Raw genomic sequence first — 72,089 nt, 5'->3', positions numbered from 1 at the left:
CTAGCTGGTATTTTGTTAAGGTCTCAATCTAATTCTCCGTTCTTTTGAAAGATAGAACCTAGGTAGCGAAAGCGGTCCCTCTTTGGTACTTCCTGATATCCGATCCTCACCCCTAACTCATTTTGGCCGCCATTTGCACTGAACTTGCACTCCATATATTCCGTCTTTGATCGGCTTAGGCGAAGACCTTTAGATTACAACACTTCTCTCCAAAGGTTAAGCTTCGCATTTACCCCTTCCTGAGTTTCATCTATCAACACTATATCATCTGCGAAAAATATACACCAAGGAATATCATCTTGAATATGTCCTGTTACCTCATCCATTACCAATGCAAAAAGGTAAGGACTTAAAGATGAGCCTTGATGTAACCCTACAGTTATGGGGAAGCTTTCGGTTTGTCATTCATGAGTTCTTACGGCAATCTTTGCTCCATCATACATATCCTTTATAGCTTGGATATATGTTACTCGGACTTCTTTCTTCTCTAAAAGATTGAACAATCTAGGGTTTAGAGAGAGAGGGGGGCTACACTTAGGGAGAAGAGAGATTGATTTAATTGTGAGGTGTATTTTATTCACCCCATTGTGCCTTTATTTATAGTAGTACAACATTTAATAGGTAATCTACTCCTAATAGGAATATAAGATACATTCCCAGATTCCCCAAGATTTACACAATCACATTCATATTCTAAATATGACTGCAACACTCCCCCTTGAGTGTGTAAATACTCAACAAACCATCGCATCAGATCTTCAGCAGATAAGGTAGAATAGTTGATGAAGTCATTGGCACAACGGGGGATCGCAAGTCTTAAATTTAAGTGAAGTACGCATTTGTAGTAAAATTCTCAAAACCTCGCTATGGTAAAACCCAAGGCATGGAGAAAACCCATAGACTAAGGTGAAAAGTGAAAAGTATGCATAATGTCTAAAACAAACGTCAAACAGGACGAAAGTAGTGAACTCAACAGAGTATGATCATCTGGGATGGGTGCCTCATTAATACCTTGTTAGGTAGCAAAAACCTAGTGGGAAAAATGCTATTAATCGTAGTAAAAAGAGTACATTAAGATCATGTGAGTACACTTCTAGATACTCCCCTTGAGTTAGACATAACTTCTAAATAAAAGAACTACAAGCGATTTAACTCAGATAATTTACGCATATCGATTCCTTGGACGAGCTTCTGAAATGTAGACTTTGGCAATGACTTGGTGAAGAGATCGGCCAGGTTGTCCTGGGAACGAATTTGCTTAACTTCAATGTTCTGATGCTGTTGCTGCTGGTGTGAGTAAAAGAACTTCGGCGCTATATGCTTAGTGTTGTCTCCCTTGATGTATCCCTTCTTCAACTGCTCGATACAAGCCACATTGTCTTCAACGATCGTCGTAGAAAGGTCAACGACTAATGTAAGACCACTAGTTCTTCGAATATCTCTCATAACTTCTCTCAACCAGAAGCATTCACGCAATGCTTCATGCATGGCAAGAATCTCAACATGGTTAGACGAAGTCACAACTAGCATTTGCTTGGTAAACCTCCAAGATATAGGGGTGTCTTCAACGATAAGGAAATAACCCGTTTGAGAATGTGCTTTATGTGGGTCAGACAGATATCCAGCATCTGGGTAACCAATAAGATGAGAATCAATCCATGGACCATAGGGGGCGGCAACACTCAGAGATTCGTGGGTATAAAACAAGCCCAAATCCATTGTACCTTTAAGGTAGTAGAAAATGTCTTTAACACCATTCCAATGTCTGCATGTGGGCGCATTGCTGTATCTTGCCAAAAGATTCACAGTAAAGGAGATGTCAGGTCTAGTGCACTGAGCCAAGTACAATAGAGCCTTAATTGCACTTAGGTAAGGAACTTCGGGTTCCAAAATCTCCTCCTCATCTTCCTTTGGATGGAAGGGATCTCGTTTAGCATCTAGAGTCCGAATGACCATGGATGTACTCAAAGGTTTCGCTTTATCCTCATTCAAATGACGCAACACCTTCTGGGTGTAGTTCGATTGATGTACTAGGATTCCATCCGAACAATGCTCGATCTCCAGGTCGAGATAGTATCGAGTTTTCCCAAGATCCTTCATCTTAAATTCCGATTTCAAGTGTGCAACAATTTCCTCAAGCTCTGTAGGAGTCCTAATAAGGTTCATGTCATCGACATAAACTGCAACGATTGCAAATCCGGAATGTGACTTCTTTATAAACACGTATAGGCTTAATTTGTTGTTCACATAACCCTGACTTGTCAAATATTCACTCAGACGGTTATACCACATTCGCCCGGATTGTTTCAATTCGTAGAGTGACCTCCTCAACCTAATTGAGAGAGTGTTCCATGGTCTATAACTATTTGAACCAGTCAATAAAACTTCTTCTGGAACTTTCATGTAAATTTTCATATCTAGATCCTTATAGAGATACTCGGTTACCATGTCCATAAGCTGCATATTCAGTTTTTTTGAAAACTACCAAACTGATTAGGTAGCGGAACGTTATAATGTCCATTACGGGGGAATACATCTCCTCGTAATCAATCTCAGGGTGCTGAGAAAAGCCTTGCGCTATAAGGCGTGCTTTGTATCGTACTATTTCATTCTTCTCATTACGCTTCCTCACGAAAACCCACTTGTAGCCAACAGGCTTCACGCATGGTGGTGTAGGAACGATAGGTCCAAACACTTTACGTTTTGCGAGCGAATCGAGTTCGACCTGGTTTACTTGTTTCCAATTTGACCAATCGGTTTTACGTCGACATTCATTGACGGAACGTGGTTCAATGTCATCGCTAAGCATGATGTCAGTAGCTACTGAGTACGTGAATGCATTGCCAACGATGATCTCATTCCTATTCCAAACCTCATCCAATACTACGTAGTGGACCAAAATCTCGCGATTCTCGGGAGGCCGGCATGTTTCGTCTAAAGTATCATCGTAATCTAGAATAACCTTATGTGTTGGAATGGATGAGTGATCGATGGTCATCTGCCACACTTTAGGGTTGGAGTAGATGATTGGCTAGTTGCTAATGTACCTTACCGCGTGGAAGGTATGGCCTCCCCACCTTCAGGGACGGTCCGGCCTTCCCAAGCAGGTTATGGATGTACGCGGGGTACATCTATCCTTACAGGTGTGTTTGCAGCGGGTATATGTGATCTTGTCACCTTTACTAGATCATTAAAAGCATCCGGCATGCTTTGCGCAATGCTCTGAAGATCTATAATTTATCGCACCTCAATTTCAGACTAGGCAGTGCGGGGATCTAAATGAGACATAATGGGAGCATACCATAACAATTCGCGGCATTCTATGGAAAAGTTAGCATGTTTATCTCCCCCTAATGACAGGAAGACTGTCTCATCAAAGTGACAGTCCGCAAAAACGTGCGGTAAAGATATCTCTTGTCAAGGGTTCTAAGTAGTGAACAATTGATGGCGAATCATAACCGACATAGATTCCTATTTTTCTTTGAGGACCCATTTTGGTAAGTAGTGGTGGTGCTATTGGCACATAAATGGTACACCCAAACACCTGTAAGTGCTAGATGTCAGCTCGTATCCAATGACCAACTGTAACGGTGAATGTGGTTGAGTATCGGTGGGCCTTAGGCGAACCAACATAGCTGCGTGCAATATTGCATAGCCCCAAGCAGATACCCGCAGTTTGGTTCTCATAACCAAAGTTTGAAAGATCAATTGAAAGCGCATTATGAAAGCTTCTGCCAGATCGTTTTGGGTGTGAACATAGGTTACATGATGTTCCACATCAATCCCTACTGACATGCAATAATCGTCAAAAGTCTGTGACGTAAACTCTCCAGCGTTGTCTAGTTAAATCAACTTAATAGAATAATCAGGGTGGTGAGCCCTTAGCTTAATGATTTGAGCTAGGAGTTTAGAAAGCACAGTGTTGCGTGTGGACAACAAGCAAACATGTTACCATCTTGTTGATGCATTAACCAGCACCATAAAGTATCTATCTAAATGGTCCGCGGATTAGTTGGATATGTCCACAAATGTCTCATTGAATCATCTGAAGAAATTTTGGGGGGTCGTGAATAATCTTTGTATGGGAGGGTAGAGTATTCAACTTCCTTAAAGAACACGCTTTGCATGGCAGGAGTCCAACATAGGGATTAGGGATGTAACTTATGCCCGTGTGAAGATTTGAGGATACAGCACATCATGTCACATCCAGGATGTACCAAATGGTGATGCCAAAGCAACAAAGTGTCCTGGAACTCAGGCATAGGGCCGACCACACTGTGGGCTTCTATGCCGCGAATGGTTGTGATCTATAACCCATTCGGCAGACGTTCCAACTTCTTGTGAATATGCTTATGGCCATATTCATATGAAGTGATACAAAGAAATTCAGAACCATTATCTTCAGTGGTTTCAAGATGATATTGATTATCTCGAATATCTCTAAAACTCAGCAACGTTCTTCCGAAACATGGAGAATAGAGTGCATCCTTAATGGTCAAAATTGTACCATTAGACAACATGATATGTGCCTTTCCATATCCTTCAATCAAGTTGGATGAGCCTGAGAGAGTTGTCAAATGAGCTTTCTTAGGTATTAAGTTAGTAAAATAGTGTCATTCACTGAAGATGGTGAGCGTGGTGGCACTATCTGCCAGACAACTAACTTCCCCACTAGATATACTTAGAAATAAATTGATTGAATTGGTCACATGTATAAATATAAGTCCATTCATTCAATTAAGCAATTAGAGAAAAAAATATCCATTCAAATAACAATTCATAATTCAAAACAAACTAAAACCACACAAACTATTCCAAATACTTGGAAAAATTGTTCAAAATTAAACCATAAATCTAGAAAATAAGGGGGTAGGGCCAACCACTCCTAGTGGGTTCGGCCATTATGGGTAAACACCCTAAAAACATGTCTAATTTATTCATCCATAGGCGATGACGCCTCCTGAAAATCTGATATCTCCATTGATGTAGTTGCATCTTCTAAATGATCCACCTGTGCAAAGTTAGAGTCACGATGGGAATGATACTTGGCAATAGCCTTAGGGGAAGCTCGGCATAATTGTGACCAATGATCCTTTGATCCACGGCGATAGCACATGTCTAGTTTAGTAGAAGCGGGATGAACGAGAGCTTTGCCCTTGTTCTTGAAGTTTAAGGCCTTAGGGGCGAGTGGTGGATGCTGCTGGGTCACATTTCTTCCCTTAGGTGCTGCACTCTATTAACCTTGGGCCCATGGTTGGGCTTGCCGCCCATTGCCACGGTCGTCGTTTATGGCTGCTAGAATGGGTCGCAAACGCTTTAGGTGCGGCATTCGAACTAGTGGGTCGCGATTGATGATTCTTCATCAAAAGTTGGTTCTGCTTTTCAGCGAGAAGTAAAACAAAGATCAAATTCGAAAACTTGGTGAATTTATGTGCCCTATTTGTTGCTGCAGGACAATATTGGTGGCATGAAAGGTTGAATAGGTCTTCTCCAAGAGATCTGATTCGGTTAGTTCTACTTTGCAGAATTTCAACAGTGAACAGATTCTACAAACTTCAGAGTTGTATTCATTCACGGACCTAAAGTCCTGGAAGCGAAGATTCTGCCAGTCATGTCTTGCTTCAAGCAAGTATATGTCTTTCTGGTGATTGAAACGGTTAGCCAGAGGGTGCGTGGGTCCTCCTCAGTGAGATACTCAGTCTCCAGTGAATCTTAGATGTGTCTTCGAATGAAGATCATTGCATTAGCCTTCTGAGCTTCGTCAATAGGTTTGTCGGCAATAGGTGTCTTAATGGTGGCTCTAATACACTTTGTAGTCAAATGGAGCTTCACATCTTGAACCCACTTCAGATAGTTTCTTCCAGAGACTTCTATATCGGAGAAATTGAGCTTGTTCAAGTTTGACATGTCCCTAAAACAGAGGGAAAAACGTGATTAGTCATATGGTAAGCCAAAGACATATATTGTAGAACATACAAGTTCTGTAGACATATATTTGGTTTAATTTATACATGAAAACTACAGGTTTCATGTGGTATGTTTTGAATGAAAACTTTGAGTTTCAAAGGCACTAAATTTGAAACTACAAGTTTCATGTGGTATGTTTTGAATGAAAACTTTGAGTTTCAAAGGCACTAAATTTGAAACTACAGGTTCAATTTAGTTTTATGAACAATTAGTTCACAATGAGAGGTTCCTGCAAGAAACACAGAATGCAATATACTAATTTGAATATAGTGGATTTGAGGTTCTTTGGGAACTCAAGTGTGAGAGCTTCGTTACTACGAAAGTATGTGACGGTTCAAAGTATAAAAATAAATTATTGAATCATTAATGTCAAAAAGTGATATTCAGGTCAATAATTTTGGATTCATTCTCAGATTAATGGACTGTAGGTCACTTTTAATTAATTCAATAAATCGGGATATACGAGGTCGATTGTAGAAGCAAAATAATACTAAAATAATATTATTGGATCGAAAATATAGCCCCAAAAATATTTGGGTTGGGTGTCGTGCATAGGCATGGCCCTAAGGCCTCGGGGGTGGACTGCAGGCCACAGGCCTGGGTGAGGAAAAAAAAGAGCAGCCCAAGCTGCAGGTTTGGGCTTCAAAGGGATGTGGGTCAAGGCCCAACGATAGCTAGCCTGTGATGTGAGGCACAGGAGGATAAAGCCCAGCCTTATGGGCTGGCATGTGGGTTCATATGGGAGCCCAGCCGCATAGGCTAGCTTCTTGTGTTACGAGTCGCAAGAAAAACTAAGCCTAATCAAATGGGCTAGCACCGGAGGGAGCAGGTCTGCGGGCCTGGGTGCTTGTGGGACAAGGACCCAGCAAGCAAAATTTGCAGTGGATTTGGTCTGAATCCAGAAAGGCTACGAACCTCCTTAAAGGTAAAACTGAGGCTTTAGGCCCATGCCAATTAATCAGGCCGAAGCCCTAGGGGTCCAAATAGGTGCAGCAAAGCCCAGAGGGCAGCTGCCAATGTTGTGCCACAGGGGTGGTGCCATACTATGTCCAATTTCCCTTAGAGTTTAGGAAACCTAAATTTGCTTCTAATTTATTTTATATAATTTGACTCACATATTCCACATAACAATTTAATTGTGCGATGCATGAAACAAATATATATATTGACAAATATATGAACATATACAATATATATATCAAAGGGAAAATATAAACATAGAAGGGTTCATGCATCATGGGGAATGTTTTCATGCTTTGTGGATGTTTCAAATATCTTCTTTTATTTTAAGTGTACCTGGTTAGCAGAAAATGAATAAGCCTTTGAATTTGGTGGATGATAGCCTCTTCCTACGATGCGTCAATTCCTCAGCTTCTGGCAAGAGCGTGCTGGTAACGTGTTGTAGGCCTATCTAATTGAACGATCTAGGGTTTAGAGAGAGAGAGGGGGCCGGGTACACTTAGAGAGAAGAGAGATTGATTTAATTGTGAGGTGTGTTTGATTCACCTCATTGTGCCTTTATTTATATTAGTTGGAGAGGTAAAAACCTTTCCCTTTAGGATTACAACATTTAATAGGTAATCTACTCCTAATAGGAATATAAGATACATTCCCAGATTCCCTAGGATTTACACACTCACATTCCTATTCTAAATATGACTACAACAATAATATTATTCTTCACATGGTCCTAGCAAAGAAATAAGGGTAATTTCCGATCTTTAGCCAACTTAAATGTTAGAATGAAACCTTATTTATTTAAATAGTTTAATCGAGGTCCTTATCATCATTTAAAGGATTTAGCTCCTTCATTTATGCATTCAATATTCCACAAATTATGAAATTTAAACAAATTTCAATAATTATTTTACAATATATTAATTACTTAAGAATCAATAACAAAGTATAATATTGTTCCTCACATAGTTCTAGCAAAAAAATTGATGTACCCACGTAATTATTAATATATTTTAAAACATGAATTAAATACATGGAATTAGGATCGGTACAAACTAAATTAAAAACATATGGGTACATATTTAAGTATAAAATTTAACGATCGAGCCATTGAAAGTTCGAAAAGTAAGGTTCTTTTTTTATAATTGGTTACTATAAGTTAGAACATGGGTAAGCTAGATATATATCTTTTGCCAGTTATTCATATGAATTATTGTCTATTCTAAAATTGAGGAGGGATTTGACTATAGCTAAGCTACAGTCAAACTTTTGCCACTCGATTTCACACTATTTACCACAAAGCCATCTGATTTGGGGTTGGATTGGAGGGTAAATATTAAAAGATAGGATGGTAAATTTATCCATAGGGTTTGGGTGCCCTCTTATACACATGTTGGGCCAACCATCAAACGGGGTTTGCATTCGGTGGTATCAATGGATGTGTGGGATTTGGTGAGAGGACGGGTTATGAGAGAAAGCCTTTGGCTTGTAGAGAGGGAGGGAGAGAGAGAGAGAGAGCTTGTTGTGACCCAAGTTATTATTGAGGTTTTATGCTTTATTACTGTGAGGAATTGTTAATATGCCAGCTGGCATTTAAAAGTGTAGAGGCTGTATAAAAGGAGCGCAGCTCCCTCAAATGTATCAGATCATAATTTACACAAAAGAAATATAAACAAAAACAATTCAAGAGCTTTGCTCTCTCTTCCTTCCCTTTCCATCTTTATCCTATGTGTTACTTGCAGGTTGATTAAGGGCCTAAAGATTTGGATCTTATCAATGGTATCATATTTCTCGAATCCTGGTTTCCCTCCTATGGACGCCCAACTGACCCGTCTTCTTGCCATAGATGCACGCCTCTCCGCTGCAATCAACTCATTTGAAGCTTCGATACGTGCTGCGATCCGTGATGCGATCCGCGAAGCTATGGATTCTGCACTCACCGCCATTCACAAGGCTGTGAATCATGTACTCGCCGAAATCCGCACTAACCTTGCTCAATTACACCATAACTTGGCTCTCGGAGTCAAGTGAGATTCTAATCCAGCTTCGATGTGTTCCGAGGAAGCTGCATCGATCGAGGTCGGTCACCAGAAACCTCACAACAGAGACGGCAACCCATTCCGAATTCCGTTGACAATCCATGGCCATTCCATTCTGCCATTGCTCTCATCTTTACGGATGTTGCAAACACTAGCAAATTCAACCATTAAGCCATACTCGAAAACGTTTGCTGCATCTACAATCTTGCTTCCGGAATTGAAGATGATGATCTTTGCTCCACAGCTACTCCATAAGCACTCGTTCTCCGATAGTACGAAAACTGGACCTGAGGTAGTTCTTAATTTGAGTATCATTTCAGCAACTCCGGAGGCTAAGTTCCCTTTTTTTATGACTGATAATTATGGTGTATACCTAAAAGATAAATTTGGATGGGTTAATTGGTATCTTGTGGGTAAGTTTGTGAAGAATGATCTGTGTGCATCCACCCTGTTTGATGAAATGTCTAAGAGATGGGGTGATGAAAATATGGGAACACTCTTCAATTTCATTTACTATCTCATACATCACCTGCAAAGGCTTATTCCTTGTCATATCACTTCCAATCTCACTAGTGCTTGTGCAAACTAGTTGACTATATATGAACCATCCCTCTACGTCTATGTTACATCTTAGTCATTGTGGAGCAATCTGAATGCCTTAGTATATTTGAAGCTCTTGATATATGGTTATTAAGCTCTGAACTTGTTAGGGTCCTGCATCAATAACAGTATTATGAATACTCTTAGTGGAGCAGTAATTGAATATAGGTGTGAATCATGTTCAAGGGTTCAGGTCATCCCTGACCAGTGGGTTGCATCTGTGCAACTTCCCCAGCATGTTTCTCACAAACGTTGGTTTTCCTATCTGAAGCAGCTGATCCTGAAACATGGTTTTGCTACTAGTGCCATATGGATTAAACAAATGGTTAAAGAAATTTCTTATGAAGAAAAAGCTAATGTATCCCACATTAAGATCAAGATTATTGAAAGTAAAGGCTTAGATGAAATATCTTCCCCTGTAGACATTGTGATGTTTCAGTTAGCTAAAAGCGTGGTTGGCATAAATTAAACTGTACACTCTGTTGGTTTGGATGATATTGAGTTAGATGGCCAGGGTAATTTAAGTGGGGATCCTAGCAGCAAAGTACCCATAGAAGAAAACCTTGTTAAAATACCTATTAACTTGGTTTATGATGTCGGTTTATTTTACTTGGGAAACACCTATTATATGAACTCCACTGTACATTTTCTACATTATGTTCCAAAGTTGAAATCAGCTTTGATCAAGTATTCTCATTTTGAAAGAAATGATGAGGGGGATCAAACTTCTTATAGGTTGACTATTACAGCTTGTGCTTTAATTAGTGAATTGGATAAAGGTATAAAGGCTATGGTACCTGTGCAATTTTGGATGGTATTGCTCAACAAGTACCCTCATTTTGGTCAGCAGTATAACAGTACCTTCATGTAACAGGATGCGAAAGAATGTTGGTCACAGCTTTATACACCATTTCTCATTCTCTACAATCGTCAGGTTCTAGTGAAAGTCCAGACTCTATTAAAGCCCTTTTCGGCATTGAACTTGCTAGCATGGTGCACTGCATAGAAGGTGGGGAAAAAGGCTGAGAGTTAGTTCAATCTTTTGAGGGCCACATATCACATGAGGTGAAACATTTACAATGTCTGCATTCTTGTGAATTTTTGCTTGAATCAATTATGGCTTGCACTTTAACAAAGCTTGTTTTGAGATTTGAGGAGATTCAGCCTTCAAAGGTTGAAGTGAACAAGGCTGAACTTATAGGAATAGGTTGGACCTTCAAATTTGATAAAAAAAAAAGGCAGTGGTAATGCTGTGCTGATTGTTCAGAGACATCACTTTGCTTCCTACTTGGAAAGGGAATGGCAGTGCTCAACCTATGATATTCAAGTAGCAAATGTATTGATTGGAGCTTATGATAAAACAGGGACCATGACTACAAACCAAATGGTAGTGGCAAAACTTGTACCTTAGAGTCCTAGGCCTATTATACTACTGAAGTTTAGGGTGGATGGAATTACATACAATCCACTTGATGGTGAAATTCTTAACTAGCCAACTGGTCAAATGGATGCTAATCTTCAAATGATCGCAAAGGTAGCTGCTGTCTACAATAATGTTAGCATTGAACAGGCAGAACAGAAGTATGTTGCCCATGGAATGCCTACTCAGGCAACTCCAAAGTTTTAGTTGAGAAGATGGTCCTTTTTGAAGAGTCCAAGGGTGCGGAATCATCAAATGGAAGGGATTTTCTTGGTTGTTGCAGAAGTGGAGTGAATTTGAACGTCGAATTGCAACCCTTGAGTTTGATTGCGATAAGAAATCCACGGGTGTAATTGTCAACTCAGTTTCAGGGGAGGAGTCATTGCTAGTGAAGGGTGCTGTAAAGAATTTGCTTGAGAAAAGCACTAAGGTTCAGTTGCTTGATGGCACTGTTGTACCACTGGATGATAGCTCAAGGAACTATGTCATGCAAGGCCTTCATGAGATGTTAACTAGTGCTTTGAAACAACTGAATGATGCACCTGTTTTGAAACTTGCTGATATTGGGATTGCAATGGGCATATCTAGAATTGAGAACATGACCATCACAAGGGAACGTGCTACTGCTTCCAAACAAGTTCCCACATCCAAATGTTTTAGCCTTGTGGGCAAGGCTAATTTTCAAGGGGGAAGTATTGTTATGACCCAAGTTATTACTGAAGTTTTATGCTTTATTACTGTGAGGAATTGTTAATATGCCAACTGGCATTTAAATGTGTGGAGGCTGTATAAAAGGAGCGCAGCTCCCTCAAAACTATCAGATCAGAATTTACATAAAAGAAATATAAACAAAAACAATTCAAGAGCTCTGCTCTCTCTCTTCCTTCCCTCTCCATCTCTATCCTCTGTGTTACTTGCAGGTTGGTTAAGGGCCTAGAGATTTGGATCTTATCAGAGATTGCGGCTTGCAGAATCACGATGATTGAAGAAGAAGCTCCGAAGTCTGATATGCCACTTCGAATGAACCCTAAAAACCAAAGAATGAGAAGAAGCTCAAAAATCGAAGCATTCAAATCATTAGCCGAGGAAGAGGAGGTGAATACGATTGTCAGATCACGATTTTCTAGCCTGAAGGTTGCCTCTTCCAAGTTGGTATGTGATAATCTCCAATCCCTTATGTGCGATTTCTCCGATTTGAATCTCAAATGGTTCCTTAAGGAGGGCAGATTTATGGGTTTTTGGTTTTTAGGGTTTCATGTTTTGGAAATTTTCTTTCTTTTTGGGTATAAATCACAGGATTTGGGGGGTTTTATAGTAGTGGGTTTTTAGAAATTCAAATTCTTGCATTTGCAAATCTATGTAAAACCCTTCAATTTCGTTTTGTTTTACCTTTTGAGGTATTTATAGAAATTAACGGTTGGAATTAACTTTGGTAATCTTGATTTTGGTTTGGTTCAACTAGGGTTTAGATGAGTCCACCTGCTATGGTGAAGTTGGAAGATGCTAAATTTTGCTTGATGGAGGTAAATTTTGATCAATTTTACTTATTTGTTATTGTGAATTTAATACATATGTAGTTGCCCTGTTTGGCTTTGGGGTTCTAATTTGGAGAATTACCATTGATGGATAACATTCAAGCAAGATGCATACCTCATATGCACTTTTTTTTTTCATAGTCATCTTCTGCCATCTCTTATTTAGATTTTTCATATAATAGACAAAAGAGAAGGATTTTCCTTTTGTATTCTACTAAACTATAACAAACTGGTTAATTGCTAATAGATCCCTCGCAACCCTTTTTTTGGATTTAGATTATGAAAGTAAAGGTTTTTTGACATAGAATACATCTTAACCATGCTTTCATCTGTATTTTTTATTAAATATAGATTTTTTCTTTTCAAATTGTCTTTGTCAATTGTATAGGGATTGTTTGAATTGCTCGGTTATCTTGGGGGTTTGCTTCATTTGGAAAGTTAAATCAAATTGAAAATAATAAATTATTTTTGACAAGTTGGTGCTTTCTTATGTCCCATTATATCTATTTGTTCCCTCCTAATCTCTAAAAAGGGTCCTTAATTTTATTTATTGTATCATACAGGAAAAATGGAAAGGGAATATGAGATGGTATTGAAGAAGACCTTGCAAAGCATCTACCTACTTGGTTCAAATACCACAACCTCAGTTATTGTTTAGGTGAGGTGCTTTATTTATATGAAAATCTTTATGTCTAAAATATCTTAGGTATTGTGTCAACAGATTGTGATAATTGTAAAACAGTACATGTAGCCTTGATGTCTTTTGCTTTACTCTCGTATTTGTTTCATTGGAATTAAACTTGCATGTACAAATTTATGCCAAGGAAAGGTCACATGCTCTTAACCCCTTCCCCTCCTTTGTCATTAGTTGTTAGACGATCTCTTCGTATGATTTTATTTTTAAATTTATAATTTTTTATCCGTGTCTATTCCTTCTAATCTCATCCACCTCGTATCCCCTCTGTCTTTGTCCATATTCTTCTTAGTGAGTCAATGCTTAATTTTCATGGGCGGTGCAAAATTTTTTGGTGGATGAAATTGGTCTATGTAACAAAAGGAGCTTTTGGGTTTGATTTGGTGAGAACCTGTATAAAAAGGAACTTGATTTGAGACAGAGAAGAGAAGATGGTGTGTATGGACGTGTGCTTAATATTTTATGTGAGTAACATTCTCTTTACATTTCATAAACACCATTCAATAAATTTGAGTAAAGGTTTTGTTCAATTCAATTTCATTAGTTTGATTCTAATTCAGTGAATAAATTTTCTTTCATAGTTCATTCAATTTGTTTCATTTTGTGATTTGGATTTTGAAAGTGAGTAAAGTTTCTGTTTGTTTGCTTGCTGCAATTATTGAATTTATGCCGCTACAATATTTGTTTCCTTCTGTTTTGTCTTCTACATTATGTCTATGTAGAACTACCATTTGGATCAAGTGAATGACAACTTTCATGTATATTTTTGCAGGATCTACACATGATTAGGACGTCTTCAACTTCTATGAGGACGAGCAACATTGTAATGGATTTGAAGAAGTATTCACACGATATGGAGACATCGTTCCCCATCTTTGACTCGCAGGTATTGCGGCCTCTAGCCACCATAAGGGTTAATCTGTATCTTTCTTGTTTCTTATTGCATGGCCTACATCTTTTGGACCAACTATTAAGATGGCCATGACAAAAACAGAAACCTCACCTTCCATTCCCCTCAAAACAACTTCCATTTCGAATTGCAACCTTCAGTTGAACAGCTGCTCAGTTCTCTTAGAAACTACTAACGAGAAAATCTTCTGAAAACCACAAATTCGGTGCATATTCAAAGAAAATCTTAATCCTAGAAAAGATTGGGTTTCTTCGTGAGTTTTTTGGCCGATTTTGCGTTGGTCATTTTTTGGTTTGAATATTATGTCTTTAGAATTGTAAATTTTCCAAATTGATTTTTTGTGAAAATTTTGTTTTAGTGATTTGGGGGGTTTTGTTTCCAGGAGGAGATCAACTTGTTGGTGATGAGGATATGCAACAACAGAGGTGGTATGATGATGCATTTGCATTTGATAATAAATGTGAGGAAATTGACTGGTAATTAACAATATTACCATTTAGATGCATGCCTTCAGTTGTTCTTATTGAAAGTATTTAGTTGAATTCTACTATTTACAGCGAACCATGTAATTCTGAGAGGAGAGATTTAAGAGCATTACTATGTTTTTAGTTCAATTTAATGATGCAAACTGCTATTTTCCTTTGCAGTTACATTTATTTCAAGATATTGCACTCTTCTTTCAAACCCACAGCATCGGGCGGGCATTCATTGCTAGTTATCAACTATTTTTCCGAACAACAAATAGGAAGATTGGAATGAAAGGCGTCCATTGTTTAATAGATAGGACAAAGGCCTTCTAAACCTTTGATATGGGTGAGGATCCCACCAGAGCGCCTTCTACATCTAATGGGCCATGAACTAGATTAGAATCATTCTCAAGCTTCATAAATTTTGAAGATTGGCAGCTGCCGCAGATAGAAAAGTTTCGAGCCATCGATTCTTCATATGATCGGGAACCTGAATTGCTTTTCTCCTTGTTCTTCTAGTGCTATTTTGTGCGGGTTTAGAACTCTGTGAAGCAAGTGAAAACATGCAATAACATCGTAATCATTTAGGTACGTACGTGAATATTGTCAACAACAATGTAAATGGATGTTTTGCAGCAAATTACTTCTACATATGAATAATTTATGCGCACACATCAACGGTTGAAAATCACCTTTTTCAGGCTTCCCGATTGCCTAAGAAAAACTCTTTAAGCATTTACCTTAAGTCTGGGTATGCAATTACTCAAATTGAGCATAAGTTAATTCATGTGCTTTCATCCACTTCTTTGCATCACTGAGTGATCGGAATCGCTTTCCAGTTGGAATATGATGGCAAAACTGCATTTTGGATCCCTCCGTGTCCCCAGAGTGGTGTTCACTTTTACTAGGCAAAGTAATTAACTGTAATTAATCCAAGATACATTAATTTGTTAATGATAGAATTAACCTTCTTTTCGGTCCTTGGTCAACTAAGTTGTTAAACTAAAATCATGTTTGTTTAAATATTTTGATGAAAGTCCTTAACATCATTGTAATAATTACTTAAAAATCAACAATAGAGTAATAATGTTCTTCACATACATATATAGTTCTTGCAAAAAACAATGTGTACACGCAATTATTAATATTTTTAAACATAACTATTAATATATTTTAAACATAAAATAAATACATATAATTAGCATGAGTACATTAAGTAACAAGTATATGTGGGTAAAACTAATTTAAAAATATGAGTACATCTGAAAACTTAAAATTATGGAATACAAATCAAGGTTAAAAACATGAGCTAGCGTATAATGAAATTAAAATACATAGGTAGAAATTAAATCTAAAAGAAAAAAATTATTTGAACAAAATTAAAAAAATGTACAAAACTAAAAATAGAAATATATGAAAAATATTAAAAATAAAATAAAATAAAATAAAATAAAAACTCTTGGACCCAACTAGTATTGGAGGCTGCATTTAGCATAGAGAAATTTTATTTAAACCCATGTAATATCTTTCTACACCTAACTTAAATTTTAATGTTAATTGTCTTTTTTACCCGATTGCATAATTACTATTAAGTACAAAATAAAAATAATAATAAAACTCAAATTTATCAATAAGCCCACAAACTATAATAATTAAACCTTGTCATCACTCATTGTTTATCCTACGTTCATTCCGCCTAAAACCCTAATACCTCTTATAGAGAAAGGCAAGCTTTTTTATTGATGGATGGTGATTTAAAGTTTTGAATCCTCCAACTAAGATATAACTCGATTTATGGATTTGTTGTTCATTTGATTTCAATTTTTTTAGATTTTAGAAGATGAGTCTTTGGGTTTCAGTTTTTTTTTATCAATCTTCGATGGTTTGTTAAACTTTATGCAACAATGAATTGTTGCAGACATTCTCCCGGTATCTCTTTGCAACCCAAAACACCAAAAGGACTTACAGACATTGCAAGGACTTTTCGATTCAGTTTGCTTTTCTTTGGGTCAAATTTCAAACTTTTGATATTATATTTTTATTCTTTTTCTCTGCTGCTGCCATCTGTTCCCTTCCCATCTCTTCCTTCCTCCCTCATCCTAAATTTTTCGGATATACACAAAATATCATCTGTTAAGTTTAGTGGCTATGATTCTTCAATATTTAGGCATTTTTTTTCAGAATTTTCTCAAGGCTTCGGCATTGTTGATCTCTTATTAATCCAACATATCAAGGGGCTTTAGTAATTTCTATTTACATCAATTGGCACCAAAGTCGTACGAGAGTTGGAAGGAGAGGGAAAAGGAGGCTAAAGAAGACAGAAAAGGAGATGCGGATGCGATTCGAGGTGGTGAATACATGTATGTCTAATGGACTGATGCGATACAATGCAGGCGAACCCCTATAATGGGTTTGTTGCTTTGGGTCGGAAAGAGATCCTCTCTGGATCTCTCATTCCAAAGATCATGGATCAAGTGATCTGGGCTTTTAAAAATTTGATCCAATGACTAAAAATTATTATAGCTTCTAAAAGGTTTTACTAACTTCTCTGTTTTTAGCCGTTTGATCAAATTTTAAAGGCTCGGATCACTTGATCAATGGGCTTTAGAGGGAGAGATCTGGAGATGATCTTTTTCCCTATAGGTCAATCACTTGGTACAGTTTTCATGTGGAAGCCTACAAGCTCTAGTCCTCTACTTAGACTTCTGTGTCACAAGGGAGTCGTCTTTGCAATTGCATTCCACCATAATGGCCCTCTCATGGTGAAATTTGGGAAAGAGAAGAAAATTAAGCTTTTGGACTTGAGGAAACTTGAGGATGAACCGCTCCAATACATTTCATAATGCAATAGGGTTAAAAATTATGTGGGTGTAAATGATAAATTTACACGTTGAATTGGGTTTGTGAGGGTATTTTAGATAGTAAATTTGGGGTTAGAGAGATATTGGTAGTTTGGTTAAAAATCAAAAGGGTGCAAAGAGTAAGTTAGGTGCAAAAAGAGGTTATATGGGTTCAAATAAAATTTCTCTTTAGCATATGTCCATTAATTAGTTAAAAAAACATTCATCTTATACCAATAGAATGAAAAATAATATTAACATTTATGTTTCTTGTTCTTGATTTTTCTATATAGATATATAAAAAATTTAATCCATGTAACATTGTCATTAATTTTTTGTAAATGACATCAATATCCATATCTAATGCCCCTTATTATTCGAAACATTATTTGTGTTTATTTACTTTACAATTTTCCTCTTTCCAAGAAAAAAAAAATTGCCCCTTATTAGAACAAACTTAACACCTTCAACCCAATTGCACCACTTCCACCTCCACCCTCCACCTTTCACCACCTGCCATTTCACCACCACCACCTTCACCACCACAACCCCCATCACCCTATAGCCTCACCACCACCACCGCCATTCACAATACACTCAAATTCTCTATTGTATTTCCTCTCTGATTCTACCACAAAAATGAAAAACCAAAGACAAAATGGACATCAAACAAGTCCTATGTTTTCAAATCATACATTTTTTTTCATTTCACCTTCATGAAGCAATAATATAAACACGTTCAAAAGAAAAATAAAATTGTTGAAAGCAATTGCAGGAAACAAAGTAATATCATTACAATGCACATTATTAAAATTTTAATCCATAAGTTAAAAAAAGAACAAAAAAGAGTGATAATATTTTTATTATTGAACATGTACCTCTGGTAAATCATCAATCCGATTTAGAAATTTGTATGCTAGAAAATTGATAACCAGAAGCATCTGCAGTTTCGTCTTGCCCTTCATTAGCCTCTATAAGTAGCGTCTTTTTTCAGTGAAATTGTGCACTAACAAATTGCGTCTTCGGTCCTTTAATAGATGCAATGGAATTCTTTAGAACTGGTTTTGAAAATAAACAGTGGGTTTAAATCTGTGGGCGGGATAAAGTTTTGAAAAAATGATTTTTGCACTCCTGTTTTTTGCTATCCACTCATCCCCTTGCTTTTATGTCTAAATTATTCCCTTACTTATTGAATCTAAAGGTTAAAATAAAATTAAAAAGTAATCAGGAACAAAAAAATAAGTGCAAAAATCATTTCTGTCTAATTTATTCAATGCCTTTATTCATTTTCATTTTCCTCCAAACATTTTTGGAAAGTATATATTGGTCATTAATGGGATGAGGGACCATGATTTTTCAAGATTGGAGTAAGATAGGTCAGAATACATGTACTTTAGAAGTCCGTTCATGAACTCAACAACTTTATTCATATTGCACTTCTAAGAGAAAATAATATCTAATCCTAGATACCCTCTTGGATTCTCCCAGTTTAATACGGATTCCATATCCTAAAAGGTCCATTTCCCGACTAGTATAAATACTCTCATATAGGGAATAACTTTGGTAACGCAACTCATTCTTGCATACTCCTTGCTTATTGTATTGCCCACGACTTGAGACTCAATATTGCTTACTACCTTGATCGTTGAAGAGTCTTTGTCACATCTCAACTCGAGATCCACCACATCTCGGGCTCAACTCCAATGTAGCACGATATTGTCCGCTTTGGGCCCCAACCACGCCCTCACGGTTTTATTTTTGAGAACTCACGCGAGCAAAACTTCACAGTGGGTCACCCATCCTGGGAATGCTTTGACCCTTTTCTCACTTAACTTCGAAGTTCCGATGGAACTTGAAGCTAGTGAGCTTCCAAAAGGCCTCGTGCTAAAGGAAGTGAGCATGCACATATAAGGCATAGAGGATCCACTCCCTTGGGCGATGTGGGATCTAACAATCTTTGGTTGGTATCATATTGTACCTTAAGACAATTCATGGTTGCTTTCTTTCTTACAGTTAGCTTGACTTGTGTAGCTCATCTATATGTGGTGGTGCGCGAATTTGATTCCAACAATTAGTACTTTCATTAAGAGCTGAACTCATATTTTCCCGACCAAATCACTCTACTAAATCGGCATGCCTGCTAAAGATAGTTCTAGGAGCTCTAACGCCCATACCAAGGGTGGAAATAATCAACCTCTTAACACCTCTGTCGTTTTGACAAACAATAACGTCCTGATGGCAAAGCTCCCCACACCATGGGCTAGATTTGGGAGACTCTGATGAAGATTAGTGCCTCTATCATTGATCTTTAGAAGATTTCAAAGGTTTCTTACCCTGAGAACCGTTCGCACTTTGTTAACTAAGAAGGGTACATAAAATCCCTAGATAATGCTCGTAGAGTCACTCTCCAAACCCAAGTGCATCTCTTCAGACTTAGTAACTTGAGTACAATAACCTCGGACAAATAACTTATTCTGCTGATGCTTGTTCTAACCCCAACACCAAGCTCACACTCAACATGGTTGGACTGTAAGTCATACCTCTGCAAGGGGATTCGGATTCAATGCAATCTTAATCCCTTGGATACTGCAAAAGCCTTCCTTGTGGTTATTAGGAATGTCGATCCAGAGTCATTTGAAAACTAAGAGCGGCGCATACCATTGAACTGTAATAACCCTAAGGATGCACCAATTAACGCTCAAAATCAACTCTCTAGCAAAGTTTTCCCCAAGATCAGCAAGGTTGTAGCCATTCACCTCTGTCCTATTGCAAAGGTAGAAGAAATGTAATTATTCCACTCGACCAAAAAGCTGATGACATTTTCGACTGAGATGATAGAGCTCAAAAAAAAATTCGCCTCAAACCAAGATGGGAGGTACAATTTAAAAAAGTGATGAACAGAAGACTTCGCCTCCTTTTTCCCATTAGAATGACAAGAGACGAAGTATGGATAGGTCAACTTCGTCTCATCCAAAGAAATACACTGCTTTGAATACCAAAGTCAACAACATCCTTTATAGCATCAAGGGAAAGCCTTTTCTTAAAATGCCCAAACCTCTTACTGATCATTTAGTCAAGTAAAATCGTAATGAATACTAATCTTTCCACCAATCCTCTGAGCACACTACTCAAAATTTCGGAATGCTTCTCGATCACAACGAGGAGCTGCTTGATCAGAGATATTCTTGGGAGTTCATGAAACCAAAGGCCTAGATGGAGGATCCTATTGAAATGAATGACAGGGTTAAGATGGACAACTCTGAATTTACTTCGAGGAAGATGATCGGCAACTAGCTAAGAAGCTAACCCTTAATATCAACTGCATTTATGGGCAACATAAGTATCGAGGCAACACCAGAAAAAAATAATGAATGCAGTATGGAAAATGATACAACAAACCACTCCTGATTTATTCCAATATCTTTGATGTTCTCTGATTAATAGTTGGAAGATGTGCACTCTCATTATGTTAACACCCTGGTTATAAAGGTTCAGATCTCAAGTGCGATGGTTAACCAAGTGCTAATATATAATGGATATGGAGTTAACCTCATGTTTGAAAAAGCAGCAGAGAGGATGAGAATTCTAGATTGTATCAATCAAAGTAAGATTACTCTACATACGTTCGTGGGTACTCAAGTCCGATTAGTCGGGACAGTTAAGCTAGCAGTTCAGGTGAAACCCTATAACATTATAGTATACTTCCATATCATGGACTATCTGACTCCGAATAAGGCCATCTTGGGCCAAAATTGGCTTTACAAGATGTGAGAAATTCCATCATTGTACCGCTAGCTACTTTGATATGCTGCATGTGATGAAGTAAAGGATATTAAACGTGATCAAGCCATAGCTCGCTGCTATGCTGTGAAAAGCATGAATATGTCTGAAAGTGAGAGCGAAGCTCTACAACTTTAAGAAGATGATCACATAGGGAACTTCGACCACCAAAAGATAGAATATCACAAATATTTGCTCATATTACGAAGAACCTTTGATCAAACTACTCGTAATTTGATTCTTTTGTCCTAACTAAAAACATACAAGAATATTTGAGCATACAAGCATACATATAACACTTTAAAGTAAGTATGCACTAAAAAACAATCCTAAAACCCATGACTTTCAAAGCCTAGTGAATGGTGAACCACAAGACTCTTTAACAATATGAAAGAGAATAAAGGATTTTGAGATTCATTACCCTTAAAGCTCATCCTTGTTTACACAAGGGATTCACCCAAGTAGAGGGCCTTTAAGTCACCTCTTAGCTCCTTGGTTCTTCTTTGTGATTTTTGCTCCCTTGATTCTCCTTTGCTCCTTGAGGATGCGAAGAAATGAACTCCAAAAGCACCAAAGGCTTGGTGCCTCTAAGTCTCTACACCAATGATGTAGTGTAAAGATAAGATAGATTACCTAGGAGAAGTTTGATGCTAATAAACTCTCCTAGGTATGGCCGGCCTCCTTGTAGAGAAAGAGAGAGTGAAATGTTTCTCCTTTCTCCAAAGAAAACAATGAGCTTTTGCATATAACTTCCTTTTAATAATCCCTCAAACATGAGTGGCAACTTGAAATTATGCAAACCAACTCACCAAGGCCGCCTTCCCTTAGTTCCTTAGGGTAATCTCCCATTTTGTTTTAGTTGTCATAGAACATAAACATAATGGGTCTTGTGGACCAAAAACCCTTTTGGGCCTCAAAGCCCGAAACTAACTTAAATGTCCAATAAGAACCTTTCATATAATTTATTAACTAATTAATTAATCTTGATCATTCTTAATTAAACTATTTAGTTGCTTTTCCATCTCATTTTTATATTCACATTCATCCTTACTCGGTGTACGATCATTAGATACGCAGCTAGCTTTTATACCGTTCTTCAATTTGTAACACCGTTTCTCTCTTTTTCCTTTTTTTAATTTTTTAATTTTTTTAATTTTTTTTTATAACTATACTTCTTTAGTACATATGCTTGGATGGAGGCCTTGCTTCTCCAAACTCGAAGTGGACTACATGAGCGAACTAGGTAGCAAGATTAATCTCGAAAGGGACTTGCAGGAGAAGAGCTCTAAACTCGAAGAACTTCTAGACGCCGAACGAGCCTGAGGCATCAAAAAGGGTACCTTAGTGGGGCATTTGGACGATACTAATTTGGTGAAGGTCCAGGCATTAAAAGCTAAGGAATAGGCAGAGTGATCATCGGTGTCCAAGTAAAGTTCTTGGGAAGTTGACCGATTTATCTTTCAATCGGACTTGGACGCGACTTGGTGGGAAGTGGATCAAAGGGAGAAGTTCTAGATGGAAGTCCTCCAGCAGAATAAAGCGAATCTTGGGGAGATACGGAGCTTGTATAAAAAGGCGAATAACCGGAAGTACAATCAGGGCTACCTCGCTGGTTACACAGGTTAAGATCACCATAACGAATAGGACTCTGCTCGTTTGTTAGTAGAGATTTGGGAGGCTGATTTGTGTATACTTTCATCTTTTACGATTGAGGCACAAAGCTTGCGATATCAAAGGGAAGCAAGTCATCATTTGGTTCTGAGGAGTCATCAAAGAAAGCTAATCTGGTTGGGGATGCATCGGATGTGGTTGCTGATGACAAGTTGTAGTTGTTCAGTCTGTTCTTCTTCTTGATCGATCTATTATTTAGCTAGGATGAGAGCCTATCCTATTCGTAACTTGAACTTTTTTTGCCTTAGGTCATGAGCCTTAAGCCTTTCCTTCATCAAAGCTTTCTTTTACCAGTGCATAATTTTCCCAATAACGTTTGTCTTTCTAAATGATTCTTATCTGAACAATTGAGTGTTTGAATTTTTTTTTCATTTCTTGCTTCTTCGTCGCAAAACGTATCTTAATCCAACAATCATTCCGAAGTAAACTAACTTCGAAGTGGTAGGTGATAGAGCGGAACACGAGTAAGCATGTGGGCTTGGGATAGAGCTTAAAAGCCTCCCTTGGTGATGTTCATTTGGGAATAAATCACCTCCCAAGCTTAGTGTCTATAGAGATATTCATCGCAATATCCGAAATACCAACTTACTCTGGTACCAGGTATTAAAATATCAAAACCATGGAAAACCTCTTGCTCTGTACTTTCATTTTTGCATTGACCAGATTAACGCTGGGATAATGTTGCCTAATATCTAGAATGCCTTCCAGTTTATTCTTTTTGGCCCGCGTTTAAAGATCTTGACATCTTGCAATGTGATGCAAAAGGAAGGTATCATAAACAAAAGTTCTTTGGGGACTTGGTTGCCTACATGTGGGTTAGAAACACTTTTGAATCCTTTTGGCAGACCCTATGCGTCAAACCTGAGCATTTCTAATCGAACTACCTTGACTATCTTGGTCAAAACATTTTCGCATATTGGAGCTTCATTGGATAAAATTCCTCTTGGGGATTGCTCAGTCTAGTTGCCATCTTCGAACCTGCTGACATATGATGTTGTAGAACATACTTGACTTAGTATGTTGGTCCAAGATAGAAGTAGTCGTACTCAGGCTCAGAGTTCAGAACCACCCTCGGATGATTTTCAGGTCGCCCTTTCAACTATTCCTTTGAATGGCATAGAGCCCAGGTTTGAATGTTACAACCTATAACTTTACTAGTTGTATAAACATTTTGGAGGCAAGATGATGCATTGAACTTACAGGTCAAGCACCATGTACTCGTGCCTGTAGCTCGACAATTGTAACCACGCTTATTACGATTCGAGTCCCCCAAGTTGTTAACCAACTAATATGAGATGGGCTAAGAGAAACTCTTTTGACAATGTTACTTTGAATTTTTTAACTTGCAATCGTGTGAAGTTTTCAAAGTTTATGCTTTGTTTAGATGAGGTATTCCTTGCATCACTGAAAAAGGAAGAGAAACAAAAAAAAAAAAAAACATTGAACATAAGACAAATATACTTCATAATTTCTTTATTAATAAAGGAAATAGGATTTATTGACAAGCAGGTACGATTGAATTCGGGAAAGATTGCCTACATATCTTTGGGAAGGATAATCAATCATTGGCGTTGTTCTATGAAAAAGATAATGTAATGTAGGAATTAAATTAAGGATCAATTTTGACGATATGCCTATGGTGGGGCATTGAGAGATAAGTTCTCCATGGACTTATCTTCGTGCAGAGACAGTGTTGCGATTGAGTTTAGAATGGATAACCTATATATCCCAAAAAGGGAATCAAATTGCATGTAGTTCGAATTACCTTTCTCTATTTGATTGAAATGCATTAGCCGGGTGAGGGGAGGGGGGAGGAATGAGGTCTATCTCAGAATGATGAGTATTCAATTTCTCGTGATCCGTTCTGTCATTTTTTCACCTTTCAGGGTTCCATGTCTTCCTGTAGATGCAATTTATGTTAAAAGTGGGCTTCTTTGTCGGGCATTGATCTTCATCATAGGTATGCTTGTCCAACTTGTCTTTGTCTTTGGGTTCGACCAAGCCCTCTTTCCTTGCTTTGTTCCTGACGTTCAACAATGTCCTTAATCCAGTAGTTCTTCAATATAATCCCTCAACATGTGGTAGTTCCTAGTAGCGTGACCAGTGCTTTTGTGGAATAAGCAATAGTTATTCGGTTCTTCATCGCTAGATGCTCAGGAATGGCTTTGGGCGTCGAAGGCATGGTTTGTCTTTTATGCCATGAAGGAATGTTGTTGATGGTGGTCTTTTATGCCATGAAGGAATGTTGTTGATGTTGTTGATAGTTTGTCTTATTTGTCTCAACAACCTTCTCTGCCAGCTTGACGTAGGGAAGAGGGAGGAGTGTCTTTATCATTCATTCTTCTGTTAATCCTCTTAGCATAGTCCTATTCAGCGGTTATCTTAATAGTTTTGTCATCCCAATTCAATAGATTGTCTACGATATCAAAACATTCTGCCAGAGTGGTGTAGTCATACTTTCTTTTGTTCAGCTTCTGGAGAGGGGCGAATGGACGTAAAGGCGTTGCTTGAATGCCATGGTAGGCAATCGATCATCTGGCTTCTTTACTTCTGCCAGCTGCACACGGAAATGCCTCATATAGGTTATAAGGCTTTCATCTCTAGATTGAGGAGCCATTCTGCATATGGCCTTGTGGTGTTTGCGCATATCGCGATACATCGAGTAAGTGTTGGTGAAGATGTTAGCCAGACTTTCAAAGCAATCAATGGATCTAGCTGATAACTCTAGTCCCTCCAAGATGGATGGGAACACCTTACATATCCAAGCATCATTGTTGCTATACAACGCCATATGCATTCTAATAGTGCATAATATGGTAGTTCAGGTTAAAATCACCACAAAATGACTTGAACCGCGGTTGGGAGAACTTTTTTGGTAGGGGCATGGTTTTGATCGCCTTTGAAAGTGGGGTCATGATCTAGAGCGTTGGCCTGCTAGGGATGCGAGAATGGTCATCTCGACCAAGCCCTTAGAGGTTTTCTTGTTCAGGGCAAAATGTCTTTCTTGCATTGAGGAAACGGGCTCCTCCAACATCAGCTTACGGAGCTCTGTTCTTAGTGCCTCTATCACATTCAGAGGAGGAGAATCTTGTGGGGCTCGAAGCTTGCTTACAGAAGCCACATTGGCGTCCTTCCCATCGCACAACGGACCCTTACTTGGACTAGTGATGTTTGCTAAAATTGGGACAACAGGTGACACTATAGGTTCTCTTTTAGGGGCTATGGTACTTATGTTCCCGTACCCAAAAATAGGAATCTGAGCTTGGGGGTAGGCTCACTTGAATTCTCAATTTCTCTTTGTTGTATGTCATTAATTATTTATATTAATTATGTTTCATTCACTCTTATTTTCCTTTAATATGATCAACTTGATCCCTTTCTTTTTTGTTTGCAATTTTCTCTTTGTTTTTTGTCTCTTCATCATCTCCGAGTCTCTTGCAGTCTCATGACTTTTGTTGAAATTCTTCAAGAACTCGTTACTCAAAAGCTTGATAGCCTCTGCTGGGGAATTCCCGCCTCCTTGGAACACTGCTACATTTCTATTTTTCCATACGTCCAACAACCGAAAACAAAAAAACTGTAACAATTTATTCTTATTTTCTCTACCACACAATTTCTGTGTGATTTGTTCCCAACCCCGCAGGAAGTCCTCCCCCATAACCGTGCTACAATCCAACTGCAGCAAGCTTCCAAACTTGGAAGCATGTGCAAACGGGCAATGGAAGAAAAGATGATTTTGAAACCATCAAGGGTTGTGAAACTTGAAACGTAACCAGAACACCATATTGTATCTAAGCTACGTATTTTTCTCAATTATTTGATTGCTGCAATTCAGTGGAATATATGAACATCAATCTGGAGAGAATTTTCTTAATAGAAGAGTATATGAGGATCGACATATAAGAGGACAAAAAGGAAAGTAAGGAGAGTATGAAAGAATCAAAACACAATTAACTATTGAAGAGAGAGAATTAAAGTCATAATTAAAAAATTTCTGATTTAATTTCTATTGTATATTTTTTTTAAATACTTAAAGAAAATTAATTGCCATGACATCTTGACCTTTAGAAGTGGGCTAATCTAATGGTCTAAAACTTGTGTCATATCTTGTGTAAAAAATATGGTGCCAGGGATCTGACCCCTATAACAATTACTTAAAAACAATAATAGAGTAATACTATTCTTCATAGTCCTGGCAAAGAAATAAAGGAAAACTAATGAAAAAAGCTTGAAAACTTTGAGTTTTAATCACAATGCCAAAAAGGTGTTGTAAGTGAATCGTAACATCCCACATTGCTTAGGGGAGTGGATATGTAAGCCTTATATGTATATTTCCATCTCTACCTAGCACAAGGCCTTTTGGGAGCTCACTGGCTTCGAGTTCCATCGGAACTCCGAAGTTAACCGAGTTCGCGCGAGAGCAATCCAATGATAGGTAACCCATTGGGAAGTTCTCGTGTGAGTTCCTAGAAACAAAACCATGAATGCGTGGTCAGGGCCCAAAGCGGACAATAACGTGCTACGGCGGAGTCGAGCTCGGGATGTGGTAGGGGCCCGGGCCGGGATGTGACAATTTGGTATCAGAGCCAATTCATGGCCGGAAGTGTGTCGACGAAGACGTCGGGTCCCTAAGGGGGGTGGATAGCCAATTCATGGCCGGAAGTGTGCCGACGAAGACGTCGGGTCCCTAAGGGGGGTGGATTGTAACATCCCACATCGCCCAGGAAAGTGGATCATGTAAGCCTTATATATATACAAATTAAATACAATATGGCTACATATTAAAACATATGGGTACATATTAAAACAGAAAATTATGGATACAAATTAAAGACAATATCGATCAAGCCATTGAACGTTCGAAAGAGTAAGTTTCTATTTTTGTATTTGGCTACTATAAGTTCGAACATGGGTAAGCTAGATAATAGCTTTTGCCAAATTTTCATATGTATTACCAACTATTTTTCCTAACAAGAAATAAGAAAATTAGAATGAAAAGCGTCCATTGTCAAATAGATAGGGCAAAGGTCTTCTAAACCTTTGGCATAGGTGAGGATCCCACTGGAGCACCTTCTACTTCTAATAGGCCATGAACTAGATCAGAATAATTCTCAAGCTTCATAAATTTTGAAGATTGGCAGCTGCCGCAGATAGAAAAGTTTCGAGCCATCGATTGTTCATATGATCGGGAAACTGAGTTGCTTTTCTCCTTATTCTTCTAGTGCTACTTTGTGCGGGACTAGAACTCTGTGAAGCAAGTGAAAACATGCAATAACATGAAAATCATTAAGGTACCTACATGAATACTGTCAACAACAATGTAAATAAATGTTTAGCAGCAAATTACTTCTACATGAATAATTTACGCGCACACATCAAAAGTTGAAAATCACCTTTTTCAGGCTTCCTGATTGCCTAAAGAAAAACTCTTTTAGCATTTACTTTAAGTCTGGGTATCCTATTACTCAAATTGAGAATAAGCTAATTCATGTTCTCACCTCATCACCATCTTTGGATGTTCCGTGTGCCTGCTCTCTTGTAGTTTCTTCCTTGATCCACTTGTTTGCATCACTGAGTGATCGAAATCGCTTTCCAGTTGGAATATGATGGCAATACTGCAATTTGGACAGCCTGTGTTAATTATTTCCGATGGATTTGGCACATGACATAACAATTTTCAAGACGAATCCATATGAAAATGAAAATTTGTCGCTAATTAGGGAACCCCTATGATTACTGATCCCTCAGTGTCCCCTGAGTAGTGTTCACTTTTTTAATAGGCAAGATTTCCTATAATTTTCTTAAGAATAGAAAGCAAAACTACGTGTGAATATGTAGTCAAAGCAAATACATGAAACAATGCATATTTCTTTTTAATTGTATGGAATTAAACAGGTCTAAAATCACTAGATCTGATAAGATTGAGGTACTAAACGTTATTTACCAACTTTATGACTTGCTACAAATCAGACAGCAATTTCAATTTGATTTGATGAACTATCCGGATGAACAAAGTAATTAACTGTAATTAATCCAAGATATATTAATTTGTTAATGATAGAATTAACCTTGTCTGTTCGGCGGCGGCCTTTGACAGTGGTACGTGGCTTTTCCTCCACAGCCCATCCCTCGGGCAGTCCATAATTTTCTCCAGGAACAACCTTCACCTGAAGCTGCGGTGCTGGTACAGCTTGTAGAGGGACAGCATCATATGACACTGCACAAAGCACCCTATCTCCCTCTGCTTGTTCTTCCTTTTGTGCGGGGAGAGATCCAAACTGTTGCTTCATTTTCTGTAACTTGGTGGCTGCAGGGATCAACTGCTCTCTTCTGTATTTGCTAGCAGCTTTGGTGTGAAGGATTGCACCTACAGACCTAGACACAAATTTAAAGGATGAGTACAGAAGAAAAACAAAATTGAGTTGTCACGGTTTGTATGTAGTCAGTGTGGCACGCCCAAGTTGAGAAAGTGTGTAATTGATTTAGATTTGTAGTATCTGGACCAAAACAGTAATCATTAAAGTCACGGGAAAATCAAGTTTGATTCTCTTCCTGTAATCTAAGTATATTGTTGTATATAAAAAAATTATTTTGGTTCTGGTTTTTGATCAACTAAGTTGTTAAACTAAAATCGTGTTTGTTTAAATATTTTGATTGAAATCCTTAACATCATTGTAATAATTACTTAATAATCAACAACAGAGTAATATTGTTCTTCACATATATAGTTCTAGCAAAAAACAACATACCCACGCAATTATTAATATTTTAAAAAATTACTATTAATATATTTTAAATATAAAATCAATACATGTAATTAGCATATTAAAATTTAAAATTATATATTAATATTTTAGTATATGTGGGTACAAACTAATTTAAAAATATGAGTACATATTAAAATTTAAAATTATGGGGTACAAATCAAAGTTAAAAAATAATGGGCATATAAAGAAAGTAAAATACATAGGTAGAAATTAAACCTAAAAAAAATATTTGTACAAAATAAAAAAATAGAAATATATGAAAAATATTTAAAGGGTATATATATCTAATATTGATTAAATAAGTCTTTAAAAATTTAAAACTGAAATATAATGACATTTAAATCGTTTAATAATCAAATAATGACGTGGTCAAAGGTCAAAAGACTTTCATAAAAAAATAAAAAATAAACAAAGCTTCATTTAATGAGAAAGAAAATGAGGGATGGGTACTTAATTTAGGGGTGTGATATTAACACACCATTTTTACTTTTTACATACTCTTCTAATTTTCGGCCTTTGAATTTGAGGAATTGAGGAAGATCAAGTGACAGAAATTAACAAAGGGTTCATAAGTGTATTTTTCTTTCTAATGATAAAAATTTTGGAATGTAAAACGAAATTTTTAGGGTGTCAATAGTAATTTCCAAAGTAAAAGGAGTTTTTCTAGGACTCTTCTCATGACGTCCCTCGAAACACCATTTTGGAGTAAAAGTACTTAAGACCATGATTTTGAAGAAAACAAACTCTTGCACCCAACTTGTATTGGAGGCTTTGCACTTAGCACATGTCCATTAATTAGTTTTAAAAAAAAAAAAACATTCATCTTATACTAATAGAATGAAAAATAATAATAACATTTATTTTTCTATATAGATATGTAACATTTTTAATTCATGTAACAACGTCATTAACTTTTTGAAAATGACTACACCATCCATCTCTAATGCCCCTTAATAGAATAAACTTAACACCTTCAACCCAACTAAACCACTTCCACCTCCACCCTCCACCATTCACCACCTGCCATTTCACCTTCACCACCATCACCACCATAACCCCCGTCACCCTACAGCCTCATCACCCCCGCCACCACTTCCAACACACCCAAATTCTCTTTTGTATTCCCCCTCTGATTCTACCACAAAAATGAAAAATTAAAAACAAAATAGACATCAAACAAGTCCTACATTTTCAATTCATACATTTTTCTTCATTTCTCCCTCATGAAGCAATAATATAAACACGTTCAATGGAAAAATAAAATTGGTGAAAGCAATTGCAGAAAACAAAGTAAATATCATTACAATGCACGCTATTAAAATTTTAATTCATAAATTAAAAAAATAACAAGAAAGAGTGATAATAATATTTTTATTATTGAACATGTACCTCTGGTAAATCATCGATGCGATATTTATATTTATATGCCAGAAAATTGATAACCAGAAGCATCTACAGTTTCATCTTGCCCTTCATTGGCCTCTAAAATCAACATCATTTTTTTTCAGTGAAAACTAAAACCTAAGGAAAGATATATATCAACATGTGGTAAATCTTTGGGTCCTTTAATACATGCAATGGAATTCTCTAGAACTAGTTTTGAAAATAAACCGTTGGTTTAAACCTGTGGGTGGGATTAAGTTAATAGTGGGTTTTAAAACTGTGGGCGGGATTAAGTTTTGAAAAATAGTGTTGGCACTCCTGTCTTTTACTTATCTACTCATCCCTTTGTTTCTATGATTGAGAGTTTAAAATTAACAAATTCTGTTTTCAATTCTATTGTTCTTTTAAGTTAACCAAACAACAAAATTCACAAATTCTAGAAAATAAAATCCCTTCATTTCAATTTCCGTCATTTTAAAATGCCTTAGTTAAAAGAAAAAAAAAGTAATAAGGAACAAAAGAAAGTGCAAAAATCATTTCTGTCTAATCTCTTCAATACCTTTGTTTTATTTTCCTTTTCCTCCAAACGTTTTTGGAAGTATATTTTGGTCATTAATGGGATGTGGGACCATGATTTTTCAAGATCGGAGTAAGGCAGATAGAAATACACGTACTTTAGAAATCCTTTCATGGACTCAACAACTTCGATCGGATTGCACTCCTAAGAGAAAATAATATCTGATCTTAGATATCCTCTTGGATTCTCCCAGTTTAATACTGATTCCATATCCTACCTTTTCCCGAGTAGTATAAATACCCTCATTTAAGGCATAACTCTGGTACGCAATTCACTCTTGCATACTCCTTGCGTATTTTATTACCACTACTTGAGAATGAATATTGCTTACTAATTTGACCATCAAAGAGCCCTTGCCTAGTATCACACCGTTACATTAGGACAATTCATGGTTGTTTGCTTTCTTACAGTTAGCTGGACTTGTTTAGCCCATCCATCTGTGGCAATACACAAATTTGATTCCAACAATTCGTACTTTCATTGAGAGCTGAACTCATATTCCCTCGACCAAATCACTTTACTAAATCAACATGTCTGCTGAAGATAGTTTTAGGATCACTGACGTAATACCAAGGGTGGAAACCACTAACCCCCCTGACACCTCTATCATTCCTTCAAACAACAACATCCTAATGATAAAGTTCCCTTAGATACTGCAAGGGGATTAGGGTTCAATGCAACCTCAATCCCTTGGATACTGCAAGAGCCTTTCGAGTGGAGATTAGGAATCTCAATCTAGAATCGTCTGAAGACCAAGAGCTATGTAGACCATTGAATCATGATATGACTCTAGGGATGCACCGAGTGATGCTCAAAATCAACCTTTTAACAGATTTATCCCCAAGATCAGCAGGGCTGTCACCATTCACCTCCATCCTAGAAAGAAAGCAAGAAGAAATATAATTATTCCCTCGACCAAGAAGCCGATGACATTTTTGGCTGAGATGATAGAGCTTAAAAAAAAGAATTCCGCCAGGTTCGAGTGAAAAAGTGATCAATTAGATACTTCGCCTCATTCCCTTCAGGATGACAAAACGAAGCAAAGACAGGTCTACTTTGTCTCAGCCAAAGAAATAATCCGTTTTGAATACCACAGTTAATAACATCCTTTATAGCATCAAAGGCAAGCCTTTTCTTAAGAGGCCCAAACCTCTTATTGATCATTTAGTCAAGTAAAAGCCCAATAAATACCAAACCACCGAATTCCTGAATGCTTCGCAATCACATCAAGAAGCTGCTTGATCATGGATATTCCTGGGAGTTTGTGAAACAAAAGGCATAGAAGGAGGAACCTACTGAAAATAATGACAGGGTTAAGGCGGACAACTATGAATTTACTAATGAGGAAGATCAATACCCAACTCTTAATATCAATTGCATTTATTGGGGGGGGGGGAGTAGAAACATCTAGGCAACACTAAAAAAAGAAAGGAATGCAGCATGCAAAATGCCAAGGTTAGCTTCCATCAACAAACAATTTCTGACTTATTCTAATATCTTTGATGTTCTTCGATCAAGATTTAGAAGATATGCACTCCCATAATGACGCTCTTGTGATAAATATTCAAATCACGAATGTGATGGTTAACCAAGTGTTGATATATCATCAATCCAGAGTTATGATCATCTTTGAAAAAGTTGCAGAGAGGATGAAAATTCTAGATAGCATTAACCAGAGTACGATTACTCAACATATGTTCAAGGGTACTCAAGTCTGATCAGTTAAGACAATTAAGCTAGCAGGTGAGGGGGAACCCTATAACATTCTAGTACACTTCCATATCATGGACTATCCAGCTTCGCATAGGGGCATCTTGGGCCGAAATTAGCTTGACAAGATGAGAGCAATTCCATCATCATACCACAAGCTACTTTGATATCCTACACGTAACGGAGTAAAAGAGATTAAAGGTGATCATGTCATACCCCGCTGATGTGCTATGAAAAGCATGATTATGACCTGAAAGTGAGAGCGGAGCTTAACAACTTTGAAGGAGACGATCGCACAGGAACTCCAACCACCAAAAGATGGAATATCACCAATATTTAGCAGTACTACTAAGAACCTTTGACCAAACTACTCGTGGTTTGATTTGTTTTTGACATAATAAGGCCATCCATTACGAATTCAACCACAAAGAATTTCAACTTCTTCCTTCTACGTGTAGACATAGAGAAGCGTTTCTAAAGGGTGCCTAAGCAAAGGCACCCTCATTAAAGATGAACCTTGATGTAAACACACATTGTATAATGATTTCTTAGAACTACACCCTTGATTTGATTCTCCAAGTTTATAGATATGTAGGCAGTCCAATACGGATTCAATCACACCCTTAACATCCCTATAGTCTCCTGTAATCCATTATGTGGTGTTCTGATTAGCAACTTGGGAGGCTTAAGCCATGTTAGGAGGACTATGGACATTAGGACATGACCCTGTTGTTCAGCAGCCTCTAGTGCACCGTTCAACTTCCATAAAGTTTATGCAACCTAAGGGTTATCGATTACACAATCAAACTTGGGTGCGGACCATTCGAAAGAATAATCGGACGGGCGAATCAATAATCATCTGAGTAGTGGCTTTGACCTCCATCCCCATAGTATGATTAATATTTTCTTAGACGAGCGTACTAAGTCAAGTACGTTCTGTGACTATCTCGTGCTTAAAGGAAGTCCGAATGAGGCATGCAGACTAGAAACTCCTAAAATATAATTTTATTTCAGCAGAGCTCTAATTCACATAAATAACTTAGCAAAGTCAGTTAAGTGTACTACGATCAGAAACGCTCAGGTCTGATGCATATAGGTGTTTGATGAAAGGATTCCTATTGTGTTTCTGATTCCATATGCAAGCGACTAAGTCCCTAACATACTTTTTGTTCAAAGTTTGCTAGAAACGGACATGCAATTCGGACTAAGAAGGAAGCCCCTTCCTTGGTACACGTTGTGGTTATTTAAATCCTTATATGTGGAATTGGGCAAGGTGAAAGAACAAACATATTTGCTATTATTAAAATCCTCATAAATCATGTGAATGAAATTATAATTTGGGTGGTCAGGATAGTGGGCCATTTTAAAAAAAAAAAAACATATTTTCAATTTGAACACTCATGGCGAAGAGATTTTTTTATGGAATATTGCTTCACCACCTTAAGTTGGTGGTAATGCTTACTACCCTAAGCATGTTAAAGCCCAATCATTGTGAAAACGTCAACCGAGCTTAAACTCATGCATAAGCAAGAAAACGAAGGGTACACGAATTTGTGATCATAGCACACTAATAAAATAATAGTTAATAAATTGGAAGTTTGTAAAATCACGCCAAGCCCATGCAAATCACGCATATTTATCGTGCCAACATGTATTATGAAATTAAACAAACTCATGAGACATGCTTTATGAGCCCAAACCACATAACGGGGCTTGCTAAGTGTATCGTGGTGTCGATGGTTACGGAATTTTGATGGGCCTATGTGGAATTAGCATTGCGAAAGACTTGGGCTACTTAGGAGCACCAAAAGTTTAAATCCCATAGTTTTGGCTTCACGTGGGAAAGCTTGAGAGATAATTACTGTATACTTACCCTTTCCCTTACAAACCAACTAAGATATTCTGGAACCAACCAAACCCAAGGCTGAGCTGAGGAGTAAAATAAGGAGGAGCGTTTCCAACAAAAGAGTCTCTAGAAACTAGCGCAGAAAGAAGACACTCTGGCCAGTGCGCTCAACCCAGCTTCACAAGGCTTGTAACACTCTTCAACATTATACCAAAAAGGAACTCCATAGTTGTACCCATGAAAAGAAGAAGGGAAGACTTAGTAGGTTTGGAGGAGGCAAAGAAACAAAAAGTTCCCCCAATAGAACTTGAAGGGATCCTAGCACCCTATAAATGAAAAGAATCATTACAAGCAACAACAACAGAACAACGAGGGGAAGGGAAAAGCAAGAACGCACCAAGTAGAGCACACTTTCTCTAAGTGCAGGAAACCCTAGTTTTTGAGGGATAAGCTTTTCTTTCATCATGAGCCTTCCCATAAGCTTCCTTAACTCCTGCCAAACAAACAAACCATGAGAAATCCTAAATTAGCCACTACAAAAATCATACAACCAAAAACAACCTCACTATCTCTCTCTCATTAGCTTTCACACTAACTACACATCACTCAGGCAAGTCATAATTTATTGTGATTACTCAAACGTTCTTAGCAATTGTTAGTTTATCAAATCCTCCTCAAAGCAGCCGAAAACATTCGACTACTGCGAGAAGCACTTCATCTGCAAGGGAAACATCCTACTATTGCAAGAAGCATTCCAACAATCAATTGAAGAGTTTCCATGGACGCGAGAAGAACTTCCACAACCACAGTCGCGAGAATAACTTCGACAGCCTTAGGTAGAGCCCGTGTGAAGCACCTCAATAGTTGCAAGAACCATTTTAACAACCGTAGCAAGAACTTCAACTACCACGGAAAACACCTCAGTAGCACTGGAAGCACTTCATTAGAGCCGAAAGCACTCTACATAACACCAAACCAAGCACTAGGAGTTGCTGGATGAACAACAAAACATTCCCTAAGACTTGCTTTTCCTTCGGGATGCTTTGGGTGTAGTCCTCACTAACTTAGAAAAGGAGGACGTGAAGGTTTTGGCTCGTCACTTTATAACACAAGCCCATCAAAGCCTTCAACAAAAAAACCCCAACATAATGGTGACTTTGCTAAGGACTAGGCCATTATTCTGGCAGTGGCTCCCTGCCGTCACAAACTTGTAATGCACAAGTTGCCAAGGTAAGTAAAGACAAGAACATCCTCGCTTTACTTTCATTTTGGTCTTTTTTTTTTGTCAAATGTTGCTTATTATTTTTTCTTTTTGCATGAAGTAGAAGCTCATTCTCATGCAAACAAAATTTTACATGAGAGCCAATAGAGGCTTAACAAAATCAAATATGCATTGTATCGAGGTGATGGAAAGCACTATACTAATGAAAAACTGCAGAGCTAACAACTTGGGGGCTCCATGCCTATATATATGTGTGTGTGTGTGTACATATAGATATATTTACCAAAGGACAGAACGAATTCTGGATCTATGTTTACTTTGTAAATGAAATAAGAAACAAAAACTTCAATTCTGGAATACTTGAGGTTAGTAAGGAGTACTGGATCATACATTGTATAACTAAAATTGGAAACTGATCGATGCACGCACACATCTTTGAATTGCAGAAATTAAAGGTGTTTATAAATTCCTCTGGATACAAGATGAACTCAGAGAAATGCTTAAACTGAGAAAACAAACTTAGAATTAACTTGCTTACAAAGGCGTAAGAGCCTTGAATAAATAGGCTAAGGAGGAAGGCCTCAATTATTAATGTAGGAATCACGGGATAATTGTGGCTGTCTTTTTGGTGAATGGGCAGTGAGCTACCTCTGCATTCGATGAGTGAATGGTGACTTGTCTCTACTCTCAGTGAGTTACTGTATATGAACAGTGATCTGTCTCCCCTTCGGTGAGTTACTGTAGATGAACAATGAGTTGTTGGTGCTTTCAATAAGTGACTAAAACCATCTCCAACGGAAGGGTCCAGAGAGCCGGAAGGTCGAAAATAGCCCGAAAATCGTATTCAACAGAGGGCTAGGCCAGAGGGCTCATGGGCCCTACGGAATCTGAAAGGGCCAAAGGGTTGACCGCATGCGCTGGGCTGGTTGGATTTATTTTTTAATGATGTCGGTTATAATCGACAAAAATAAAAGAAATAATGTCGGTTATAACCGACACAAATAGCATGGAAAATTTTGAATATAACGGCTAGCTGACGTCAACTAGCCGTTATTTTTTTATTTTTTTTTACAAAATTTTTAATTTTTTTTTTAATTCTATTTTTTTCCTACAACTTCCTAGGCCATTATATAATATTAAATTAAATTAAGTAACATGAAACAACATTAGACAATATGAAACAATATTAAATAACATTAAATTTAAGTTGTAATTTTTAAGTAATAAATTATGTTTGGCCCTATAACCCTTTGACCCTCGATTGTAGATGGTTTTTTGTGACAGGGCTAAAATGAGCCACATGGCCCTTTGGCCCTCTGTTGGAGATGGAAGCAAATATGACCATGTACTGTTCATTAAAATATTAATTTTTTGGAGGGCCAGATGGTTAAAACGAGCCCTCTGGCCAGCCCTCGGTTGGAGATGGCCTAAGTCAGAGGGCTCGTGGCCCCACGGAATCTGAAATGGCCAAAGGGCTGACCTAATTCAGTCAACCAGCCAACCCTGGGCTGGCCAGAAATTTAAGAATTGTTGTCGGATATAACCGACAACATTGTTATTAATCTTGTCGGTTATATCCGACATGAATTCTTAAACAAATTTTTGAATCCAATGGCTGGTTGACGTCAACTAGCCGTTATTTTTTTATTTTTTTACAAAATCTTTTTCCATTAAATTCTATTTTTTTCTATAACTTCCTATAACTTCTATTTTACAAAATTTGTGTCATATTTTTTTTAAATTATGTTTTTTTTTTCTATAACTTCTATCTTACAAAAATTTTCTATAAATTTTTTTTGGCCAAAATTTGTAAAAAAAATATTAAAAATTTCTCATTTTTTTCCTATAAATTTAAGTTGTTGTAGTTTTTAAATTTAATTTGCAGTTTTTAAATTTAAGTTGTAGTTTTTAAACATAAATTGTAGTTTTTAAATTTAAGTTGTTGTAATTTAAATTTAAATAATAAATTATGTTTGGCCCTATGGCCCTTTGGCCCTCAGTTGGAAACGGTTTTTTGTGACAGGGTTAAAACGAGCCCTTTGGCCCTTGATTGGAAATGGAGGCAAATATAGCTATGTACTGTTCATTAAAATATTAATATCTTGGAGGGCCAGAGGACAAAAACAAGCCCTCTTGCCCTCGTTCGGTTGGAGATGGTCTAAGTAGTGACATTAATTTTTACTCAAAAGCTCTTGACTATCCTGATAATCTACTATTTGGGAATCTGACTTTCTTTGATGCTTTTGCCTAGCTTCTGGGAGGAAGCATCTAAGGATTGAGAGGCTCGATCATCTTCATCTTCATATTATAACTGGACTACCTGTGAAAGTAACTGCATAGCTAATTTTTCAAGTTCGACTATCTTTCCTTTAGAAAATGATGATTTTGACTTTCCCTTAAGGCAAGAAGGGGAAATTTTTTTTAGGGATTGTGTTGGGATGACTGGAGTTGATATAATAAGAAATTCTTTGAGAACTTAATCCATGATTCTTTGTTGATTAACAAATCTTCTTGTTCTTCTTGTTTATTTGAAACTAAAATTTTTCTACAACAATTATCCATGTATCCTATATTTATGTCTGGGGAGTCAGAATTGCTTGTAGAGTTTGACTCTCGGAAGCTGGATTCACTACAAGAAAAATGCCTTTTTGTGACATTTTGTTTGCATCAAATAGCACTGCCGTCACAAATAAAAGAAAATTTTGCGCAGGATATGTTAGCACGAAAATATTTGGTTGCCTGCTATAAGTAATGTCGCAAATAATGTTGCAAATAGCAAAATTTGTCATGGGTTTACGAGACCCAAATGAGGGAATAAGGTTTCAACGCGAAACTGAAACCTATAGTGCGTTTCTTTTTCCCAGCGCGAACTGAGTTCTTTCCCTCAACCGTTCTCTTTTCCCTACTATTTCCATTGAAAAAAAGAAATATGGAGTATTGCTCACCTTAATCAGAATTCAATGGAACATTCTGGAGCTCAATCAGAGATTCTGGATCACAATCGGAATTCTTATAAGCAGATTCTAGAGCACAATTAGAGTTTTTGTAAGCCACTGCAACCATCTCCACTCTTTTTGTGAGGGGAGAAACTTCTATATCCTTGTTAATTTTATTGATCAGCTTGATTCAATTGTATAAACAAGCTGCATTTATTTTGCGTGTAAGAATTAGGTGAGAGTGGAGTGAATTATAGGTAAATTTGAGAGAGTGAGATTGGATATGAGATATTTTGCGTTTTGAAGTTGAACTTTGTGTTCTTTTTTAGCAGTTGAATCTCTGGTATCGGATAAGGCACCCACAAAAACTGGTTCGAGCTTCTTGGACTAAAGGAGCTTCTCAAAAAACTGTAAGTCATCCTTCGTCCTTGAAGTTATTCAAGCTCCTACTAAGTTATTCACTCGTTCTTAGGAAATATTTCAGGTCATGTGTTAAGGGAAACCAACTAAAATTAGTGTATTAGAAGCATTTGCAAATTCAATCTCCACATGGGCCCTTACAAAGGTACGATAGATAATTATAAAATGAAGTTACATATGCAACTAAATTATTGAGAATACGAGTATAGAACGAAGGTCTCCACCTCTAGGAAGTGATTGTCCTGTTCCAAAAGAGGAGGAGGTTAAATCTTTTTGAAGAATATGGGAAGCTTCTCATTAGTCACAGCTGCTGCTGCAAGAAGGCAATGCAGGCCATGCTTATCTATCGAACCTTTTGTTTTTTTGTTTTTTTTTTTCACCACATACATGGTATGTAATCATCTTGTTTTTTGTTTTGTAGGACGACAACGATAAAAGACTCAGTCTAAAGTCAAGTAATGATAATTTAGTTTGAACTCGCCGTGGATAAGAATTGAACCTAACACATGCAAGGTTCATTTTCTCATCAATATGAGATTAAATCTCAATATGTCCTCTCATGTGTGGTAAATTGTTAAACCTAACACGTAAACAACACAAATCAGGTGACTTGGAGCATGTGTAGTCGTTGTGCTTCACACGTGGGAAAACCTGTTTTGATACCAAGTAGATAGTTAAAATTCTACCATAAAATCAATTTGCAATATCGATATGAGGAATAGCTCAACTACCTATAAGCACATGCAAAATGTCTTCTTACGTTAATGTAAAATTCATTCTCACAATTTATAAATAAAAAGTTTTAAGTTTGGTATGACAAGTATAATTGTATATAAAAATAAATAAATAACCCATCATCAATAATTATTAATGTGGAATTTGTTTTTTATTGAAACGTTATACACATTTTTTTTTCTGTTTTTATAGAAACGTTATACACATCATCAATAATGTGGAATTTGCCAACACAGTTCTTTTGTTTTTGGTGTAGATGCCAAAATTATATACGTACGACATAAAGGGGGGATAATCTCACTCCCCAACATCTTTTCGTAATTCTCTAGGTATTTAAAAAAAAATCAATAAAGGAAAAATGATGAGTTTAGCTTCACAATAAGCAAATAATAACGTTATTCAAATTTAATTTTAGCGAGAATCGAACATAAGACATCTCACTTACAAGTGAAGAGAAATACCACTAAAACATAATACTAAGTGACTTTTAGAAATAAATATTGGTTTGTATTTGAATCTTCTACATTAGGTTCATTGTGTGAATAAATATTGGTGTGTATTTGCAGTTAATGTATGTATTTGTAATTACTATATACTGTGGGAATGAATGAAATATGAAATCCTTCATATCAAACTTAATATGGTATTAGAGCAGTAAAAGCTCCACCAAGCATTTTTTTCGATCTCCGTCTCTTCCCTTAGACCTAGCATTCGTGTCGTGTTTCCCGTGTTCGTGTCATACCCGATATCTTAATGGGTCGTGTCGTGTAACACCCGTTAAAATAAACGGGTAAAATGACCCGACCCGAAATCGACATGATAATATTAATAGGTAATATGACCCGACCCGTTACTCATTAAGGAAAATATATGTCATTCAAATTGCCAATGGTGATGGTTTGAAAGTATCCGATAAAGGCAGTATTGTTCTTAAACCATTTGTGCATCCAATCAAACTAAATTTCGTGCTTTATGTTCCAAAATTGACACAAAACTTACTGTCAATGCATCAAATTTGTTTAGACAACAATTGTTGGCTTATATTTGATGCATTTTGTTTTTGGATGTAGGACAAGGCCACAGGGAGGATTCTTTACAAAGGAATGTGCAGTAATGGTCTCTACCCTATACCTTCACTTGCTTCTCACAACATCAACTACAAAGCCACTTCCTTTCTTGGTCAGCTTGTTAACTCCACTCTTTGGCATAACAAAGTAGGCCACCCAACCAATAGTATTGTATATTTGATGTTAAATAAATCCAATGTTCCAAATTCTAAGATTTCCATGCCTGTAATGTGTCAACTCTGCACAAAATAGGCTCACAGATGACAGAAACAAAGACTGTTGAGGAAAAATATATGCACATATGGAGAATCCAAGAGTTGGGTTTGCTTCCAAACTTTCCATTAATGGAAACATAAGGTTTGTTGCTGGGTGTGGTAAGCGGTGGTGGTGGTGGTGATTGTTCTAGTACACCACTACTGCTTGCTAGCTTTGCCAGTACTGCTTTACCTTTCTCTCTCAACTTCAATCAATCTAAAATTGTTTGGAAGGCAAGTTTTGCAAACTGCCATTTCAACCTAGTATCAATAAGTCTGTACAACCATTTACTTGTATTCACAGTGACCTTTGGGGTCCTGCACCTTGTGTTTCTATTGAAGGATATAGGTATTATGTAACCTTCATAGATAAATGTACAAGACACTGTTGGATTTTCCCTTTAATCAATAAATCAAATGTGTTTGCCATATTTCAAGCATTTCATTCCTATGTTTGTACTCAATTCTCAGCATTAATTAAAGTTCTTCAAAGTGATTTTGAGGGGGGGATAGTACATTAGTAAAGCTTTTCAATCCTTTTTATTGAATAAAGGCATTGAACATCACAAAGCTTGTCCACTTACACCAGAACAAAATGGCCTTGCAGAGAGGAAGCATAGCCACATTATTGAGACAACCATTACCCTACTCTAGTTGATGAGTTAGGTTCTACTGAGGGTGAAACACCGGTGAGGGGAAAGATTATCCAGGAGCAAACCGAGGATTAGGAAAGGTGGACCTCGATCCTAGTTACAAGGTAGGAACTCTAGTCATTGGGATGGTAGAAGCTATGAGAATGTTGTGTAAGGTAATAGGACTTGGGTGTCAAAGGCTGATCTTGTTTCTAAGTGGTATCCACAAACAGATGAAGGGTTAGGAACTGGCAATGCCGGAGAAAGGATTGTGATGACCGAGAAGGCTACTGATAGTGGAAGCAAAAGTAAGGGAGTTAAAAAGGTCACTGATCTGGAAAAGGTCATTGATCTGGATATTGATGAGGTTTTTATGGAAACTGAGGAAGGCGAGTTTGAGAAAGTTCAAGCTAGAGGTAATAGCAAAAGGGTTAGAGTGAGGCTAAAGGTGTAGCTGGTCCTAGCTACAATTTGGAGGATGTTGATTGATGAAGTCGTTGTTATGGAACTGTAGGGGCTGGGGAAGACCTGATTTTGCCTTCGAGTTTCATTTTCTTTGTTGCTTATGTTTTTTAGATTTTTTTGTATTGTCGAACCTAGATCCAGCCTTGATAGAAAGCTTAATGCTTTATTGTCTAAGAAGTTCACTAATGTGTTTTTTGCTAGTGGGGATGGAAGGGTAGGGGGTCTATGCCTTTGTTGGAACGATCGCAATATTAATATGAATGTGCTTGCGCATAAAAATATTCACTGTGATGTTTTTGATAAGCAAACAAACATTAAATTCTTCTGTACTTTTGTTTATGCTTACCTTAAAACAATCTGCAACCTCAATTGTTGAACAATATCATTAATCTAAGGCCTACAAATAACGAAATTTGCCCTTGGCTTCTCCTCGGTGATTTTAACAATATCATTAATCTCTATGATTTTAACAATGTCATTAATCTCACTGAGAAGGTTGGAGGAAATAGAAGTGTCCCAAATCACATGATAGAATTTAATAAGTTCTTGAGTGAAGGCAGTTTAATTTCCATCCCTGCTTCAGGAGTGCCTTTCACCTGGTGTAATGGTCATAAAGATAACACCATTATCTATGAAGGATTGGGCAGGGCTATTACTAACTCCGATTGGTTAAACTTATACCCCAATGCCTCTCTTCATAATTATCCCATTTTTGGCTCAAATCATAGCCCAATCTTATTGGATACTAATACCTTGTGTAACGCTAATGTTGCAGGAAGTAATAAGTTCAAATTTAAGGCTATGTGGTTAACTCATCTAGATTTTATGAATGTTTGAGTAAAGCTTGGAATGGTGACATGCCTGGTAACTCTTGTGATAAGGTTAGGAGTTACTTAGGTAGATTCAAGTTTCTTAACAAGAAATGGAATAAGGATATCTTTGGGAACATCTTCGACAAGAAAAAGGGTATAATGAATGAGTTAGATAAAGTCCAATAGGATAGTATTAGTATGCCTGATTCTAACATTATGTTAAACGAGGAGAGTGTTATTGAAAAGCAACTTTATCAAGTCTCAGAAATAAGGAAACCTACTGGGCTCGGAAAACCAGAGTTAATTGGCTCCAACTTGGAGATAGAAATACTAGGTACTTCCAAATTGTGATTAATATTAAGAAGAAAAGGAATGAGATTTCCAGAATAAAGACCACCAAGGTAATTTGTGGTGGAAAGGTGAAAGATTGGAAAATATTTTTGTTGAAGATTTTAAACTTTGATTCACCGCTTCCACCTCCTCTTCTAACTCAAGTATTAGTAACTTTGTGGACATAATTGAACCTTGCTGAAGTGAGGTACACAATTCCTTCTTAAACAAGCCTATTCTCGATGGTGAGGTTATTAAAGCTGTAAAAAGTATTGGGGCTCTCAAAGCTCCTAGACCTGACGGTATTCATGCAATTTTTTTTTTGTTTTTTAAATCAAAATTGTTAGGGCCTTGCTGGCCAATCTGTTACGGACATGGTTAAAGATTTCTTCAACACAGGATCAAGTCAAAGGTTGATAAACCATACACATATTGCCCTTAATCCTAAAGTGGATAACCCTGAATTGGTTTCTAATTTTAGACCAATTAGCTTATGTGATGTCACTTATAAAATTATCACTAACATTATGATTAATCGGATTAAACCTTACTAACCCATTACATTTCTAGGAATCAAGGGGCCTTTGCTCCTGAAAGATCTATCCAGGATAAAATTCTAATTGCTCATTTAAGGGCAAAAAAGGTAAGTATGGTGCTATGGCTATCAAATTAGATCTTGAAAAAGCTTATGATTTTATTAGTTGGGATTATATTAAATATGTTTTAATAAGATTTGGATTCAATACTCATTGGATTAACCTCATTATGGAATGTATTATGTCCACTTCCTTTTCTGTGTTAGTTAATGGTAAGGCACATGGCTATTTTTATCCATGGAGGGGCATTAGACAGGGCGACCCCATTATCCCTACATATTTATTTTATTTATGGAACCCTTAATAAGATACTTAGACAAAATTGGTGGATCTCCTAGAAACAATGTTGGTTTGCTAACTGCTCCTAGAGGGTTTAGAGTAACAAATCTGATGTTTGCAGATGACGGCCTGATCTTTGCTAAAGCTACTAATATTGTAGCTAGGAATATTGCTAAAGTGCTTAATGACTTTTCCTATACCTCTGGACAAAAAATAAACTTTCATAAGTCGTCGCTTTACTTTTCCAATAACACTCTAAATCAAACAAGGAATGATAGTGTCAATATCCTCCAAATCTAGCATAAAACCACTATTGGCAGATACTTAGGGATCCATAATATAATTTTCTAGAAAGACCTTGTTAATGCTTAAGAACTTATTATTAAGATCTATAACAAATTATCCGGTTGGAAAGCTAATACTCTGTTGAAGGTGGGGAGGCTTACTCTGATTAAAGCAAACCTTTAAGGTGTTCCAAATCATACCATGGCCTACTTTAAATGCCCTAAAACGATTACCAAGGCTATTGGTAGAGAGTAAGAAATTTTTGTGGGGAAATGACTCCAAACTAAACCCTGTTGTGTGGGACAAAATTTGTTGCTCTAAGGAGAAAGGAGGGTTAGGCATTTGGAAGAGTGTTCACTTTAACAATGCTTGCTTGGCTAAATTAGGGTGGAAAGTCCAGACTGAAGATCAAAATTGGTGGGTCCAAATTGTTAAAAATAAGTATTTAAAAAGTGAAGATTTTTTTAATAATAAAATTAGACAAAATTATTCATGTGCGTGGAAGAGTATCCTCAAGGCTAGGGAAGTTGTTAGGATGGGATTGAGATGGGTAGTTGGAAATGGAGAAAATATTCTTTTCTGGACCCATAATTGGGTTTTCCTTTCCCTCTCACCAATCTCTTATCTAGCACCTAACTTACTAATGTTGATCATGACCTGAAAGTGAGCCAGTTTATTGCTAATGGTCAATGGAACAGACAATTGTTATCTTCTGTGGTTGATGTTGATGTTGTTAACAAAATTTGTAGTATTCCTTTGTCATTAGCGTCTCAAAATGACTCATGTTGTTGGGGACCACATGCTAATGGTAAATTCTATGTCAAGTATGCAACTTGGATACAAAAATCTATCAATAACAATGTTAATTCTAGCAAACTTCTTAAAAGAATGTGGAATCCTAGCTTGCCTCACAAAGTAAAAATCTTTAGTTGGCTTCTCAGTTTGGGGAAACTCCAAACCAAACTGTTTGGCAAGATATATTAATAATACGCCTACTATTTGTCCTCTTTGTAACTCAGATATATTAATAATACGCCTAGACAAGTGTGGAACAGCCCCACTATATCTAATTCCTTAATGATAAATCAAACCCTTAATTTTAATGATTGGCTAATCTCCATGGAGAACAAAAACAGGTTGGCAAATTTGGAAGAAAAAGAACCTTGTCATTTTTCAAAATAAAAATCCGAGTTACACTAGAATCGTGAATTTAGCGTTAAGTATGGGTAAAGATTATCTTATAGCTAATTTGTTGATGCATAATGGGCCTTCTGTTGACCAGAAGGTGAAACCCGGCTCCATTTGGTGGTCCCTCTGGAAACTGGTTTTGTCAAGCTCAACTTTGATGGCTCAGTGGTTAACCCGTAGGCTGCTTCTAGTTTTGTGATTAGAAATGAGAATGGTTCCTCTATCATTGCTGGGGTGTGTAGTGTTAGACAGAATACCATTAATGTGGCGGAATGTTTGACACTTCGTGATGGTCTCTGGATGGCAAACTCGAGGGGTTTTTAGCGCATCATTTTTTAAGGTGACTCTAATCTGGTTATTGAGGCTATTTATGGTCCCTATCATGCTCCCTAGAGACTGGGGACCATTCTTGCTAATATTCAATGGCTGGCGGGCTTCTTTGAGGATATTTGTTGGAAGAATGTCTTCAGAGAAGCCAATTTTCTAGCGGATCCTATCATAAGTGTTGGTTTCTCAGTTACTGGCTTCCATGTTTATAATAAAACTATTCCGTTGGATGCTTGGATTGGTTGAGATATAATCTCAACATTCCATTGTACATTAGGTTAGAGCCCAAACTATCCTTCTCTCTTATTCACTCTCGATCTCTCCATACTTCAACACTCCGCGGTGCTGTCCTGGAATTTGCTCATCTCTCTCGCATCCTCCTCCGTCCATTTTCTTCGAATCAACTCCAACAGCCATAAGAAGACCACACACAGTCAAGCACATGTTAAGGGTATGGATTTTGTACTTTTAGGTATTCTGTGTTTTTTTTTCAAAACCTAATGATTTGGGGTTTTCATAAAACTAATGGCTGGAGATTTTCTTGGTTTGGGGTTTCAGGGGTTTTTTGGGTTTGGAGTTTCTTTCTGGGTTTGGCCATGTTTACAAACATTCAAAAAACCCAGTGAGGGTAAGAGTGGAGGGAGAGGACTCTATTTTCTTGCAGATTTGGGATTCAAGATGCAAAGAATTGCAGTTGTGGGAGGGATGCTTTTGGTGGCACCGCCAAAATTGGTTATGATTTTCTTGGGGCTGAAAAATGGGGTCTTGGATTACAAAAGCTTGGAGATGAGAAGCCTAATGAGGTTAATTAATTTGGAGTCCATGAAACTTAAAAATTGTAATATGTAGTTGTAATTTGGGCTATTACAAACTGGCGGAGATCTTTTATTTTTCCAAAATCCAAAAAATTTAAAAAGCCCAACAATTTGGGCTTGAATTGCCCAATCCCGAACCAACCCGAAATTTGAGAATCCCAAAAGTTTGGTTCGGTTTCAGGTTATAAAATTTCATCTCGAAAATTATTGGTTTAGGATTTGGGCTTTGCGTTTCGCTTCGGGATCCCGATTCAAACCAGCCCTAAATTAATTAATTCCATCATCCTTTCGTTATCTCACAACAAGAGTGTCAGTGTACTATCACTTTAGGCTCTAATTAGTGAGGCAGTGAGGTGATTGGTATCAATCCCACGACAATTGACCAAGAAACCTATGAAGTTATCGGCCAAGACCTAAAAGAGCATTTTTTGCCATTCATGTTTAACTTGTGTTGGCGCATACACTTGAAGGTACACCAAAGATCGTCTATATGGATTGGCGTTTTTGGGATTTGACCACAACATCGTTGATGTATAACTCAACAATTTTGCCAATTAGACTAAAAATTTGAATACATCACATGTTGATGAATAGCACTAACATTTTTCAAGTTGAACGGTATTACAACCCATTCTTATGTGCCAAGGGCGCCTAGGCACCAAAGGGCCATTTTATGCACATCGGCTTTGTGTGATGAAAATTTGGCTGTAACTGGCATGGCCATCTATCAAAAAGAGAATCTCATGATTAACCGGGACATTGATTAGCAAGGTAGTTATTGGCATTGTGTATTAATCTTTATAAGTTGCCAAATTTAGATTATGAAAATCAATGCAAATTCGAAGGGCACCGTTTTTCTTTAAGATTGGCACAATGTTCGCCAACCACTCCACGTACCAAGCTGTTCGAATTAAGCCGGCATTCAATAGACGAACGATCTCGTCATTTCTGCCTAGTTGTATTTTGGTTGAAAATCATCGTAGTGGTTGGCGAAATGATTTGCAATCCTTCTTTATTTGAAGCTCATGTTCAACCAAAAACCTATCTAGGCCATGCATCTTGTGATAACTCCAAGACAAAAAATATTTAAACTCAACGAGCAAATTACAAACCTTAACCTTTAAAGGCCTAGGTAGCAAACACTAATAAAAAGAGGCCGAGGATCATTGGTTTCCTACATTAATTTCCTTTAAAGGGTCTTGGACTTATGGCATAGTATCCTCAAGTTTGGCTAAAGTTACTTTGACCTTCTCTAGAAAAAAGGTTTTGTCTTTATCCTATTCGGTGTTGAACTCGATTAAGTTAATCCCAGAGTTTGGCTCCTGGGAGATTGCATACCAATGGGCTAGCAGATGCTCCATGATAAAATTACGGCATGTCGTTTGTCGGTGATGGTTGCACTATTCATTGAACAAGTTTATAAGGTTAGCCTGACTAAGTCTCGTTGAATCTTGTTGGATGGTTTAGGCGCCTACCTCAACAGCTTTCTATATGGATATCCTTGTCAGCCACTTTTTGGCGTTAAAGCCTTGGGGTGTGATCATAACAATGAGCTCGGATCATGTTGGTTTCGAATAACTGATTGTCGGCGAGATGAACTACAATCGACTTGCCATTCCAAAATATTAAAACTTAATACAATAAAGATAGGATGCAGCTGGTTTGGTGGATACAATCCCGACCAAGAAAAGCATTATACTCGCTCTTTAAATTGACAATGAAAAATAGCACCATGTGTAGCCGGTTAACAATCGTGACTTCCAAAGTAAGACACCCTTGGTCTTGAACTTGTCTCCTACAAAGCTGCTCACGGTGATGCTGGATGGTATGAGCTCATCCTTTGATCGTTTAAGGGTTTTCATTACTGAGATTGGCATAATGTTCATTGTCGCCCCACAATCTACAAACACTTTAGAAATTGGTAAGCCTTCAATGTTTGTAGTGACATATAGAGGCTTCAAATGGTGTAAATTGGTGGTAGAATTTAGAGGAAATGTCTCAAATAAAGCAAATTTCAGTTTTTCCTCCTAGTTGATCTTATTAACACCTTCGCCCTTCACAAAATCAACTTAAGTGACATCTTCAACTATTAAGTCTTTTTCCCAAAAACGTGGTTATTGACCTGCTGACTAGAATTCAAGAGGTAGAACATGCACCAAATTAGTTTCCATGTTATCTAGGACCGATGGACCTATTATAACATCTTGTTTTTCCTCGTCTGAGCCTTCTTCTATGTCGAATCTCACATCTTTGTCAAAGTCAAATTCTTCATTGCTAAAGCTTCGTATATGCACACTAACTTGTTTAACCTTTCACAAAAATGTGCAATTGTATAAGTCTAGCGTGGTTTTACTGCTCGAAGAGCAAGCCGTAGGCAATCTTTTGGAAACCGTAGGCTACCTTAGTGCACTAGGTAGCAGCTTTAGGGTTCCAAGGCGACCGTCTGTAGGGTGTACTACGTAATGTGCCCCCTCCGTCTTTAGGGCACGGTTCCCCGCCGATTAGGCCAAGAAACCCAAAATCCTTCAATTAGCTAAGCCTTGAAAAAGACCATTGTGGCTACTTTTAGGAATTGAAGTGCGCGGTCTTCTAGTTATTAAAGTGCATGATCTTCTTTTGAAGTGCAGGAGTGATCAGTTGTTGTAAGCATGCAGCCGAGCCAAGTTGTGATTACTTCTGAATTCCACATTGAAAAACGAGTGAAACGAGCGAGAACTTAGCTGTAAGGTAGGAACTGCATAACAACTGGATAATCCTCAGCTTATGAGGTGGTGCCCGTCGAGCTGTTTGAGTTTTCGTGCTTTGATGTAGTGGGAGGTCACACATGGTACTTCCTCAGATTGTAAGCGCTTCATTGTTTTTTTATCTTTTTGTCGTTTTTTGGTGGTGAGGGTGTAATTACTCTTGTCGCCTACTCTGCTGATCTTGTATGGACCTTCCCAGATGGGATCCATCCTTTTGGAGCCTTCTCTGCAGGCAGTGATGAAGGCTTTTCTTAGGACTAGATCTTCGGGCTGGAACTGCCGGATCTTGGTCCTTTTGTTGTAGCTGAAGAGGAGCTACTGCAGGTAGGCTACAATCCGGGTGATATGAGCATATTTATGCGACTTAGTTAGCTTTCTTTCTTGCATTTTCATAGCTAGTTTCTATTTATTATAGTGTTTTAAGCTATTTTTGTGTGTTTGTAGGTTCAAATGACGAAGTTGGCAAGAAAGTGCAATTTGGAGCATTTTGGAGCAGTTTTGGGCCAAAAATGGATAGCACATGCATAGAACAAGATGGATGGACGTTTTTGGAGTTCAAGAGTTTAGGAATATGCTTATGAGGTGAAGAAAATAAAGTCAAGACACATTAAATCACCTACAAACTAACCTTATCTTATCCAACATTATCCAAACTAACCTTATCTTATCTTATCCTATCCCAATTCCAGCTGCAAGGGGGGGATCAATTTCACATTAAATCACCTACAAATTAGGTTTCTAGAAGCCCTATCCCATGCCCTAGATTGGTGCCGCACCTTTTATTCCTTTCTTCTAGAAATCTGCCAGAACACCATTTCTAGAACCTTTGTGTTGAACTCCCTAATTTTTTTCCTCCCTGGAATCTGATGTGAAATGTCATTTTTCCTTGATGATTTGGAGTCCTGATTCCTCTCCTTCTCAGCCTTTGCCAAACCCTAGCCTTATATATACATATCTTTGCCGCATAATTCAGTCACCACCACCACAATTTCACACCACACACACAAGAGAGAAAAATACACCTTTGTGCCGCATCTTTGCAAGGAGAGGAAGGATTTGTGCCGTGCCCTGCAGCTAGGATTGTGCCCAATCTGCCATTGGAGTGTTGGAGCGTTTCTAGTTTCTTTCTATCCTTAGTTTTAGTCCAATGTTTAGTTTAATTTGGTTTTCAATTATGATGAACATGTGGAACTAATTTTAGTTTAGTTAGAGGAGAATTCAAAGCCATGAACATATATTTGATATGATTTGATTACATCCAATTATGATTTCATGAATCGTGAATGCAATTTACTTATCTGTTTGATTGATAACTTGTTCTTTTGTGCTGATTAAGGATGCATACTTAGTTTGCATGCATGAATTTGATGCTAGGAAATAAGGGAATTTCACCTAATCGTTATGAACATATATTCACAAGTAGTAAAAGTCACTAGTCATGATTATGTTAAGTGAATTCTTGGCAGGAGTATCATGCAGTTCATAGTTACGAATGCCTTGTCAATGCTTATGATTTTCAAAGAACTTAATGATCTTTGATATGTATATCTATCATGATGTTCATATAGGGAACTTGATAAGAATAATTTGGTTGCGTCGCTGAGTCTAATTCAATGAATTTAGGAAAAATCTGAAAGTTAATTTGTGCTTCTCATGATTAATTTGGGGCATTGTCATTCATGGTTTATTGGAAGAATAACTGGAAATCGATTTGTATGCATGTGTATCATGTGTGGAGAAGGACCCTCTAACTAGCCTTACACCCTTAATTCACCCAATTTCATATTATCCTTAATTTGTTTCTGCAAAGTACTTAGTTTTACTTCAAATTCGTCAAAAACCAATTCCCCTTTATATTTCATGTCTTTAGGTTAGAATCTGTCTAATTTGGGTTCTTTTTAGTATTTTAAGTCTTGTGAGTTCAATTTTCGTCCAAATTACATTCTAGTTCTTGTTTTGAGTCAATTTAACTTAGTTTGTGTGTTTTGAGTCAGTTTAGTCTATTTTAAGTAGTTTGAGTTTAGTTTTCTGTTTTAGAGTCTAGTTTTCAGTTTTTAAGTTTAATTTGTGTTGATTAGCATCCCTAACTAATCCCCGGCCTAGAACGATCTCTACTTACGCGTACTACAATTATCTTAATAGGGTTTAATTTGTGTGCTATTATATATCACATCACCGGGTGATGGTCTGCTCGTGCTTCTTCTCTGCCAGATCTAAGCTTGTGGCCATCTCCTTACTGTTTGCTCAATGTTTGGTAGTAGAGCGATGATACTTGGCTTGATGACATTAGGATGAATGATTGCTTCTGAGCCAAATGCCAAAGAGAAAGGAATCTCACAGGTTGCTCGTTTTTTGGTGGTACGATATACCCATAGACATCCAAGGAGTTCATCTAGCCATTTTCCCTTCTTGTTGGCAAGGGATTTCTTGAGGCAGTTGAGGATCATCTTGTTGGATGCTTCGGCCCGCTTATTGCCTTAAGGATATCTTGGGGTGGACATAGGCTACTTGATGCTATACTTTTGGAAGAATTTCACCACATCCTTGCCCACGAATTGTGAGCCGTTGTCAGTGATAATGGACTGAGGGATGCCATATCAGCAAATGATGTTCCTCCATATGAAGTGCTTTATGTCCGGCTGAGTCGTGGTCATCTTGGGCTCTGCTTTTACCCATTTGGTGAAGTAATCGATTTCCACGATCATCATGCCTCTGCCCCTAGTAGCAGGCGGCATAGGTTCTACCAAGTCGATTGCCCACTGCATGAACAATCAAGGATTCCTCTAGGGGTGTAGCTCGCTGGTAGGTAGTGATGGTACCAGCTTGTAGTGGTAGCAACGGTCACACTTTTGTACTAACTTCTTAGCATCTCGGTGCATGGTAGGCTAGTAGTAACTTGCACTAAGAGCCTTCCGTGCTAAGGATCAACCTTCGAAGTGATTTCCACAAACACCCTTGTGGATTGAGCTTAGAACTTTCAAGTCATCGGGAGGCGCTAAGTAGCGTAGATATGGTTTGGTGTAGGATTTTCGGATGAGAATGTCACTCCACATGTAGTAGCGTGTTGCCTTGATTTGGAGTTTCCTAGACTCCAATCTTTTCGCGGGAATGTGCCATTGACCAGGTAGTCTACAATGGAATCTTTTTAGTTTGGAGTTCTACTAACCTGTGACACCTCAGCTACTAACTTCGCCTATATGCTTGGCTCGTCTAGATACTCCATTGGAATATAGCATTTAAGTTGGTGGTCGAGGGCGAAGCCTAAGCCGGCTAGTGCGTCCACGTGAGCGTTATCTGCCTGTGAAACTTGAGTGAGGGTGTAAGTCTGAAATGCCTCAAGTAGTCTAGCTAGTGATTAGCTGGGAAACAGAATGAATTGCAAGCTTTCTCATCGCCAAGTCTTTTGCCATTCAAATGCCTGCTAGTAGGGTCTCGTATTCTACTTCATTGTTGGATGCTTTGAAGCCTAAAATGACCACCTGCTTAGGCATCAAACCATATGGGTGACAAGGACTACGCCTGCTCTCGAACCTTTGTAGTTGGATGCTCCATCAACATGCAAATGCCAGAAGTCTCCATCGGGTGGAATAGGCGTGGCTAGGGTGTGCTCGGCTATCTCCGGGGCGTCGTTGGGCCGCTTTGTTACGTCGTGAATGCGTGGTAGGGAGTCGTGGAGCTGGGGCCATATTACACGTAGCATGAGATGCTCAACTGCTAGTATTAGGCCACTCTAGAGTTGAATTATGGAGCAAGGATAAGGATCGGATGGGGTCGTGTGACAAGTAGCAGGAAGTGGTGCTCAACTGCCGGTACATGTTGCTCTTATGTAGAATCTTTTGGGGCGACGAGGACAAAACTTACTTCCGAGTGTGTCCTTCCAGTGTTCGTCTGCCCTTGGCGTGTCTTTTAGGTCGAGTTGTTACGTTTGTCAGAAAACTTTGCATCAGCCAAGGTCTAGACCTTTATCGTCGCACGTTTGGATTGGGTGGAATAGTGCGTCATGGGGATGACTGCATGCGTTTGAAGGTAAAACTTGAGTTTCCGGGTTGCAACAACATTCGCCAAAGTTAGCTTTTGAATTTCTGATAGCATTAAGGAGAGCTTTTGAAATGTGGAGTACAGGTAGTCGGGCCTCCATATCTTCTCGGATGATGGTAGAGCTTATTGTTGCTTTAGATACCATCAAACATGTGAATAAGTCTTCCGCTGCTTCCGGTTTAAATAATAGGGAGGTGATGTTGGGTACTTCTTTAGGTCCTTGAACGTGCATTAGTGAGCCTCGTCCCAAAATGCATGCTTCTCTGCCAGAGCAAAAGAGTCTGCCAGAGTTAAATCTTCTTTCATGTTCAATTTTCTGAATAGCGGGTGGTTTGCTGGAAATCCTTTTTGGAAGTCTGCTCTAGCTATCGAGTCGTTGCATCTAACTATCATTGCCTTCTCTGCTTTAAACCTCTTCACATAGTCTCGAAATGACTCATTTGGTTCTTCTTGACGTTAAACAAATGGTCGAACTTCTTTTTTATTGAGGGATAAGATGAATATTATTTGGTGAAAACCAAAGAAAGTTCGTCGAAACTCCGGATAGATTGTGGCGGCAGGGTGTAAAACCCATCTTGAGCCTCGCCTTATAAAGTGGTGGAGAATATCTTGCACATGAGATCGTTGTTGTTTCGATAAAGGATCATTGCACTTCAGTAATGCTTTAAATGTCTTTTTGGGTCTTCATCCCCTTTGAAAGATGTGAAATGTGGCATGCCGAACTCGTGTTGAGGCTCTGCCTGCTCGATTTCGTCCATGAAGGGTGAGCTGTTTATGTTGGTCATGTTCCATCATAGTGCCTCGTCGGTGACCTCGTTACGTTGGAAATTGCGCAATCGCTTAGTCAATAATCTCTTTACTTCTTCCTGAATTTGTCTTTGTTAAGGTAGCGGAGCTCTCAACTGCCCCTAGTAGTGACTTGTTGGTCTAGGCTGCTGTTCCATGTGTTTGGCTTGTTTATGTCACGAATGTGGTGCGTGTGGTGCATTCCTAGCAAGCGAGCAAGTTCTTCGCAGGCTACTAGTTGAACTTGAGCAAGATTGAGTGACTACTTCTCTCCGTTCGTCGTACTGCCTACTCCGATGTGAGGTGGAGGATGCTCTTTACGGGCTTAGCCGCGAATAAACACTTCGCCTGGAAAGTTGCTCAAGTTGACTATCAGAGTGTGACCTCAACTGTGAATTTATGCTTGTCCGTGGGCTTAGTCAAGAGCACATGTTCCTCTGCGCGCTAAGATGAGAGTATACTCTATCTTGGGGGCCCAATTAGGAGTGTACACTGCCTGAAATCTCGGTTTGTGGCTGTTCGAGTGGCTGTTTGCCGGGACGCTGCTGGAGAGGTTCTTTGTTTGCCCTTGTCCTACTTCAGGATACCTCGTCTGGGGCACGTTGCATCTCAGTGCGCTCCAAGAGCTGGTTCACCAAGGTCGTCTGCTGTGCTAGGGCGCTTGTCAACTATATGACTTGTCGAAACAAGTGTTGTTCTCCATTTAGGTTGGAATAGCTTGGATGGAATGTGTCTCCTTGAACAGTGGAAGTGTGGTAGACTCCGAGCGCGAGATTTGAGTTAGAAAATGTCAAATATGCAGAAAAATGTGATGAAAATGCTCCCGGTTCGATCGTCGGTCTGGAAATTTGGAGTCGGGATGGTTGAACTAATCTTGGATCAATTTGCACTGCTTGGAAGGCCACAGGAGAAAACTAGGCCGCAGGAGCAGGCTGGACCACAAGAGTGGGCTACTCGACGGGAGCAGACTGGGACACGGGAGTGGGCTGCTCGGCGTGTGGCGCATATGGGTGCAAGCTAGGGCTTGGCTTGGCAACGCGTTGGGCTTGGAATGACATGGCTCGGGCTGTGGCTTTGGTGCCGTGGGCCTTGGATGGCACGGCTTGGGGTTGCTTAGATGGCATGGCTCGGGCCGTGGTGGTGACACCATGGACCTCATCGTGGATGGCTACTGCGGTGGTTCCCGTGGTGGCAACTCATGGTGGTGGTGCCGCTCCACTTATTGTCACATTTAGCCTTGTGGATCGCCGCGGTCCCATCTCTTGAATATTGGAATTTTCACTTGTTGAATTTTTCTAAATTTCCAGCCATTGTACTTCTCTTTTACATTTAATCAAAGAACTTTTGCAAATAAAAAAAATTCTAATAATAAAAATGTACGAAAAATCTACAAATAGACAAGAAAATAGAAAAACCTTGGATGCGAGAGTCTTCTATAAGTGTGGGACTTAACTCTCAATGAAAGCACCAATTTGTGGATGAAAATATCTTCCTCCTTGTTCTTGGACAAAATCGCACCTACAAAACAAATAACACCTTAGGTCAAGACCAAGAGGTGGAGGGGCTTTGGCCGAAGAACCTTGGATGCCAAAGTTAGAATTTTGAGGGAAAAGTGTTTGGAGAATTTTGAGTGTTTAGCAAGAGTGAAGACCTAGCTTTTTAGAGAAAATGAGGTAGAATATATAAGGCATGGCCGGCCCCCTTGGGAGAGAAGGTGACCGACCTTTTGTGTGTTTTTTGGGTGTAATTGGTAGTTTAATTAGCCATTAATAGATTAATTAGGTAAGAAATTCATTAATTATCTAATTAACATAATTTAAAAAGAATGTTTTGGGGGTTACCTTGTGGAGAAGATATGATGAGGGATGGAGGTTATAAATAAATACCTATTTGGGCACTTTTAACTTGATTGAGGGATGATTGTCCATTGCTCGCGTGTATGAACTCCGTATATTCGAAACACCTTTTGAAGTAGTTTCCAAAACCTTAAAATATCGATATATATTTCATTTGTATACTTTATACAAACTTTGCTTCAACCTTGAGACCATTTTAGTACCATACTTGCAATACATTCATATGATTATTACTTCATCAAACATGAAGTCCCATTTTAAGTGGGTTATAATCACTTGGGTTTATTACCTAAATAAATGCACACTTCTAGAGTCTCACTCTAACATTTCTTTCTAAAAAGCTATACTCAATCAGTTGTTCTGGTTCTGATCTTGGGTTTTAGTAATACCCCAAAGAGATTTCCGTGATGGTCATTCACTTTTGGATATCACATCACAAGTCCATACATGTGTACCATTGTGATTTTGTGACATATTCTTTATAAGGATAATGAAAGTAGTTTTCTATCATATATATGGAAATGCTTTCACAAATCTTCAACACTTGAGGTTTGTTACCTAATATAACATACTTGATATAGCCTAACTGTATCACGAAGTCCATCTCAATTGACTTCATTTATGTCAAGTCTAATTGTAAGTCTATACTTTGAAAATTGACCATGTCACCTTTTGCCATTTTAAGTAACAATTGTATTCACCAAGTCTATCAAATACACTTCATTTTAAAATTATGTTTCTCAAAAATTTGACATTACTCCCACTAACCTTGTTGTAACTAAGCATTCATTCAAAACCTTAAGAAAAACTTCACATTTAGATTTTCTTGATTCGAATGCATATCGGTCCCATTAACTTGTCTTTGATCGATCGACAATCTTTAAGATCCATCAGCTTATTGTTGATGACTCAATAGTTTTGGACAATCAACAATTCTAGATAACTTAATTTATATAAACGAACATACACAAAAGGATTCCTTCTTAAACAATCCATTAGCATTGGATTAAATTTAGATTTACATCCAATACTAAATGTGTGACTTGTTTTATTAGGTCCCTTCATTTAAAACATATTTAATCGAACAAACATGGCCAAGGATTCTCCGACAATCAAGTCAATAAAGACTCTTTGCATTCAAGCAGTGGGCTAGAGATGAGAGATGTGTGATATTGAACCCAAGATACAATCTTAATTGGGATGCAATCCGGAGTTGATTACTTGATTACGAAAGGGACAAATAGGTCATCCTCGATGGGGCGGACACCATCCACTGATCCGAGGATATTAGAATGCCTTGTCTGATATTATGGCCCAGTGGGTGAGGTTTGAAACCTTGATCCGCTCTGAGCCACTCACTTCGGAGATTATTGGCCATTTCGGGCACTCCTAGTGCCACATGGCGGCGGCCCAAAAATCATGATCCCACATGCTAGTCAGAAACTTATTTTTTTGTTTTTTTTGTTTTTTATAGTTTACCCCATTGTCATACTTTCTATTTTATTTACACCCTAAAGGTCCTCAATGATCGCTAGTTTTCTAGCGCTCCTGTTCAAATTTTTCTATCGAGCTAGGGACAAAAGTTAATCTCCGCAATCTTCTTTACATAGGTTTTTTTTTTTACTTGGGCGTTCATTGACAATTGAGCATCCAAATTTCGAATTAGGTACCAGAAGATAAAGGAAAATTTTCAGGTATTGAAAGAACTAAAAAGGTTCATACGAGGGTTTTTAACTTCTTATAATTTTTTCCATACCGAAATTTAAAAAAGAAAATAGACAATGTGGAGACTACCACTACACCTGCAACATTTCTTTTGTTTCAAAATTTGTTTAGACTTCTCCACCAAAGGTTGTTAGAAAATTCTGCAGTGGTTCGTTTGTGGTCAAGTTTTTGGTCTAGTTGTGTCATTGTCGATGCCTAATTATGATGTACGAAAGCCACAGCATCCGCAAGAGGTTAAAGGAGCCAAATCTAATGAGAAGAGGAGGAACGAGACGATGCCAAGTCAGAAATGGATTTAAGGAGAGGATCATCGCACGACAAAAACCCGCAAAAAATGGAGAAATGGAATCAAACGCAAGGCCTTACGGAAGACTTGCCAACGTCGTGGATCAAAGGGCCGAAGCCTTCTATCATTAAGCTTTACTCGAATATAAACATGGATCAATCAAAACCAGGTCTAGAAAAAGAAGCCTACTATTAGCGTCCATGGCAGAAAGCTTTTGCAAATACTTACATGTGATGTTTTTGACTTGCCAGGATCTTTCCAACGAGAGCAGAAACAGAGCCAGCAACGTCAGGAAAACAAAAATTGGATAGAAACACAGCCAGCAGTACCAGAAAAACAAAAAATACATATAATAACATATGTCGATCGTCCATCCTATTCACTAAAGCTTTTCGTGATTGCTCTGAGTTGGAAGAGTTCTGTGATTCTGCACAAAACTTTTCCTTTCTCTTTCTCAAATGGATTCTTCGGTTTGCAGTACCTTGGAAAGGAACTGCTTGCGACAAAGTGGCTTGCATATGTTGTTGAGATTGATGTTCAGCCTCTGAGTTGTTGGCAGCAACTGGCATCATATGAGCAGCAGGCACGGAAGATTCATCTAGTTTGATTATATCATCGTTCAGTATCTCCGCATAGAAGTCTTCATCATAAGAACCCTGCAATTGTAATTAACAATGATCATGATTCATGAGCTGGACCCCCAATGGACTACCATATAGAAATAGAGTTCAAAACCACCATCAGTTATGCATGGATTCTTGGACCCCGTGATAATTTCTCAAAGAATAATAAGTGTGGTAAAAAACCAGAACGACAAAGTATTGTTCAGAACCCTAAGATGACTGAACACTTCTTATTATAAAGACATTTGATTAATCACTTATTATACAACGACTGAACTCCTCTTGCAGGTGGTCACTGGTCACCGCCATCCTTTAGATCCCTTCCCATAACCGCTATATAATAATTTCATGTCAGTTCAGGGATTAGAAGACACTAATTTAGCGGCTTTGGTACTGTCATAACTACCGGAAACACAACTCCCTCTCGAACAACCATCTGACACAAAACGAGCCGTTGGTTGTATTTATTAGCATGGGACCATTGGTAAGCTCATTAAATTTATGAATGCACTAAAAAGTTGCACGACCAGATAAAGGAACATGATACTCGCTATATGGTGTTTAATTTATATTTTTTTACCTTTTCTTACTAAATAACTCCGTCTGTGTAAGTTTATCTTACATTGCCGGTCCCAAGCGCGGATAAAGGAGGGGGAGGGCGTCAGGTAATCGACAGCCGGCATTCCTAGTTTACGTCGAATCCTTATGAAAATGAATCCAGAACGAAATTGCGCTAAAGCTAGGGCGTCACCCGTAAGTGGCATGCTGTGTGGCCCGAGCACAATGATAAGTGAGCAAGGGTCGCTGTATCTCCATCGGCATCCGAATGCAGTGTTAAATGAGCAAGGGGGCCATATAAACTTCTTTTCGAACGACTCCACTCAAAGTTGTTTGGGAGCATATGCTCCTATCAACTTTACACAGGACACACAAAAGAAGTACTTTGATCCTATTAGACGGGGGAGGTTGAAGAAGCTAGGACAAAAGGGTAGAGTTCAAGAGAGTAGAATGCGTTTAGGAACGTGGAATATAGGAACCTTAACGGGAAAATCTATGGAAGTAGTAGAAGTTATGGTGAGGAGAAGGATAAATATTATGTGCCTACAAGAAACTAAGTGGGTTGGTCTTAAGGCAAAGGATCTAAAAAACTCAGGGTTTAAACTCTGGTATTCAGGCACAAATAGAACGAGAAACGGTGTTGGCATCATCGTGGACAAGACCTTGACACAAGATGTTGTTGATGTCAAGAGGGTATGAGATAGAATCATGGCAATCAAGATTGTAATAGGACAAGAACTCATCAATGTGATTAGTGCGTACACTCCTCAAGTAAGGTTGGATACGAGTTCGAAGGAGAAATTTTGGGAAGACCTTGGAGACTTGGTGCAAGGAATTGCTCAGACAGAGAAGTTATTTATAAAAGGAGATTTAAATGGACACGTGGGCAAGGAGACAGGCAACTATGGAGGTTTTCATGGTGGCCATGGTTTTGGGGAAAGAAACGAGGATGGAGAAGCTATCTTGGATTTTGCAATGGCATATGATCTCTTCTTAGCCAACACATTCTTTAAGAAGAGAGAAGAACATGTGATCACCTACAAGAGTGAGTCGTCAAAAACACAAATAGATTTTCTTCTAATGAGGAAAGGGGATCGTATAACTTGTAAGGATTGCAAAGTTATACCGGGAGAGAGCTTGGCTAATCAACATCGCTTGTTGGTGATGGATGTACATATCAAAAGAGTGAGAAAAAAGAACAAGACTTGGAAGTGCCCAAAGACTAGATGGTGGAATCTAAAAGGAGAAAAACAAGCCATTTTCAAAGTGAAAGTAATCACCCAGTGTGTGTGGGATAGAGAGGGGGAAGCTAGCCAAAATGTGGGATTCCATGGCTAGTTGTATCCGAAAAGTAGCTAAAGAGGTATTAAGAAAGTCCAAGGGCTTTGCTCCACACCAAAAGGAATCTTGGTGGTGGAATGAGGAGGTGCAAACAAAGGTGAAGGCTAAGAAGGAATGTTGTAAAGCCTTATACAAAGATAGAACCGATGAAAATGGTGAAAGGTATAGAAGAGAGAAGCAAGAGGCGAAGAAAGCTATGAGAGAAGCTAAGTTAGTGGCTTATGACGATATGTATAAGCGACTAGATACCAAAGAATGAGAGTTGGATATCTATAAACTAGCTAGAGCAAGGGAAAAGAAGACAAGGGACCTAAACCAAGTGAGGTGCATCAAGGATGAGGATGGAAATGTTCTTGCTACAGAGAACGCGGTCAAAGACAGATGGAGAGGTTATTTTCATAATCTTTTCAATGAAGGACATGAAATGAGTACTTCTTTAGGGGAGTTGAGTAACTCAGAAGAGTGTAGAAACTACTCCTTTTATCGTCGAATCAGGAAGGAAGAAATGGTTGTAGCTTTGAAGAAGATGAAGCATAGAAAAGCAGTGGGCCCAGATGATATACCGATCGAAGTGTGGAAAGTCTTGGGAGAGACAGGTATAGCATGACTCATTGACCTTTTCAATAGGATTTTGAAAACGAAGAAGATGCCAAATGAGTGGCGAAAGAGCACTTTGGTGCCTATCTACAAGAATAAGGGCGACGTACAAAATTGCATGAACTATAGGGGTATTAAGCTAATGAGTCATACAATGAAGCTCTGGGAGAGAGTCATTGAGCATAGATTGAGACAAGAGACACGGGTTTCGGACAACCAATTCTGGTTCATGCCAGGGCGCTCAACCATGGAGGCAATCTATTTCTTACGAAGATTGATGGAAATATATAGAGAGGGGAAACAGGATTTACACATGGTCTTTATAGATTTGGAAAAAGCGTATGATAGAGTCCTAAGAGACATTCTCTAGAGGATTTTGGAGAAGAAAGGAGTACGAGTAGCATATATCCAAACTAAAAAGGATATGTATGAAGGAGCAAAGACTGCCGTAAGAACTCATGAAAGACAAACCGAAAGCTTCTCCATAACTATAGGATTACATCATGGCTCATCCTTAAGTCCTTACCTTTTTACGTTGGTAATAGATGAGTTAACATGACATATTCAAGATGATATTCCTTGGTGTATGCTTTTCGCAGACAATATAGTGTTGATAGATGAAAATCAGGAAGGGGTAAATGGGAAGCTTAACATTTGGAGAGAAGTGTTGGAATCTAAAGGTCTTCGCCTAAGCCGATCAAAGACAGAATATATGGATTGCAAGTTCAATGCAAATGGAGGCCAAAATGAGTTAGGGGTGAGGATTGGAGATCAGGAAATACCAAAGAGCGACTGCTTTCGCTACCTAGGATCTATCTTGCAAAAGAACGGAGAATTAGGTAGAGATCTCAACCATGGAATACAAGCTGGATAAATGAAGTGGAAGAGTGCATCCGGCGTGTTGTGTGACCGCCGTATGCCACTGAAGCTTAAGGGAAAATTTTATAGGACGACAATAAGGCCGACGATGCTGTATGGCACAGAATGTTGGGCGGTGAAGCATCAACACGTACACAAAATGGGTGTAGCGGAGATGAAGATGCTTCGTTGGATGTGTGGGCACACTAGAAAGGATAAGATTAGGAATGAGGATATCCGAGGTAAGGTAGGAGTAGCCGAAATTGTAGGAAAGCTGAGAGAAAATCGATTACGGTGGTTTGGACATGTGCAAAGAAGGCCTACTGACGCTCCGGTTAGAAGATGCGACTACGGGATAGAGGTTCAAGGTCGAAGGGGTAGAGGAAGACCTAGGAAAACTTTGGAAGAGACCCTAAGAAAATACTTAGAGTACTTGAATCTAACGGAAGACATGACATAGGACTGAGCACAATGGCGTTCTAAGATTCATATAGCCGACCCCACTCAGTGACTTGGATTTTCAAGTCTTTAACCAAGAAGTTTTCCTCAATCGAGAAATTAAGGGAACACTACCTCAACCTACATGCTTCACTCACAAAGCTTCAACATACAAGATTCAACAAAAGAAAAATTCATAGAACTTAGTGAAGAAGGCTTTGGTGTATTTAACACAATACGTTGAAATGAAGCAAAGCTTATTTATTGATATCTCCGATAAGTTACAAATATGTACATATACATGAGTCAAAATAAACAAACAAGAGGGGGCATTCACAAAGGTTGCTTAGGAGAAGTCTCAGCAGTCGGTAGAGCCCCAGAAAGAGAAGGCACCGGAAGGTGATCACTCGGAGCCTCAGTACTAGACAGAACCCTAGAAGGAAGAGGCATCGGAGGCTAATCATTTGGAGTTTCATTACGTGGTACAGCCCCAGAAGACGAAGGCAATAAATGCCTTTGGAACAAACCCACAAACCTCTGATGATTAATTAAAATCTGACCATCAGATTCCTTCACCTGGTCAAGCTTCCTCTTCATGTTTGTAGCATAGTTATGTGCGAGCTTGTTCAACTGTTTATTCTTATGCCAGAGTCCTCTAATCTCTTGCTTGAGACTCATCACTTCAGCCGCCAATGATTCAACTTGGCGGGTTCGAGCAAATAGGCGTTAGACCATATTCGACACAGAACCTGCACACTGAACATTGAGAGCCAAAGAATGCTTAACATCCAACTCATCAGACCGTTTGGAAAGAAGTCTGTTATCTTTGGGAGTGAGAATGTTCTTGGCCACCACCGCAGGGGTCATATCATTCTTCATCACGGAATTTCCAACGGTAAGAGGACCAGTAGGGGATAAGAAGGATGGGCGCCATATGTTGTCTGGAGAAGGCGCGGCTGCCTCTTCACCAAGGTTCAAGTCAAAATGACAGTCGGAAGGGCCAGACATTTTCAAAGATGTTGAAGAGAGAAGAGGTCGGACAAATCAAGATCATAGATGTGCAAGAAGGGAGCTTTTACTGGTGGAGATTCAAGTGTGCTTTAAAACTTAATGTCAGCCTCTGTAAAAATCTGCACTCGATAGAGCTTCAGAAATCGAAGAGGCGCTTGCACAGAAATCGAAAAAGCGTTTGCTTTCTCAAAAGTTGGGCTGCTTAGAGACCACAAGGGCCGATCTCAAAGATCGAAGAGGCGTTTGCTTTCTCAAAAGTTGGGCAACTCAAAGACCACGAGGGCCGATCTCAAAAATTGAAGAGGCGCTTGCTTTCTCAAAAGCTGGGCTGCTCAGAGACCACGAGAGCGGATCTCAGAAATCGAAGAGACACCTGCTTTCTCAGCCTTCTCAGCACCTATCACATGCACACTCAGCTTTGCGGAAATTACGGGCCATCTATCGAAGATTTCTGGTGAAGTAGAAAGCACGTGAATCTTACTGTTCAGTCATCCACTTTCCACACGTAACATCAGCTCATAGGTACCACAGATAACTTTGCCAAAGATCTCTGACAAGGTTTAGACACGTGAAGCTTGCAGCTCCCACTACATCGCTATGACCAAGAAGGGTAAAAGAATAGCAAAGAAACAACACTAACAAAGTTTAGACACATAAATTTTGAAAGTTTAGCTACCATATTATTAACCACAAGGGTAAAGAAACAGCACCACTGCTGGATAATTGGAAAATCCCTGTGTGTCAACCTCTGTGCTCCGTGGCAAGGTAGACTAGCAAAAATGCCCAACCTTTACTCACATTCGAGAAAACACTTCCAACAAGATTGCTTGCTCCAAAATCGAAGAGGCACCGCCCTCCGAATCTCGAGAGCCAGACTCCCCACAAGATTACTTTCTCAAAAATCGAAGAGACACAGCTCTCCAAATTTCAAGAGCCAAACTCCCAGCAGGATTGCTTTCTCAAAAATCGAAGAGACACCGTTCTCCGAATCTCGAAAGCCAGATCCCCGACAGGATCGCTTGTTCGAAAACCGAAGAGGCATCGCTTTCTCAACTTCAAGAGCTAGATCTCCTTGGATAAAGCTTGTCTGTAATCTTCAAACGCAACATCAGCTTTCCAGATACCACAGACCACTTTTTCGAAGTACTCTGACAGAGTTAAAACACGTGAAGCTGGCAGCTCTCACTACAATGCTATGACCAAGAAGGGTAAAGGAATAGCATACTACTTGTTGTTAGGGAGACTCATATATATGTCGACCTCCATCCTCAACGGACAGGCAGACCTGCAAAAATGCTCAACCCTTCCTCATATCTGAGAGGCCACTCCCAACGAAGCCTCTCGAAATACTCAGCTTTCTTTTCCCCCGATAATACATCTGCAAACAAGCTACACCAGAGCAAGAATATCTCATATCATTAGGGTTAAAAGCAAGAGTATCACATATCATGCTTTTTCCCTGTCTTTTCCTTTGGCCTTGTTCTTACCTGCAAGATAAGGAGAAAGAGAGCAATCAGTCAACACTTGGAATCAAGCTTCCAGTCAGGAACTGACTGCCTGGAACCCCTTACCTGATTACTTACCTGGCATTGCTCTCGAGTACTCATCTTCAACAACTTATGCTTCCAAAGAAGATACCACATCTGCCTGAGAAACAGATAGGGCAAGTGAGAAGGATACAAGGAAGCATGTGGAGACAAGCGTAACAGAACACGAGCCGATACTTCAACTGCTTTGTCAATAGCAAAAGTATCCCATATCAGCAGGGTCGAACGTACTCTAGATTTGATGGACTTGTTTTGACCCTCAAATTCTTCAATCGGCCTTATACTCTGGAGGTAACTAGAAAACCCTCCAGCCCAGTTCAAGAATAAGCCTGTGGAAAGTTACTTCTTCAAAGGCAAAGGTATCTCATATCATGTCATCTCATTTTCTTCTCTTTATCCTTCATGCTGCCTGTAAGATAAGAAGAATGAGAACAATCATCCGGAACTCAAAATCAAACTTCTAATCTGGGACTGATTGCTTGGAGCTCTGATTGCTTACCTTGTCTATCACCTCTTTCAGCAGATCCCCTAGCTCGGCGACTTGGGGGACTCCTATTACATGGTTTGTATTGCGCTTGACCAAGCCTGAAACTACAAGTAAGCTTCAAGTGAAATTGATACATTACCTTGTGCATCTCCACCAGTTAAAGATACCACCCCTGGACGGAGGAAGAGTACTTCCAGAGACGATGCCACATCTACCTATGAGACAGATAAGGCAAGTGAAGACAATACCACACTTCGGTACTTAGAAGTTTCGTGATTACTCAGCGGCTTGGATCTTGCAAGTCCCCAACCGAGGAGCTTCCCCTTCAACCAGGAGGCCAATCACAGAGCGACACGTGTCAACATCAGAAGCCAATCACAGCGCAACACGTGTCAACATCAGAAGTCAATCACAACACGACACGTGTCAATGTCAGAACAAGGCTAAAAACTATCTTCTATAAAAGGAGATCATTCTTCCAAAATATTTTCTAATGCCATTTGTACTAAATCATTCACTTGTACCCGCTAAAGGAGAGCTTGAACCTATGTACTTGTGTAAACCCTTCACAATTAATGAGAACTCCTCTACTCCGTGGACGTAGCCAATCTGGGTGAACCACGTACATCTTGTGTTTGCTCTCTTATCTCTATCCTTTTACATACCTATCCACACTAATGACCGAAGCAATCTAGTAAAGGTCACAAACTTAATACTTTATGTTGTACCAAAGTCCTCACTGATTTTGTTCATCAACAATCCTTAAGTCCTTACCTTTTTGCATCGGTAATGGATGAGTTAATAGGACAAATTCAAGATGTTATTCCTTGGTAAATGCGAAGCTTAACCTTTGCAGAGAAGTGTTGGAATCTAAAAGTCTTCGCCTAAGCTGATCGAAGACAGAATATATGGAATACAAGCGGGATGGATGAAGTGGAATAGTGCATCCGGCGTGTTGTGTGACCATCGTATGCCACTGAAGCTCAAGGAAAAATTTTATAGGACGGCAATAAAGTAGGCGATGCTGTATAGCACAGAATGTTAGGCGGTGAAGCATCAACACGTACACAAAATGGGTGTAGCGGAGATGAGGATGCTTCGTTGGAGGTGTGGGCTCACGAGAAAAGATAAGATTAGGAATGAGTGGGTTGGACATGTGCAAAGAAGGCCTACTGACGCTCCAGTTCGAATGTGTGACTACGGGACAGAGGTTCAGGGCCGAAAGGGTAGAGGAAGACCTAGGAAAACTTTGGAAGAGACCCTAAGAAAAAACTTAGAGTACTTGGATCTAACGGAGGACATGACACAAAACCGAGCGCAATGGCGTTCTAGGATTCACATAGCCAACCCCACTTAGTGGGAAAAGGCTTTGTTGTTGTTGTTGTTGTTGTTGTACCTTTTCTTACTAAATGATACTCTCCCAATGTTAGCTTGTAAACTTGCAGGTGGTGCTACTAAGTTAATCTCAACTACGATGACAGAAAAATTAATAAAAAGAAAGAAGGATAAGATTAAACAAACCCACCTTCTGGTGGCCATTAGAGTCTGTCTGCATAGCATCTGTTACCGGTTTTGGGTAGGAGTCGGATGCAGAATCAATTTGCTCAATAGAATGAGAATCATGACTGCTAGTAGACTTCTTCGAATTGCATTCAACTACCTTATCCCCTTGGTCATTACCAATTTCAGAGACGGCACTTCCATCATTTTGCATAGTTGATAAAGGAGTTCGACTTGAAGAACCTCCGTTTGTGGTGTCATTCAAACGAAACTCACTGTTCTTCCGGAGGCGGCAAACAACCATAGAATCCTGCAGATAGAAGCAAGCAGAACATGGAAGCAAAAAATAAATCATCATGTGCGTACATATGGAATGCATAAGTGAATGTGAAGATGTAATCAGAAATTATTTTCAATATAACTAAAATATGCAGCAAGTAAATAATCTTGAACCAATTCCAGATGACCAAGCAGGTCGGGTCTGTGGCTAAATATTCACTTCCAATAACATTCACTTTAAAATAACAAACTAGACGGGATATGAAGCTTCTAATAAGGTATTACTAAGGAGACAGCAATTATATGGGAAGACAGAGTGAGGAAACGGCAATTAATTTAATCTTCCATTTCCCAGAAGAATATACATATGGTGATAGTTCAAACCAAATAACTAACAAAATATTTTGAACTAATAATGACAAAAGTCACCTGGGGTTTATCATTTATGCAGTACTCGTGCATAATCCATTCTGTCCTTTCCCCTTTTGGTGCACGACCTATGTGGAACACAAGTGTCCTCTTTGTACCAATAACGTTAGAACTTGACTTTATGTTACGTTCCTTTCCTGTGGCTTTCCAATAACCGAATTCTGTTGCTCTTCTACTTTGTGATCCATTTGGGTACTTTCTTCCTCGTGGAGAAAAGAAGAACCACTCATTTTCCGATTGAATGACAGATTTAGCTAGTAACACATAAACAATGTCAAACCCAGCAAAAAACTATTTGTTTGCAAAGAGAATTTAAACAGTTAGGCTCGTGAAATCACCACACATAAAGCAAACAAATATTATAGGTAGTGCTAATCAGACACCATATTACGCAAATAAAGACCAGAGAGAACCAACATAGCTCTCCATGATTAAATTTCTGGAAGCAAAATGAATTCAAGTTATTTCAGCCTTTCAAGTAAAGGGTGCTATTTCTCAGATACACTGTAGGAGGCCATTGTTGAGTAGGGTGCAAATCTATAGTGTAATGAGAGAAAAATGGGTGCAGGAATTCCAATAATATTCTTGTGCAGAGAACGGCACAGGATCCCAAGAAATAGTTTCTTTTAACCAAGTAATTCCAACCTTCTGTAACGATAAAAGAACTATTGTCTCAAACAGGGATTCAAAACTAAAATGTTTATAAATCCTCATTCCATACAATTCCTGATTAACGCCAATTGACTCCAAACCATACAAATACATTAATCTATCAATTTGACCTCTTTTTGGTCTGCTTGTCAGTTAAATAAAGTCATCATCTTTGTTGGCTTTTAACTAGGCTAAAGCCTATACTTCAATATTCCATCTCCAATCCAAAGAAATTGCAACAAAGTTATTTCCAGTATTTGTCCCTTTCATTTACAAAATTTATTAGATAAGAGGCCAAAACATATGTATAAGTTCAACATGTTCCATTAAGTTCAACACAACCTGCATGTGGAGAGACATACAGATGTAAACATATACTTGCAGTCCCACTCTACTTTGTACCTTGAAAATTAAAAATAGGTGGGGAATGGGAATTAGAGACCAAGGGGAACGGTGACTGCATGCATGTTTGGGTTTACTCATCATAGGAATGTGACTAGTCTACCACAAGAAACTATTGCACGCTATCTCAAACACCAATACTCTTTTTCTGTCACAAAAAAATGAACCTATATACTGAATCCCCTCCATTCATACTAAAAGGAAGTCAGGAGTATTGAAATAAGTTTCGCTTTCTCATTGTTTAAGAACTATTTACAAATTATTCAAAGCTATCAGTTTCACATGAATAACATCCTATCAACTAACAGAGAATTGAGAAACCGTAGTCATGTAATCTCATGGTTCCAAGGTTCAGACCTAATCTGTATTGAAGTGAGCTCCATGCAGTTCCAAGGGTTAAAGCCCGGCTTAAAATGAAAAGAGGCCTGTAGAAACTGAGATGGATAAAATTGCTACAACTTAAATCTGTTTACTTTTGGTTATATTTAGAAATGACATTTTTTTTTATCCCCCTTACGAAAACATGTTGATTTTTAGGTCAGAAAGTTGAATATATTTAAGGCGGATAGTTTGTTGAATTTTAGTGCTCTGATACGTGATATCACCATTATTGAAAATTGTTGAAGTTAGCAGATTTTTAGAGCTGAAGAGATTTCTTTTGACATTTGTTGCTGATATCACATCCACTAAGATTTTGTTGTTTCGGGGATGAAGGTTTAGAATAAGTCACTGAGTCAATTTCGACACGTTGAAATTTAAGCTTCTATCCATCTTTAAGGTTGATCATTTCTCTCCTCCGTCCCCCGAGAGAAATCATCATTTCTCTTGGGGGACGGAGGAGAGAAATGACCATTTAGCAGGGTTCTTGGTCACTCTGTAAACAATCCTCCTATCTATATGCAAGAAGTACAAACCAACATGAAATCTTAGAGAAATCAAAACGATCTCTCTTTCATATTTTACGTGACAAAAACATTGACTAAAAACTCGAAAACACCATAAAACATTGACTCCAATTCAACGCTGTCACTGTCAGCACACAAACACAAAACACCATAAAACAAATTTCATCCTTCATATCAGTACACAAACAATACCCAATTCCTAAAAACTCGAAGAAAAATAAAATCAAAACTTTCAGAAAATAAAATGAAGAACAAAAAAAAATGAGTTAAACCCAACAAACCTGGCAAGTCCCAGGGCTCGAAATTGCAGATATCAACCTCGGAGATGACCTCCACGCTCTTCCCGGGCACCGGTCCCTCCAACTTGTTCTTCAGGTAGTAGGAAATCAATTCCTCGTCGGTCGGTGAAAACCTAAATCCCGGAAACATGGAAGAGGCAGCTATAGAAAGCTGAGCCTCCTTCGAAACCGCACCCATCTCTTCTTTCTTTGTCTCTGTCTCTCTGCTGTTTCTTTTCTTAGCGAGAAAAAGCAAGAGAGACATGAAAGTTAAAAGGGCTTTAACAGAGAGAGTTGGGTTTGGGTTTGGGTTTTGTGCTTTGCTTTTTCTTGGCGTCTTTGTCTTAAATATCGGAAATATCGGTAGTCTGAAAACACGGAAATATCGATGGAAATATCGGGATAATATCGATATCGATAAAAATTACATGGAAACCACGAAAATTGTAAGAAAAACTTGTAAATTTTTATTGAAACTTTGCAGGATGTTTATTTAGTCAATTATCTATTAGTTTATCACAAAAAATTGGAAGGAAATGCATTGCATGATGGATTTAACATTATCAAGTTGATTATATAGCGAGCTGACAAACATTGTAAGTGTAGAAAATATGTAGAAAATTGTCTGAAATTGTAAAAAGTGATTGAACAATTAGTCAGGTGAGTCAGATCACACAAGCACACACACACAGACATGCCATCACACACACACACAACACACGCACACAGATCTCACACGCATACGTCTCTCTCTCTCTCTCTCATTCTCGATCCTTCTCTCTTCTTCTCTGAGGCGCCTGAGCTCTCTTCTCCCCCTTCTCCATTCTCCCACACACACACAGATCTCCCACTCTCTCAAACATGCCATCACACATGCACACAACACACGCACACAGATCTCACACACATACGTCTCTCTTTCTCTCTCGAATTCTCGATCCTTCTCTCTTCTTCTCTGAGGCCTGAGCTCTCTTTTCCCCCTTCTCCATTCTCCCACACACACAGAGATCTCCCACTCTCTCGATCCTTCTGCTTCTCAATTCGACAATCTCGAATCCCTCTTCCTTTTCAGAAACCAGCTTTCTGGGTGTCGCCGCCGTTGATCGTGGCTCTGGTGAAGTCGGAGTTGGCTCAGTCGTCTGTGGCGGTGTGCCGCTGAGCAAGGAGTTGGCTCAGTCATCTGGTTCGTCTTCGACTCGAAGAAAACAAGTTTTCAGGTGAGAT

The 72,089-nt window shown here is 38.5% G+C and overlaps 2 protein-coding genes and 1 long non-coding RNA gene across 6 annotated transcripts; all 3 read right to left on the bottom strand.

Moving 5' to 3' along the window:
• Window positions 1-14,691: 14,691 nt before the first annotated feature.
• LOC126589202 (uncharacterized) lies at window positions 14,692-21,916 on the bottom strand. Of its 2 annotated transcripts, XR_007611764.1 has the most exons (4): window positions 21,631-21,916; window positions 18,308-18,457; window positions 15,330-15,510; window positions 14,692-15,133 (listed from the first exon to the last, which is right to left on the bottom strand). It is a non-coding gene; the product is annotated as an uncharacterized LOC126589202 (long non-coding RNA). The 2 variants fall into 2 exon arrangements; XR_007611763.1 differs by lacking the exon at window positions 21,631-21,916 and having other exon boundaries at window positions 18,308-18,560.
• Window positions 21,917-27,738: 5,822 nt separating this feature from the next.
• Window positions 27,739-36,915, bottom strand: LOC126589199 (uncharacterized). 3 transcript variants are annotated; one of them, XM_050254404.1, is made up of 5 exons: window positions 36,776-36,915; window positions 35,561-35,656; window positions 28,949-29,255; window positions 28,379-28,495; window positions 27,739-28,127 (listed from the first exon to the last, which is right to left on the bottom strand). In XM_050254404.1, the coding sequence occupies exons 3-5, from the start codon at window positions 29,168-29,170 to the stop codon at window positions 27,999-28,001; spliced, it is 468 nt and encodes a 155-aa protein (XP_050110361.1). In that variant the 5' UTR covers window positions 29,171-29,255; window positions 35,561-35,656; window positions 36,776-36,915; the 3' UTR covers window positions 27,739-27,998. The 3 variants fall into 3 exon arrangements, with proteins under 3 accessions (XP_050110361.1, XP_050110360.1, XP_050110359.1); XM_050254403.1 differs by lacking the exon at window positions 35,561-35,656 and having other exon boundaries at window positions 36,776-36,898; XM_050254402.1 differs by lacking the exons at window positions 35,561-35,656; window positions 36,776-36,915 and adding an exon at window positions 31,037-31,143.
• A 22,218-nt stretch (window positions 36,916-59,133) lies between these two features.
• Window positions 59,134-71,206, bottom strand: LOC126589198 (NAC domain-containing protein 40-like). Its single transcript, XM_050254401.1, has 4 exons — window positions 70,869-71,206; window positions 68,630-68,883; window positions 67,947-68,231; window positions 59,134-59,617 (listed from the first exon to the last, which is right to left on the bottom strand). The coding sequence occupies exons 1-4, from the start codon at window positions 71,128-71,130 to the stop codon at window positions 59,186-59,188; spliced, it is 1,233 nt and encodes a 410-aa protein (XP_050110358.1). The 5' UTR covers window positions 71,131-71,206; the 3' UTR covers window positions 59,134-59,185.
• Window positions 71,207-72,089: the final 883 nt, after the last annotated feature.

Source organism: Malus sylvestris, chromosome 11, assembly GCF_916048215.2.
Source record: "Malus sylvestris chromosome 11, drMalSylv7.2, whole genome shotgun sequence".
NCBI classification, from domain to species: Eukaryota; Viridiplantae; Streptophyta; class Magnoliopsida; order Rosales; family Rosaceae; genus Malus; species Malus sylvestris.
The sequence above is the reverse complement of the archived record's forward strand: the minus strand, read 5'-3'. Positions and strand labels throughout refer to the sequence as shown.

What these genes read in the sequence shown, in the direction of transcription:
- LOC126589199 (XM_050254402.1), bottom strand. An exon ending in GCCGCCGCCGAACAGACAAG is followed by an intron (nt 28,496 to 28,948) that starts GTTAATTCTATC and finishes TCCAAATTGCAG; the next exon opens with TATTGCCATCATATTCCAAC. An exon ending in CATCCAAAGATGGTGATGAG is followed by an intron (nt 28,128 to 28,378) that starts GTGAGAACATGA and finishes CTTGCTTCACAG; the next exon opens with AGTTCTAGTCCCGCACAAAG.
- LOC126589198 (XM_050254401.1), bottom strand. Translation starts at nt 71,130, where the DNA reads ATGTCTCTCTTGCTTTTTCTCGCTAAGAAAAGAAACAGCAGAGAGACA. An exon ending in GCATAAATGATAAACCCCAG is followed by an intron (nt 68,232 to 68,629) that starts GTGACTTTTGTC and finishes TTCTATCTGCAG; the next exon opens with GATTCTATGGTTGTTTGCCG. An exon ending in ACTCTAATGGCCACCAGAAG is followed by an intron (nt 59,618 to 67,946) that starts GTGGGTTTGTTT and finishes TTACAATTGCAG; the next exon opens with GGTTCTTATGATGAAGACTT.